This window comes from Pelodiscus sinensis, chromosome 12 (genome assembly GCF_052426305.1).
Source record: "Pelodiscus sinensis isolate ZL-2025 chromosome 12, ASM5242630v1, whole genome shotgun sequence".
Taxonomy (NCBI): Eukaryota; Metazoa; Chordata; order Testudines; family Trionychidae; genus Pelodiscus; species Pelodiscus sinensis.
The window spans coordinates 43,434,106-43,492,175 of NC_143063.1; the positions used below are offsets into that span (position 1 = coordinate 43,434,106).

General features: G+C 45.4%; 1 long non-coding RNA gene across 1 annotated transcript; it reads right to left on the reverse strand.

Moving 5' to 3' along the window:
* Positions 1–21,951: 21,951 nt before the first annotated feature.
* LOC112547727 (uncharacterized) lies at positions 21,952–30,499 on the reverse strand. Its single transcript, XR_003091540.3, has 3 exons — positions 30,254–30,499; positions 27,064–27,210; positions 21,952–22,087 (listed from the first exon to the last, which is right to left on the reverse strand). It is a non-coding gene; the product is annotated as an uncharacterized LOC112547727 (long non-coding RNA).
* Between the last annotated feature and the right edge of the window lie 27,571 nt (positions 30,500–58,070).

The window sequence follows — 58,070 nt, forward strand, 5'->3', positions numbered from 1 at the left end:
GGAGCGGGCCTACTCTGGTTCTTGTAAGTGCAAGACCTACTTTTGCAAATGACGTTCTAGAGACCTTTTATTTATTGTCCCTGGTAAGCATGAAGTAATTCTCTGGTGAGCCAACAAGTTCTTAGTCTATCACAAGCCATCATCCGAGAGAAGATCTTTTTATTATTTTAGTGCAATTTGACTTTTCTAATCAACACTTATAATGAGCTGGGTGCATCACATCTCATTTTACAGAAGTTGGTTCACATCAGGAGCTGCTGTGTTTGCCCCTTTCTTATGGGATTTCAGCTGTATTCATAGGCCCCCAAAAATCAAATGTGGAAATTTTGGTGCTACTTATCCACAGCCAAAGAGCGCAACAGCTTGTGGAAAGGCAAACCCAAAACAAATCGTCCGGGTTGGAAATCACTTCTGCAATGCAAGATGGAGAGATGGCTTCTTTGCATATGTCTGGTTTCAGAGTCTGTTGTTCCCCATACCTATTTGTGGAAGTCCCTCAGACACAATAACCAACAGGGGAAGTATTCTCCTTAATCCTTGTGACAAAATTCCACTCAAGATGTCTACATCTTACACAATACCTCGGGCAGATAGAAAGGATTGTTTATAGCTAGAAATAGCAGTTTGTGAATTAAAAAAAAAAGGACTTTCTCTAGTTCTAGCATAACAATAAAAGAGCTGTGTAAATATGATGAAGTGGCGGAGATTACCATTCTCACTTTGAGGTGCAAAATATGTTGGTATCATTTTATTGATGACCTCCTACCATAGGACAATACGTACACATTCTAGAAATAATGCTATAAAATGCCTATACGAGTACATACATACAATGCTGGAGGTACTTTTTTATTATAACCTGGGGTTAGTTGATCTATTCTCCCTGGCTATGTTTTTTCTTCTGTGCAACTCCTCGCTCTTAGGTGCTGCAAGGCTATTTGTTTCTTTATCTTTGTCTTTTGTCCTTCTCTGATCCTGATCTCCTTGTTCCTCGCTAGCTTCTCGGTTCCATCTTAGAAATGATGGGTGAGATGTTGGGATGTAAAATCCCATTTAATTGGTTAACTGGTTAAACATATTATTTCACAGGTTAAGCAATTAAAGCATGGGCAGGTGGAGTGTGGAGCACCTGGGCCCAGTATGGACAGAGGCTGCTCCAGACAGCCACAGTGGGCAGGAAGCTGCACTCATTAAGGATTATGCTTACCCGTTAACCTGTTAACTGGTTAACCTTTCACATCCTAGTCAGTCCCCTAGCTTAAGCAAGTGGATGAAGGTCTACTGAATATGAGAAGCCACTTTCCCCAAACTACATAACTAGCTGTTTATGTTTCTGCTGTGCAGTGCTGGATTTATGCCCAAACTAAGTAAAATACATTTTATGGCCTCAGATTATGAAGGTCTCTAAAGACAAAAAAATTACTAGTTATTAGTTGCATTCTTGCATATGTACTGGTATTTATGCAAATACAAAATTTTATTTTGTATTTTCATTGTTCTTTCTGTTAGCATTACCAAAATTGTGTATTATTCTATGGGGCATTTTAAAACTTGGCATCGTTTAAGGCCTCAGGATGTCTTAATCCGGCCCTGCTGCTGTCACATTCTGGAAGTGTATTTTTTTGATGTCACTTTCTTATTATGGTGCCTGGCAGAGTGGTAATGAGAACTGACAATTCCCCATTATGTATTTATATCAATTATTTACGTACCAAACAACACACACCTTGAAAGCTAACTCAGTGTATTCAAGGCATTTCATTTAAAGTGGTTTCTTTTTCCTGTAATTGCCAAATCATGTGAACGAATGCTAAACAATTGCCCGTGCAACAATAGACCTGAAAAAAAGATAGCCACTAATTAATCCCATCTAGGTTGTAATTAATTTTGGCTGAATTGACCTGGACAATATTCCTAAGACCTGTAGACTTGTGGTTTCTATGGAGAGCACTGATTACCAGCTGCTGCTCTGTGACTTTTAAAACCGATGGAGCCACTCTTGATTGCAGCTTGAAACCCAATGGAGAGGGTGAACGTAGGAAGTGATTGATTGGTTTCCCATAGATCCCAAAGTAAAACCACTCGAAAGGACTGTCTGGAACTGGCAAACAAACTAGTACGTGGCAAAGTCTTAAAGTGAGTGAGAATTGAAATATTGAAATGTAATGCAAAAACCAAGTAGATTGCATAGACAGTTGGGAATCATTTTTATATAGGGATGGATAAATTTATGACTGTACAACACCAGCCATTTTATAACAAATAAGTCTTATCGGTTTCAGGTGGGTATCAGTGTTAAATGTTGCAAATAAGCCATCTCTTCAATATCTTTAATGATTCATAGCCACCAAAGACGGAAAAGACCTATTACATCATAATCTACATCACTGGTGGGCAACCTGTGGCCCAAGATTCTATGTGTGGCCCAAGATTCTATGTGTGGCCCAGGAGACATTTTGTTTACCATTGCCCAGGTGCAGGGTTGCTAGATTCTGCTGTTTCCCATTCACATTGTTTTTTTCCTACCAGTATTACTAAAGGGACATGCATGTAAAGCAAGGGTACGTGAAGTGAGGTGCATGCTGATTGCACACAGCATTGAGCGTGACAGCCATGCACTCCCTTTGCAGCCAATCAAAGCCTTGCTACAGTTCAGTCGGCACTCCCTGCAAATTCTAGGTACACAAGCTCAGTTAGCAAAACTACCCTATCTTGGGAGACCGTCTTGGTTACAACAATCTTGCAGCCCACTGAAACGAAGGAGGGCGACTCATGACTCATGCAGTCCACTCATTAGCCTAGATTTCCCATTGCTGATCTACAATCTATGTATCTTTGCAGAATTGTTCTCTACATACAATAAACTTTGGTGAATAATTCATAACAAATCTATTCAACAAATTCTGCCACTTTTCCTATTTGCAGACAAACTGCAAAATTCTCAGAGGTCTTTGTTGTGAGAAATTATTCATAAATCTTTCCAGCAAACAATTCTCAACATGCAGACTGTTTGTTCACAGCTCACTGTGAATGCTAGATATTTGAAATTCATGATGTGCTCATTAGTTACATAAATAACACAGTATTCTTGGCTAGTCACTCAATCAGGAAACTGGAACAAAAGGACAAGTTTTGTATTATAGGGTTGAGTGTGAAATGTTCAAGTCAAGCTTAAATGGCTTTCTGGGACTAATTTGGTTAGAATATTCACGGAAAGTAAACACAACAGAAGCATAAACCCTTATAAAAGTAAATTTTTAATAAAAAGGAATAAATATTAGTGACTCAGGGTATTTGCCCAATTGTATTATATATTATGCATGGAGGGGCTGGTCTAATTTTAAATTACTCTTATGTTGGCATGTCTATTATTTGGCTTTGAAGATAAACCATGGAATTATCTTCTAAGTAAGAAAGTTTTCTTAATAGACATTCTAAATTTTCATTTTCTCAATTTCATCTTATTATTTCTTGTTATAACCTCTTTCGCCACCTCCAATTACACCTTGCCTTCGTCTTTGACACTCTAACTCATCCCTTTCCCTGCTGAGTGTTTTATATCCTTCTAATACGTAAAGCAAAATTCCAACTGAAGCCAAAGAACAAGGCTAAAAGTTGCTAATAGGCAGTACTTTTTTTGTGACAGCACTGCCACGTATTACCAGCACCTCCAGTCAGAGCTCAACAACTTTTCCCCTGGAGTACTGGCACTTTTTTTTTTTTTTTTAAACAAAAAAAGCACTGCTAATAGGGAACTGGTAATGTGTGAGAAGAATAAACTTTGCCCAAGAAGCAAGATTAACTGCCTAAGCTTTATACAAAGGTATCTGACTTTGTATACTATGTGGGCCAAGCTAATCTGTCCCATGTGCACAATACACAGCACAAACCCAAATCTGTTCTTACATACTGTTTATTTAGCCTGAAGAGAGAGAACTTCTTAAATGTGTCTGTTTCAAGAAGAGCATCAAACCATTGGAATAAGCCTGGAGGCATAGCATGGTCAACTGTTTGGCTACGTCTAGACTGCAGGCTTCTTTTGAAAGAAGCTTTTCCGGAAGAGAACTTCTGGAAAAACTTCTTTTGAAAGAGAGGGTACGTCTAAACTACATGCCTCCGTCGACGGAGGCATGTAGATTAGCCAGATCGGCAGAGGGAAATGAAGCCGCGATTAAAATAATCGCGGCTTCATTTAAATTTAAATGGCTGCCCCGCTCTGCCGATCAGCTGTTTGTCGGCAGATCGGGGCAGTCTGGACGCGACGCGCCAACAAAGAAGCCTTTCTTGATCGGCACAGGTAAACCTGGTTTCACGAGGCATACCTGTGCCGATCAAGAAAGGCTTCTTTGTCGGCGCGTCGCGTCCAGACTGCCCCGATCTGCTGACAAACAGCTGATCGGCAGAGCGGGGCAGCCATTTAAATTTAAATGAAGCCGCGATTATTTTAATCGCGGCTTCATTTCCCTCTGCCGATCTGGCTAATCTACATGCCTCCGTCGACGGAGGCATGTAGTTTAGACGTACCCAGAGTGTCTACACTGCAAAAGCGCAACGAAAAAGTGATGTTCTTTTAGAAAGATAGCGTCCACATTTATTGGACACTATCTCGCATTTTAGTTGTGATTACTGTGGACGGAGTGGCTATCAGGGCACTGTGCTTTTTCCTGGAGGCCTCTTCTTTTGAAAAAACACTCTCTTCCATGTCCACATATGCCTTTTTCTGAAAAAGGCTTCTTCCGAAAAAGGCTTCTGTCTCATAGAATGAGGTTTACTGCTGTCTGAAAAAGCCCTCCGGTCTTTCAACTTTCTGTTGAAAGAACACAACAGCAGTGTGGATGTAAGTATTGTTTTTCTGGAAAAACTGCCATGTAGACATACTCTCTGTGGGTATGTCTACACTACCCTCCTAGTTCGAACTAGGAGGGTAATGTAGGCATACCGCACTTGCAAATGAAGCCCGGGATTTGAATTTCCCGGGCTTCATTTGCATAAGCGGGGAGCCGCCATTTTTAAAACCCCTCTGGTTCGAACCCCATGCAGCGCGGCTACACGGGGCTCGAACTAGGTAGTTCGAAGTAGGCTTCCTAGTTCGAACTACCGTTACTCCTCATTCCACGAACTAGCGGGGTAGTGTAGACATACCCTGTGTTATTCTGCCTATGGTATTGTTTTATTGCAAACCCATTTGTGGTGCTTTTGCTATTTCAGAATGACAGTGTTACAATTAGCAACCTCTTATCCCTCATCCTTCCCCCCCCAATCTATTTCAAAATAACGGGCTGCTTCAATAGATGCGGAATAGCTATTTTGGGATACTCCCAGTATCCCGAAATAGCTCCACAGCATAGATGTATCCCAAGCAACTTGCCAAGGGACACATAGGAAATTTGGGCAGAGCTTGCACTTGAATCCCGATCTCCTGAATTTCTCTCCAGTACCTTACCAGCTAAATTATCCTTTTGTCATTCATCCTGCTCTTTACAGATTCTTAGATAAAAAAGAGACTCTCAGTCATCTAACTTGATCTCCTGCATGACACAGACCATGACATTTCACCCCATAATTCTTGCTGCAAGACCTAGGATCATCTTCCTAGTATACTCTTCCCTATATCTGACCAGTCCTTCTGCTATAGTCTTACTCAAACCTCCCCAGCAATATACATTTTAATAGGTATTTAAGAGATCTGGGGAAAATAAATTGGACCTAAATTGAGTTTCATGTGAATGTTGGATAATGAATTTAGGTTCAGCTGAACCAAGACTATTCTTACACTATGCTGAAGTCAGAGAGAGAGCAATTGAGTGCCCAGTGGCATTATGAATCGCAGAAGCAAAGGAAGAAAGAGACATCATGGCTGCTATAGAACTACAATATTTAGTGAAAAGACATCACCTGAATTCAGCCTTCTAAAACTCAAGACGGAATGGTGATACATGGGAAGGGCAAGAAGGGCCACATGCCCCTCCCTAAACATGGAGGGGGGGCCCATTCAGCTGGGAACCGCAGCTGTGAAAGGTGCAGAACCTGGAGCTGCCCAGTGGCCTCACACCGGCAGTCCCTTCGGCATGGCTGTCTCACCTCAGCCCTTCCATGTAGCTGCACCGCCTGTGGTCTCTACAACCCCACAGAGGGACAAAGACATGACAGAGGAGCTGCCAGTGCGTGGGGCCACCTGTCGGCCCTACATTTTGCTCCTTTCACTGCTGCAGGTCTAGAGAACCCTGTGGCTCAGGATTCAGTATCTGGCACAGTGGGAAGCCAGAGCCCCGCCAGGTAACATGGGATGGGGAGGGGATGGAGTGAACATGGGGGCCCCAATCTGGGTGTGAGATGGGCAGGAGTTACATTGGGGGTCACATGAGGAGGTGTCATGTGTCTCCCTTTAGCTAGTGACCTCCCCCTTTCTGTTGCTTCCCTGAGTTACCTACCATCTCTTTCTGTGACTCTCTTGTCTGATTCACTCTAGGTCTTTTTCAGCAGTTTAACGCTTTCATTAATTCTAATTTTACTCATGCTTTTATTGGTGTTTGAGTCTCTGTGAGTATGTGTGTGTGTCCTTCCTCTCGAGATGTCTTAGCAGGTTTTATGTCCACCTTGGAGTCTTGTATTTTAATTTTTATATTGTGTGTTAAAAATTTTGTAAGCCGCCTCGAATATTTTAAATAGAGAGACAGAGTAAAAATATTTTAAATAAATTAAATAAATAATTGTATGCATTCTAAAGCATTAGAAATGTAGCATTCTCATTGGAACCCAACAACCCTGCAATTTTCAGCCAGCTAAGAAATCATGCAAAGGCTATCAAGATGCCAACTATGAATTGAACGAAGAAGGAACAAATTACTTTGTGCATTAGTAACTTTCTCCAATAGACTGGTATGAACATGTCCAGTAGTCGCGTCACCTCAGAGTTATAAGTTAATCCTGTTTCTTTCTGTGAGACAAGGTGGGTGAAGTCATATCTTTTATTGGACCAAGCTGTCTCTCTCACCAACAGAAGTCAATCCAAAAAAATATATGATCTCACCCATCTTGGCTTTCTAATATCCTGGACCCAACATGGCTACAGGTGGAACCTTTCTAGTCTGGCACCCTTGGGACCTGACCGGTGCCAAACCAGAGAATTTGCTGAACCACGGGAAGTCAATCTTGGCAAGCAGCATTACCAGTATTTCCATTGCTTATTGACTCGTAGAAGACACTTAGGGATAAATTGGAGCTAAATAACAGCACAGAACACTGAGAGCCAGGACTGATGGCTATAAACAAACTTTGAGACCACAAAAAACTTGGCCACTCCCATGATAACTGGATATCTGGCTAACTAATATCATGCCAGGCCATGGATGTTGCCAGACCAGAGTGTGCTGGACTAGGGAGGTTCAACCTGTACAACACTGCATATAACATGTTTGTTTCTGCCCACCATGTTCTTTTCAAAGGGGGCTCTGGAGTATAAACATTTCCTGTGGCATGCAACCATTTTCCAGTAACAGACCCCAACCTACTGATCTGTAGTACTGCAGACGGAGGGAAATGCTCTGTTCTGAGTTGTAGGCTTCAAGTTTGGTCTGCCATGTTTTTAAAATCGCCATTAGCCCCAATTATCAACTCAACGGCTGCATGAGCACAGCAGAAATCCCTCTTTGCATAGTAGCCAAGTAAAAAGCTCAGCGTCCCCTCCCCCACCCATTACTGATTTATGCTGGCAGGCACTGTCCTTTTCCAGGATTTCTAAAATCTTTCTTGCTTGCATTTTTAAGATGGAAGATTGTGGGGAGTGAAGAGGGAGAAAAAATAGATGCCAGTGAAATATCTACTTTGCAGCTAACTTGGGGACTTTAACAGACCAGTAATTATGTGCTCTGATCCTGTACTCTCTTGATGTGTGAAAAGTATAGGACACCTTAAACATCAAAATCTCTCCATAGGCTTTTTGTGTGTCACAATACAGTGTGACACACAAAAAGCCTATGGAGAGATTTTAATGTTTAAGATGTCCTATAATTTCTGCACATCAAGAGTACAGGATCAGAGTACTCAGTGCACATATTTCATGCAGTGGCACGTTCTTGGTGTTGGCGATGTTATTAGGAAATGAACAGGAAAAGCCATCCCAGCGATTTGAAGAGCACATAAATCTGTCAAGGCTTAACCGGCATATAGTCAACAGGGTGACAAACCCAGGCAAAAAGAAGCAGAGTTTGGAAGTGGATCTGAAAGGGGTCAGTTACTGGTAAAGTGCAAGCCATGTACAAACAAGCAATTTCCCTTTGGCGAAAAGGAGTGCATAGAAACCAGCCCACCTGCCTCGCTTTCCTGTAAGCTTCCTGCTCTTGTCAGGATGTGATGCTACACGGACTGGTACAGCACAATTGTGAGTTGCTGAAGCACTAGGAATATGGCATTTGAGCATTTCCTCTTGGCAATACATCTCATGCATTTATTGTGGTTTTACTTCTGTGTTCCTGTGTGTTGGTTTGGCAGTTTTTCTATCAGTCACTTAGGGAATATCAGATTAGATTGTGCCGCTTTCAGGGCTCTCCTTTATCCCATTATCAGGTGACTTCTTAGTAGATTCATGCAATGCAGCAGCAGAATATATCACTTTGGTTTGGGTTCTGATCCCGCTATCTAGCAGTGATACCTGACCCATTCCCACAAAGCAAACAATATCAATGTGTTTAAACAAGCTCCCCTGTGAAGGCATGAAACCCCACTATTGATCAATGACAAACCCCCTGCAATTCACTGAGACCAATTTCTGCCCAGAGAACCTGGTTTAAGGTACATTTTATCAGACAGGAATCTCTCACCTCTCATCCTCAATACAATTGCCTGAGCCTGTTGTTTCATGCAACTCTACCATTTGTAAGTATCAGGGGATGTGTGGAAGCTCTTCTCTGTTTGTTACATGCAATAGAAGGTGGCAAAATGATAGACATCATGACTCATCCTGCACAGTTTCACACATCCTTCCTTCCTAACAGAGCTAAGAAACATTCACAGCAAATTCAAAGGGCTTGATTCACATCTCCTTCGGGCACTGCCATGTGGAATGGAAATCCATAACTACACAAGGAAACTCTGAGGCTATGTCTACACTACAAGGTTTTTGCACAAAAACAGCCATTTTTGCGCAAAAACCGGCAGAGTGTCCATACCTCAAGCATGTTTTTGTACAAGAAAATTGACAAAACAGAGGGCTTTTGCTGGTAGAATAGTGATAGAAATATAGCCGTGTTAGTCTGGTGTAGCTGAAACAAAAAACAGGACTATGTAGCTCTTTAAAGACTAATAAGATGGTTAGTCTTTAAAGTGCTACATCACCTAATAAACCATCTTGTTAGTCTTTAAAGTGCTACATAGTCCTGTTTTGCTGGTAGAGTTATTCCTCTCCCCACGAGGAATAACTCCTTTTTGCACTACAGCTCTTGCACAAAAAGGCAGGTGTGGATGCTCCGGAGGGATTTTTGCGCAAGAAACCCCTATTGGAAAAAGCACAGGTGCTCTGATGGCCATTCTGTGAACGGCCATCAGAGCTTTCTTGCGCAAGAGTGTCCATGCAATGTGGACGCTCTCTTGCACAAAAGCACATGGATTCTTCAATGTGCTTTGAGGTCTGGACGCGCTTTTGCACAAGACGTTTTTGTGAAAGAACTCTTCCGCAAAAGGCTTCTTCTGCAAAAACCCTGCTGTGTAGACAAAGCCTGGCTGATCCAAACTGACATCATCTTTCTATCCAAGTGCAAACAGATTAACATCATACCCAATGGACTAAAGGTGAAAAATCCACTACAATCTACATCCCCTACAGACTATAGTGAGAAATATGCCACACAGCCTCAAGGAAACTGAGGAACAACCTAATCAGCCTCCTCTACAACAAACAGAAGAAAATCAAGGAGGAGTTCTCAACACTAGAAACTCTCATAAAAACCAAGCTTCCACACAAACTTCCTTGTGGCTAGACTTTACAAAAACCAAACAAGCCACTTGCAATGCTCACTTCACTTCCCTACAGAAGGAAAAGGTCAATGAACTATCTAAACTCATACCTCAGGATACCTCAGCTTGATTTCAGTGAATTTACTCATGATTTACATCAGCACAAGAGATCAAAATCTATTTCAGAGATTTGTTATAATGCCACAGTGTCAGAGATCAGGAATGCTGCAGGTGTGTGCATGCACACGTAGGCACTGTATCTTTTATCAATAGAACGCCCTGTTCTACATTAAGTTTTGTCTAATGATCCACCAGCAACGCTGTTTAGAACCTAAGCAAAATTCAGGATTTCTAACTCATGGCTTACTGTTCCTGCTTGATTAGACATTTAACTGCACCGCATCCTTGATCAAAGCATTCTTAAAGGAAGGCACAAGAGAGAACTTGTCAAGAAAGGTGTTTTGAAACATGGTGACAAGGACTTCCTCTTTCTGGTTTATCTATGCAGGGCTTGATACAGCTATGCTCATGCTGTGTAGCTCATGCTACATATCAGTAAGAATCCCACTAATTTTTCAAGGGGATTATTGTATAGTAGAGTACTAATCAATGTAAGACTCCTAACTCTGTATTTGTCCATCTCTAAGGCAACGAACCATCTTACATTGATAAAAAGCAAATCTTGCTGGTTGCTTGCTAATTTACACATTAGGGTTCTGCAGAAGCCCAGGAATTCAATTGAATAGTTTCTTTATACAAGGGATTTTGCTGAGATTCGGGTGAAAACAGGTGAGCAAGAGAAGAAAAATATTCCTCCCTTCCCCAGGCTCTGGGCTTTAAAAAGTCATAGTTAAGAGAGCTCATGCTTTCTACTTTGATATCAACAAAGACAGAGGAAAAATAGAATCCCATTCCTTTCCCACATACACTTGCTAATTTTTCATCATCTTGGTTTTAACCCTAGCTAAAATGACTACAGATCGGTGGATTTTCTTCTTCCCCCAATGCTGTACAGGGGATGAAAGTAGATTCGATAAGTTACTTGGGAGGACAGTTATCCCCCCATGAACATAACCTGAGATCAGAATTGTCCTTCATTCACCAAGACCGCAAGGAACGGCTTTCATGATTGGGGCCATAGTGCAACAAGGTCAGGCAAAAGGGGGCCCAAGAGAGTGCTGGAGGGGAAATATATTAGCCCCAGGGTAACTCACAAGGGCTAATACAGAACCCGCAGGAACCTGCTAGAAGCAATAAGAACAATCAGGTCAGTTAAAACACCTGAAACCAATTAGGAGGCTTTCCGACTCAAGGGAGACAGGTTAAGCAGAACACCTGGGCTATGTCTACACTGGTGGCTTCTTGTGCAAGAACATCTTGCGCAGGGTTCTTGTGCAAGAAGTCTTGCGCAACAAAACGTCCACACTGCCATGTGCAAGCTGTGCTTTTGCGCAAGAGCGCCCATGGCAGTGTGGATGCTCTCTTGCGCAAGAAAGCCCTGCTGAGCATCCACACTGCCCTCTTGTGCAAGAGCTCCTGCACAAGAGGGCTTACACCTGTTAAAAAAGTGTAGCTCTTGCGCAAGGAGCCGTCTCTTACCACATCGTACTGTAAATTTCCTTGCACAAGAGCGTGTAAGCACTGTAGACGCTCTGCGGATTCTTGCGCAAGAACGGCCGTACTTGCGCAATAACCCGCCAGTGTAGACATAGTCCTAGGGGGCCAGTTAAGAACCAGTTGAAACTGGTTTAAAAAGGCTTCTCTTCTGTCTGTACAGGGGTTGAGGAAAGAGCTGATGAGAATAGGTGTGGTGGAGAGTCTGGGGCTACGTCTACACTGGTGGCTCGTTGCACAAGAACAGCTGTTCTTGCACAAAAACTTGCCAGGTGTCTACACTGCACGTGCGTTCTTGCGCAAGTAAATTTACAGTACAGCGTCGGAAAACAGGGCTTCTTCCAGAAGAGTTATTCCTCTCCCCACGAGGAATAAGCCCTCCTGCGCAAGAGCTCTTCTACAAGTGGGCAGTGTAGACAGGCAACATGAATTTCTTGCACAAGAAACCCCTATAGCTAAAATGGCCATCAGAGCTTTCTTGCGCAGGAGAGCATCCATGCTGCCATAGACGCTCTTGCACAAAAGCACATCTCTTGCACAAAAGCACATGGCAGTGTGGACGCTCTCTTGTGGAAGACTTTTTGCACAGGAACTCTTCCGCAAAACAGTTCTTGCACAAGAAGCTGCCAGTGTAGACGTAGCCTGGAAGAAGAAAGTACAAGCAGATACTAGGAGGAAGAACCTGTGGTAAGGAAGGTTCTGGGAAAGGCTGTGGAAGTGGCCCAGGGATTTGTAGCTGTTACTAGAAAAATTGCAGACAGCTGTTATTACAGAGTCCCTGGGCTGGAAGCTGGACTAGAGGATGGGCCTGGGTTTCCCCTGCCCCATCACCGACTCCCTATGGGTACATCTACACTACAGTGCTAATTCAAACTAACTTAGTTCGAATTAGTTAATTCGAACTAAGCTAATTCGAACTAACGCGTCTAGAACTAAAAACTAGTTCGAATTAGCATTTTGCTAATTCAAACTAGCATGTCCACATTGAGTAGACCCTGAACAGAGGTTAAGGATGGCCGGAAGCAGTGCCGGCAGGGCATCAGAGGAGGACTTAGAGCGTGGAGATGCTGTCTCGGGCTAGCCGAGGGCTGTGCTTAAAGGGTCCCGACCCCCACCCCAGACAAACATTTCTCAGGGGTGCCCCGCTTGCAAAGCAGTCCTGGCTTGGAGTGCCCGGAGTACCCACACTGGGCACATCACAGCACTCGGCCATCAGCCCGGCTGCACTTGCCGCAGGCTACCATCTGGGGAGAGGGGGCAATTGGGGGGCTGCAGGAGAGCTTCCACCCCCAGAAGCCCGCAGAGCCAGCCCAGTCCTCCCCATCGGGGGCTCGTACCCCATTCCTCCCTCACCTCCTTCCACTTACCCTTCCCTAGCCCCTCTTCTTGATGTACAAAATAAAGATAACGTGTCTTCCAAAATGGAATCTGTCTTTATTAAACAAAACTGGGGGAGACTGGGAAAAGGATGTGGGAGAGGGGAAGAGAGAGGCTGGGAGAGGGGAGGGCAACTAAAATGATCAGGGGTTGGGAACAGGTCCCATATGAAGAAAGGCTAAAGAGACTGGGACTTTTCAGCTTAGAAAAGAGGAGACGGAGGGGGGACTGGATAGAGGTCTCTAAAAGCAGGGGTTGGGTGGAGAGGGTGCATACAGAAAAGTTCATTAGTTCCCATAAAGAAGGACTAGAGGACACCAAAGGAAAGGAATGGGTAACAGGCTTCAAACTAGTAACAGAAAGTTGTTCTTCACAAAGCAAAGAGTCAACCCGTGGAACTCCTTGCTGCAGGAGGCTGTGAAGGCTACAACTAGAACAGAGTTTAAAGGGAAGTGAGATCAAGTCATGGAGGTTGGGTCCATGGAGTGGTATTAGCCAGGGGGTAGGGGTGGTGTCCCTGCCCAAGGTTTGTGGAAGGCTGGAGAGGGATGGCACGAGACAAATGGCTTGGTCACTGTCTTCGTTCCATCCCCTCCAGGGTCCCTAGTGTTGGCCGCTGACGGCAGACAGGCTACTGGGCTAGATGGACCTTTGGTCTGACCCAGGACGGCCATTGTAAGCTCAGGGCTCAGGGTCGGGGGTCTCGGTGGACCACCTTGATTTTCATGCACTCCTGCTCCTGGGTGGCCAGGCTGGCAGCTCTCCTGCCCTAAACGGCCACCTTCCTGTGCCTAGTGCGGAGGTCGTGGACAAGGTCCACGATGTCCGCACTAGCCCAGGCGGGTGCCCGCCTCTTGCGGTCCCGGGCAAGCTCCCGGGAGCCGCCAGCCTGGTCCCGGGAAGAGGGGGAGGGCTGGGGGGCATCGGGTGGGTGGCTCGATCCGTGCCAGGTGCAGGGTCTGCTGGCTGGGTGCTGGCAGGCTTGCACCTGGCACGGGCACCGTAGCCAGCCCATGCCCCTTTAAGGGGTCCGGGGCCGGGAGGGGGGCAGACAAGTTTCCCTGGTGTTGGCCAGAGTGGCCACCAGGGAAAGCTGGGGAGGGCTAGCCTCCCACTAGTTCGAATTAAGGGGCTACACAGCCCTTAATTCGAACTAGTAAATTCGAACTAGGCTTAATCCTCGTGAAATGAGGATTACCTAGTTCGAACTAAGCACTCCGCTAGTTCGAATTAAATTCGAACTAGCGGAGCGCTAGTGTAGCGCCTATGAATGTTAGTTCGAACTAACGTCCGTTAGTTCGAACTAACTTTGTAGTGTAGACATACCCTATATGAGTACTAGGAAGAGACTTGCTTTGGTACAGGCTTGTCCTACCCTGTACCTCTGAGAGAGGTCACAGCGACTATGAAGTTTGGTTCGCCTCTTTTCCCCATGCTGGCCAATGAAGAGAGTAGCTCAACGAACAGCAAGCAGGTGTCTAAATTGAGGGCTGCTGTGAGCCTCGAAGGCATGGGTTCCCAAACTGGGGGGGCGTGTGCAGAAATTCCAGGGGGGGTGCAAGGTGACCCAGCCCCCCCATCAGTCCCTCCAAGTTTTGCTGCTATTTTTTGTTTTTTGTACACACACACCCTTTTTCTTTTTTTTTTTTTTGCTCAACAAGTTTTCCTGCTATTGGCAAGGGGCATGAGGATTTCTCAAAAATCAAAAAGGGTGTGATGCTGAAAAGTTTGGGAACCACTGCTCTAAGGCACGTAATCTGCCTGACAGCACAGGACCTGCTAAGGAGGAGCTTTGTCACAAAAGATTTCACAAAGGAAAGGATTCATATCCCTCCACACACCCAGCTTTTTTCAGAGGCCAGCAAGGCGATTTGCTCAATGTGTCATAGCAAACCAGGAGCAGAACTGACGTAGACCTTTATCTCTCCACCTCTTCATTTACTGACTTTCCCACTGGACCCTACTGCCTCCCCCTCATTTAATTTGACCGGTAACTATAAAAAAAAAAGCTGTAAATGGAAATAATTTTAAAATCAAGCGGGTGAATGGGAAGATGCAGGACAACTTTCCAGTTCTGTTAGAAATACTAAATGCTAGGGATGACCATGTTTTTATGCCTCATCTAGGTTATATAACAGGTTGTGACCCGTTTGTAAGTTAGCCTTCTCTTCTGACATAAAGCTCAGAGGTATGGCCAAAGAGATGTTGACCATAACCTAGTAAGGAATTGTCAGGCTACTTCTTGTAAGACTAGAAAAGGAAGTTCACGTCAACTTAACAGAGAAAGTTAAAAAAGGAACTTGACACCCACATCCTATTTCCCTACATTTCCTTTATTCACATCTACTCTGCCCTGCACAACAGTAGTTTCGGTTTTACTGGTTCCTTCTTGACACTGATAAAGTTATTCAAGCCTCAGCCCCTGAAACCTAAGGCATTTTATGGTGTCTTAGTTTTGTTAGCTCCAAGCAGGTTCCTCAAATATAAGAAGCTTACTTAACCCAGGGTTTAAAGCTATTTTTAACCTGCATGAAAATGTTCACGCAGAGAAAGCAACTGGAGTAACAGGATGGTGCTTTTCATTTATCTGTGGGTCCATTTTATCTCAAGGAGCTCGAGGGAGAGAGGAAGAAATTCTTGAGAAAAAGGCAAACCTGCCAACATACAGGGATTCCGAAAAAAGCCTCTGTATTATCTCTCTCCATACACACTGTAGCTTGTATATATCCCTGCAAGCCAAGCCATGCTTTAGGCCTGAAGCTTAGCTGCTGTAAATCACCATAACTCCACTGGCTTCAGTAGTGCTACACTAATTTACACTAATTGAGGGTCTGGTCCTTTGTGTTCTTGGTCATATTATAGGTTAGAACTGTCATTTCCTAGAACCATCCTGAGACAGCTCACCATCACCTCACTGCTAGGGTGATAAAATTGCCATTGCTCTTCTGATGCATTCAAGCACGGATTTATTTTAAAAAACAAACCTCTGGTACAGAATCAGTGCTTAAAATTGTCAATCTGTTGCTCCAAATGAACTGGTGCCTTTATGTTTCAGTCTCCAGAACAAAAGAAAACTTTAGAACATAACAGAAGTGTTCCTTTAAGGCCATCCCCTAGGTCTGGGCTTTGGAGGATTAAAGTGACCAGGCAAACTCTGCACGCTTTACAGAGTAGCAGTGTTCGGTATGAAACGGCAGGGTCATTCCACCTTAACCGGAGAAGCGTGGCTGTCACAATTGAGTGTTTAATCACTCCAATTACAGTCCTGCTCTTACCCTGACAGCTGGCGTGCACTCAAGGTTCTTGGCAGGACTTGCATGAGAGGTGGGTTTGTCGCTTTCTCAAGGGAGTCAGTGACCACAGCACCAAACGCAATCCCAATGCAACACCCAGCAATTTGCTCAGCTGGCGAGTTTTCTGCTTTCACACAACATATGTCTAATGCAGTGTTAAGTATAATGGCAACAATCACTGACTTTCCAGGGTGTCTGGCAACACAGAGCAAGCTGAATCCCAAGGGGTTATTAAAAGGTTACCATTAAACAAGAGGTGCTTGGGTTAAACGAGAGGTGCTTTTGGTTATTTGTGATTGAGAAACATTTGGCTTCTGAGATAAAGTTTAGGCCAACTCGGTGGTGACGGAAAAAGATCACAAGAGAATACACCTGCATGCGAAGGAGAAAAGTGTGTTCTGAGATCGGCCCCAAAGAGTGGTTTTTGTCTCTGCTCTGGCATTATAGAACAGCCTCCTCAGACAAAATGGTCAAGCAGAAGGAGCAGCAGTGGGAAACGGTGTCTTTCCCATTCTCAACATAACTCTGACCATGTAGACAGGGCATTTCATTCATCTGCCAAGTGCTTTACAAACAGCAAGTCAAAATGTGCTGCCATGTACACAGTGGTCTCAAGTGAGTTTTCACTCAGAGCCAGGTCTGCCATTCTCATTCAGGCAAAAGCACCAGTGGCCGATTTGCCTGAGTGTAAATTGCAGGATATGACCCACTACGAGGGCTGCCCATTACTGATGGGACAGAGATTATGTGAGTAGCCCAGAGTCACAGAGGGATTCCATGTCACGGGGATTAGAACTCTGGTTCCCATTTTAGATCGTCTCTCTTTGTTTCCTAGGAGCAGATTTCTGAGGTTTCCAGTTTCGAAATCATACACATTTTGGACCCTCATTACGCAACTCCGTGCTGCCACCAAGCAGAGCTTTCAGAGCAAAGAGAAAAGGGCATATAGGGAGTTTAAAAAAAAAAGCCAGATTCTCTGACTGACTCCTGAAAGTAGCTAGAGCTGAGAAAGCAACAGCAGAGTGGAGTGCTCCGCTGGCATAGATAGAACTCCCGCTTCAGTCCTCAGTGTGCGGCCCAACTTTTACTGTCTGATGGACAGCCCATGGGCCCCTTTCGTTCTGGTCTGCACCAGGTCTAAGACTAGTAAAGAACCAACCCCAGCGAGCTATGGGCAGTTCCCTGGCAGACCCTTTTTCTATCCCTGCTAGCTGTACTCTACAGAAGCTCCAGGCAGATGAAAATCTGGTCCTATATTTGCTCAATATAAAATCCCTAGCTCTGAAGTTCCAGAGTCTGGAATGGCCTGGAGCATTTGTGAGTTTCCTGCTCAGCCCCCTGAGGATGCAGCCAGGATGACATCCACCTGCAGGCAAACAATTGAAACTCCTAGAGCCAGGGAATGTTAGTGACACACACATGCCCCAGAGAGGCGTGTGTCATGGCTGTGATTGTGCATCCACTTCCACTGCTCTCATTTGCTGTGCTGGAAAGGTTTTTCTCTGTAAATCGCAGAATAAAAGTTGCCATGGGATACTTTTTGCTTTTTATAGCACCGCAGACTACAGACTTCCTTTGTGTTTGACCTCGGAGAAAGCGTCTGTGGGACCAGTCTTTACAAACTCGGAATGGGGAGCGCCGTTGATGAGCGCCTCCTGCAAGCTGCTGAGCATTCTCCGATCCTAGTGAAGGGAACAGGCATTGAGGACACTCAGCACCTCACAGACCTGGCCCTCTGGCTAGTGTTTGTTACTAAAGGTTTTAGATTTTTTATTCAGGACAAGTTAACCCTCTCTAAACCAGCACTCTCTGACAGGTGCCTGGCACAGGACGGAGGGGCTGAGAGCTTGGTATACAGCAGCAGGGGGGAAACAGCCAGTGGGCTGGTGGCCGGGTCAGGGCTGGGGAGGCCGGTGGCGGGGGGGGGGGGGGGGGGACAGAAATGACCTCCCCGGGTCAGGCAAAATCCCTCATATGGGACAACTCACATCCTGAGGGTGCTGCACCAAGGAGGTCCAACCTGTATTTCACTCATCCAGGGCCTAATCCTGGTCCTGATAATTCAATAGGTTCGGGATTGGTCCCCATGTTTGTTATAAGTATCAATTCTGAGGAGGCCATTTTGATAGAGCAAGGGAAGAACCTTCTCTCAGGCCTCCATTCTGCTAGGGGCTGAATGACTCCAGTCCCTTCTGACTGAGGTAACTCAATGCTCGGCTTGTCTAATGAATAGAGCCCTACCAAATTCATGGTCCATTTTTGGCCAATTTCAGGGTCATAAGATTTTTTAAATCGCCAAGTTCAATATTTCAGCTATTCAAATCTGAACATTCGTGGTGTTGTAATTGTAGGGATCCTGACCCCTACAGAAGAGGGGTTGCAAATTTATTGGGGGTGGGGGTTGCAGTGCTACTGATGGTGGCACTGTCTTTAGAGCTGGGTGGCTGGACAGCAGCAGATGCTGGCTAGGAACCCAGCTCTGAAGGCAGAGCTGTCGCCAGCAGCGGCGCAGAAGTAAGAATGGCCTGGTAGGGTGTTGATGACCTTATTCTGTACTGCCACCTCTGGAGCTGGGCCCTCAGCCACCAGCTGCCACTCTCCTGCCGCCCAGCTCTGAAAGCAGCAGTGCAGAAGTAAGGGTGGCAATATTGCAACCCCCTACAATAACTTCATGACCCCCTGCAATTCCCTGTTGGGTTAGGACACCCTGCTGAAAAATGCTGATCTCCCTTTGGAAATCTGTACAGTATAGGATCAAAGCACACAAGGCCAGATTCCACAGGGCGAGGTCACAGATGTCACAGGCCGTGATGTGTTTTTTGTGGTTGTGCATTTGGTAGGGTCCTACTCATGAACAGGGCCTGAGCTAGGATTCACTGTTAAAAAGGCTTCCTCAATAGCACTAATTGACTTTGCAACAGACCTCTCACAATTACCATCACTGCAGAGTCATCTGCTTAGCGAGGTCACAAACTCCCTGGCTGGTACCTAAATCCCATGGTGATGTCCGTGTGTCCTTAGCATACCCATCAGACTCTGACAGATGTCTGTTACTTTTCCTATCAACCCTCATTCAAAAGTGCTAAGTGATTGCCATGACAACCCCTTTTGCCAGCCTCAGAGGATTCATATACAAGCCCAGACAACAAGCACACATTTTTCAATTGTTTGTCTTTCTTTCTTTTCCCCTTTGGTGGAAATAACTGCAGAACAGATGGGCCAGAAACAGCCTTCTTGGGAGTCTTTTGTTTCTTGCGCTTAGGGAGTATAATTCCCATTGAATCAAATAATCAGAGTCAATCAGCATCTCAGGTGTTTTCCCACCTGTCGATCAACAGGCTCCCCCCCCCCCCCAGAAGATTGTGGAGTCAGTTTAATCCTGCCAGATGATGAAATAGGCAGTGGTGTGGTAGGCATATTGGCCTCAGGATTTTAGAGAGAAGGTGGGTGAGGTAATACCTTTTATTGGACCAGCTTCCATTGGTGAGAGACCAGCTTTTGAGCTATTCCAGGGATCTCCAACTCCCAGCCCATGGGCTATCCCCAGACAGAGCAGTTGTGCAATCCGGCCCTAGAGGCCTGACAGGCCAGAGGGGACCTATGTGTTCCTCTCTTCAAAACTCTGCCTCTTCCCACCATCACCCTGCCCTCTCCCCCCAGTGCACCCTGTACCTTGAGGGACAAGGCCTCAGGAATTATCAGGGGTGGGGGCCTAGCGTGGATGGCAGTAGTGGTCAGGCCCCCTGAACTTCGTGTGGCGGTGAGAGCTGTGAGGAAACCTAGCGCACTCGAGAAATGCACTCACTCTGTTTCCCTGTGACTCCTGCCACCATGGGGAGGGGCCCGAACACTGATGTCAGCTTCTGTAACTCTATAGATATCAACGGACTTATACTAATTTACATCAATTGAGGATCTGGCCATTGGTTGAAACTGAATCTCATCTGGGTACCACTTGGAATTGACTCTCATGGGCGTGGGGGATAGACATTATGAAACCATCTGTTTACACACATCCAGCCTCTTGCTGAAAGGGGAACCAACTGTGTGGGTGTGGATTTTATGCTTGATCGTATCAGCTGAACCAGCAAAAAGAGAAGTTCAGCCACAAAGTCTCTCTTCGTCTTGAAGACATACATGGGTGGGTTTCCAGATCTGTCACTATCTTCCTTGCGTGAAAAGGATAAAAACGCACACATGCACAATAAAAGAAGCTGGAAATTAACACAGCAGAGAATCAACAGAAATAGTTTGAGGAACATCTCATAGGCTACGTCTACACTGGCCCCTTCTCCGGAAGAGGCATGCTAATTTCCAACTTTGGAATAGGGAAATCCACAGGGGATTTAAATATCCCCCGCGGGATTTAAATAAACATGTCCGCCGCTTTTTTTCCTGAAAGTAGGAATAAGAGATCCTCCGGAAAAGGGCTTTATTCCGGAGGATCGCACCAGTCTAGACGCTTTTTTCCGGCTTTTCCCCAAGCTGGAAAAAAAGCGGCGGACATGTTTATTTAAATCCCGCGGGGGATATTTAAATCCCCTGCGGATTTCCCTATTCCAAAGTTGGAAATTAGCATGGCTATTTCGTAATAGGGGCCAGTCTAGATGTAGCCATAGTGTTTTCTCCTGGAAATTGTATGTAGGTTAATAAGTTAGGTTAATAAGTTATCCTGTGACAGCCTGAGCTATCTTCATATAATAAATTTAAAACCACTTCTCCAAGGATCCTGGTGGCCTTGCTACACCAATATTCATCTTTTACATGTGTGATGGGGCAAACAGGCACTGCACTGAAGGACTGGGAGTAGCCCAGGCCCAGCTGCCTGAAAGAGCCCCACCCCTCCAGCCCTGCTGGGCATGCTCCCAGCAGAGCCAGCATATAAAGCCAGAGGGAGGCCGGCAAAGGGGGGGGGACAGCGGGAGGTTAGAAGGACCCAGGCTGCAAACCTGGTGTTCCTGCAGCAGCTCAGAACAGAGCGAGGACCAGCCCTGGACCCCGGGAGAGAAGCCGGACACCAATCCTGCCTGAGGGACCGGACCACCTATGCTGCCAGCCCCGGTCCCGGTAAGGACTGCCGCTCAGGCGGATAGACCATAGCGGCGCCAGGGTGGTAGGAAGCAGCCCAGGGCAAGGGATTCATAATGCAGCTTGGTGTGTATTGGCTGGATTCCCCACCAAGCAGGCAGGACCAAGAGTCCCTGCCTACAGGGCCCTGGGCTGGGGCCTGGTGGAGAGGGAGGGCCCGGGTCCCCTTACCAGCCCTTTCCGCACCCTGGGAAATCACCCCGGCCAGGAGAGGCTTTTTCCCGGAGCTAGGCCCATATATGCCCTGAGAGAGGGGCCTGGACTTTGTACCGGGACTCTACTACTGTATATGCCCTGACAGAGGGGCTGGGACCGAGACATGGGACCCTAGAAGGAGGATGCACCCCAAGTCCGGGGCATGCCCCCCGACAACATGTTAGTTCAGTGACACTCTGGCACAAAGAAATGGTTTGGGTTTTTTTCTTCTTAGATGGTAGCAAGCTTGATTAGTCTATCCTGGCAGCTTGATACAGTAAACCCTCACGATTCACAGAATAACTATGTGCGATTCTGTGAATCACAGGTCTCTCCCGGCCCACCCTGGGGTGGGCAGTGGGGGCCGGAAGATGCTGGGAATTCAGCGCAGCAGCCAAGAGATGTGGGCAGAGCCGCAGTGAGTTCAGGAGTTGCGGGAAGCTCACCACAGGGGCCGGAAGCCGTGGCTCCCGGTATTTATGAATTTCGCCATTCGCAGTAGTCCCAGGAACGCACCCACCAGGAATGTCGAGGGTTTCCTCTCTTGTTTAGTAGGTGAACTCTGTTGGCTACAGAAGGAGTGCAAAAATCAATAATTAGAATTCATATTTTTAGAGAAGTGATCTCATTTACTGTCTCAAGAGTGGATGGAGCACAGCAGCTGTTTATCAGTTCCCAGAAACACCGTAATAATTGAAGGCAAACTATGCGGAAGAAAACTGCAACCATTTGAAACTGTGAGGGGGGGGGGGAGGAGTCACAGAATATTATCCAGAGTTGGTTCAGGGCACAGGGACTAACATCAGTATTGTTATGGAAAGTCCTAAGAGATTGCCAAAGCATGATTTTCAATTGAGAGCCACATGCAAATTCTGGGCACAAGTGAATGTCTAGTTTGTTCATACATTAACCAGGCCTGTTTGGATTGGATCTTTGCTTATGCAAGCACCTAGTTAGACTCCCAACACATCATCCGCCTTTGCAAATACCCAGTTTGCTAACCACAGCTGCAGTACTTAACCCACATATAGGCTTATGACTGTTGGGCTTCTGAAAAGCAGAGCCCTGCAGGACACAAAGCGTGAAGGCATTGGTTTTATGTCTCAGCCGAAAGTAGGAAATTCAGGAGCCAAATCATCATTGATGCACCACTCATCTGAACAGCACTTCCCAGGACACCAGCCAAGGGTAGCTGTGGGGCTCAGCCCTGCTTGTGAGATCTACAAACACGCTGCCCAACATGTGGTGGATACAGGCAAACCAACTTCTTTGTTGATAACTTCTCTAAGCTCAGGGAGAGTCCAGACTAGAGCTAGGAACCTCTCCACCCCTCCCTGCTGGGAAGAGCAGAGAGCAACTGGGTCTGCTCAGAGTTCAGAAAGGGGCAACAAAAATGATGAGGGGTGTGGAACAGCTGCCACACGAGGAGAGAGTAATAAAACTGGGACTTTTCAGCTTGGGAAAGAGATGACTAAGGGGAGGGTCTATAAAATCATGAATGGTGTGGGAAAAGTGTCTAAAGAAGTCTTATTTATTCTTTCCCAAAGTACTAGGAGTCACTGAATAGGTAGCAGGTTTAAAACAAACAAACGGAAGTATTTCTTCATACAACGTACAGTCAACTTGTGGAACTCCTTGCCAGAGGCTGTTGGGAATGCCAAGACTTATAACAGGGTTCAAAAAAGAACTAGATACGTTTATGGAGAACAGGTCCATCAGTGGTTACTAGCCAGAATGGGTAGGAGTGATGTCAGAAGCTGGGAATGGGCAACGGAGGAAGGATCACTTGATGATTACCTGTTCTGTTCATTCCTTCTGGGGCAGCCCATTGGTCACTCTGGATATGCCTACACTACAAAGGGAATAATTGATTTGAATGGCCCTGGGGAGGAGCTATTTTGAAATAGCAGCAGTGGATCATCCACACTACCACTATTTCGAAATAGCAATTTTGAAATAGGCCTTAAACCCTCATTTCATGAGGATTTTTATTCTGGAATAAGAAGCCTGCTATTTCGAAATAATGGGCTTGCTGTATGGATGCTCCCCTTGTTGTTTTGAAGTAACGCTGTAGTGTAGACATGCCCTGTCAGAAGACAGGACACTAGGCTAGACGGACCTTTGGTCTGACCCAATATGGCTGTTCGTATGTCTGCCAGTGTGGCTGCCACAGGGACCGAGAGAGGGCTTTAGATTTTTCAAGTGGCCTGGTAGCACAGACCCCAGGACTGATTCTCAGTGCAGGAGAGTTAAAGGGAGTTTGCTCTGGCACGCTGATTCTCAGCCCCAGCCCCAAGGCAACTTAGAGCTGCAGCCAGGCAGCCAATGATGACAAAACTGTGGCCTCCTTTGTGCAGTGATACAGGGAGCATTAGGGGAAAGGTGAAATAAGCTCTTTGAAGTCATTATATGCACCTGGCCAATATGCAGGGGAGGGGAGAGGAAGTGGGAATAAGAAAGGAAGTGGGGAAAGGCTTGATTTTGGTCCCCCAACACCCTGGTGATGTAGCTGTGCAGTGCTGGTGCAATGGGAAGCATACAGAAACAGACTCAACCCACCTACTGTCTCCCCATGACTGACTCTCTCTGTCAGTTTCCTACCTGGGCTGCTTCTTGTTCAGGAAAGTCGGTGTGGTCACCCTAAGCTCGCTTCTTATTTATACCTGTCATCATGAATCCTACTTAATAAAGTGTTCTGAGCAATGGCTGGCAAGTCCACCGCTGACCCCAAGAAGATAAAGTTATCAGGTTCTAGGGGGTCCTTACACTAAGTCATTCAGTGCGGCCGCACAAAAATTAACTAAGCATGACTATTGCGATTCACCAAGGCAAACTAGGGTGGAGAGGATTAAATGCCCTTGCTGAGTGGTAATGGTAGCCCAGCCCTATGAAATAACCAGCTGAAAAAGCCTGTCCAACAGATGTCAGATAATAAACCTATGCACTTCACCCCCCTCCTAGTAGAAGGTAATAGCGTGCAAGAGTGGGTACTCCTGGAAGAAGCTTAGGCCCTAGCAGTTGTTAATGCTCAGATTACTGGGTAAAGACATTACTGAAGGCAGCCACGTGGATGGATTTGTGAGTCAGCAAACGTGGAAAACTGCAAGGGACAGGTTAGTTCTGGCCAGAAACTTGCTGAAGATTATTCATCTCTGAAAATGCCCAGGTCTGGCTGTATTCCCTTCAACAGGAATCCTATTCTACACAGGCAGTTTCCCTGCTAAGCCAGGTATGCTGAAGGCAAAGAGATGTTTCTTGCATGCTAGTAATAGCTAAGAGGGTAAGCCTGACTGAGCTCATGTCAGCTCAAAAGGTTATAAGGGGCAGTCTGCAAACTCACCTAAAGTGTAAAGAATGCCCCCCAAATATTCCCTCTGACGTTACATATAGAAATTCCTCCAGCTCAGTTGAGTTTTGTGTCACAAATATACAAGGGTACGTCTAGACGGCAAAGCTGTTTCAGGATACCCCACGTCCAAGCATCACGTCTGCTATTTCAAAATAATGGACATACTATTTTGGTATCCCTGTAAACCTTGTTCCACGAAGAATAAGGGATGTCTCAACATAGTGCTTTATTTTGAAATTTAGCACTGTATGGATGTGCCAAATTTCGAAATAGCCTATTTCGAAATAAAATGAAAATAAGATACGCAATTTATTTTGATTTTAGAATGCAGTCTAGATGTACCCCACTGTAGGTTCTTGGCAACTGAATTATCTTCCAGTAGGCTGGACACCTCAAACTAGGACTGATAGGACCTGGTTCTGCCCAGTGCTGAGGGCCATCAGTTCCCACAGGGTTTTGCTCAATACCTTGCAGGATTGCACCATATCAAGGAAGAAGGAAGCTCTCTAAAAGAAAAGAGGTAAATACTGTACTTATAAATCTATTAAGCTTTGGTACATGTCAATCATTTATGTATATAGATTCCTATTGTGACATGTCTGGGTTTAAATCTAACCCTGCATTCTGCTCTCTCTAGCTATAAAGAAAAATAAGGAGGAAAAGTTTTAAACTGAAAACCTTAAAAAAACCTTTTGCCTCTAAAGGGGTGGGAAAACTTTTTTGGGGTCAGGGGCCACTGACCCACAGAAAAATCAGTCAGGGGCTGCACACAAATGAGAAGACAAAAAAAAAATTAAAAAAACCCGACACCTCACAGACGTAGCCCCCAACTACGAAGGAGAAAGACCTCCCCACTTTCCTTTCACACACAAGAGCCTGGGAGGGACCAGCCAAGTAGATTTTGCGTGTTTCCGCAGTGGGGCAGGGTAGGGTGGAGGGTTGGAACATCAGCACTGGTTCCCCAATGCGGGGGAGGGGGGGCCCTGAGCCTCGGGGGCCAGATCCAGGCAAGCAGGGGGCTGCATCTGGCCCCCAGGCCTGAGGTTCCCCACCCCTGGCTTAGAATATAGTGAATTACAATGAACGTTTATGACCAACTGAATGTCACCATGTGACACATTACAGGGGAGATTTCTAAAAGCAGAAAAATCAGATGCCCAACAAAAGCAAGTCAGTTGGAATTTGTACCTAACTCCCCCTTGTCTTTATAAATCTCCCCTTAAGCACAGGTTTTGACCACTTGTACAGATTAAAAGTCCCACAGCACTTTTCTTAGCCGTAGTAATCCAGGTGTCCTGGTCAAATTCCAACTTGGGTAATTACATTCTGCTGGCCTATATGCCTCCTGCTGTTTCAGTTGAATACTGTTCCTGGGCTGCTGTCTTAAATAGACATGTAATAGAGCTGCACACTGTTAAAAAGTTGCCATGTTCCACTCCGGCGTTGCCTGCACATTTGTGTGTGAGCAAAGCAAATTCTGTGTAAAGTTCTGATATAGTTCAAGTTTTCAGAGTGTTTTGGGGATAAATACACTATGGTGGCATTAGGAAATATAGTTCACCACCTATTAGGACACTGCTTCAAGCAAATATTAAATAAGTCAGTGATTTGATCCCTCTGGAATATATGGCTGCTAAGCACAAATGCACACAGTATACTGTGAACATGGTGGCTACGTCTACACTGGCATGATTTTGCGCAAGAACTCTTTTGCGGAAGAGTTCTTGTGCAAAAACTCTTCCGGAAGAGAGCGTCTACACTGGCATGTGCCTTTGCGCAAGAGATGTGCTTTAGCACAAGAGCATCCTTGCCAGTGTAGATGCTCTCTTGCGCAAGAAAGCTCTGATGGCCATTTTAACCATAGGGCTTTCTTGCGCAAGAAATTCATGTTGCCTGTCTACACTGGCCTCTTGTGCAAGAGCAGTTGCGCAAGCAGGCTTATTCCTGAGCGGGAGCATCATAGTTCTTGCGCAAGAAGCACTGATTTCATACATTAGAACGTCAGTGTTCTTGCGCAAGAACTCGTGGCCAGTGTAGACAGGCAGCAAGTTTTGGCGCAAAAGCAGCCACTTTTGCGCAAGATCGCACCAATGTAGACACAGCCCAAAGGTGTTGCATCCATTACTTCATTTTTATTTTCTGTGGAACTGTTCGAGATCTTGGTGAGAGAGAACTTTACTTGATTTGACCACATACCTGGCCAAATTCTCTTTTCGTTTATACTCTCCCGTGGCAATTCCAGTTGGAAAATTTCAGCCAGTTCCAGTTGGCCAACTAGTTCTTAGATCAGGGCAGTAGTTCTTTTGTGTGTCTGGTCCTGCAGCAGAAACCCATCCAAGACACCTAGGAAATATAAATGACCAATAGATCGCATTTTCACTGGGATTCCACCAGCTGCAGTGGGGTTGCTAAGAATACAGGATGATAATGTATTGAAATAATTGTTAAAGGGTGAAACAACAGTACAGTGGATGCACCACATGTATCTCTAGGAGGGGGCTTTCTGGACATTAATGGAGTTCACAAGGACTGAATTTGACCAACCGAGCTTTCTTCCATACTTCAATTTCACAGTGGTGGGGCTATAAAATATACGTTACTCTTAGCTGGTGCTTTTCCCATCATACCTTAGATTATAATCAGGCAAAAGTTATAGCCACACTGTTCTTCAGCTTGTCTGGACAAGACTAACCCTAACATTAAACCCTAACCCCTCCCCCCTTTTATTTTATTTATTTATTTTTGCCAAAGTTAGGCACAAGATAACTATACACAGGACAACAGTTCAGATGCAAAACATTGTCAAAGACTAGTACCTAAGATACAGAGAAGACTGAGGTAGGAAGGACTGGCAAGGAAAGTCCATCTTAGGGGGTATTGAAGAGGAAAGGCAGAATGGTTGGACAGGGAGGGAGAGGCTACTCCAACCAATGGTAACAAAGCTTGAGAAGGTTATATGGAAGAGAAAGGAGGAATATAAAAGATTGGAAATGGGGACAGTCCGTGGATGAAATGAGATCAGAATTGCAGACAGAGCCCTGAAGGAGGGGACAAGGACCTGGAATCTGATGAGGAAGGAGAAGGGAAGCCATTGTGGAAATCAAGCCTGCAATTATCCAGCCCATCCGAAGCCCAGTCTCATACACTTGAGCTGCCTTGGTATTCTCGGTATCATTACATTCCATGTGACTCCTGTAATAAATGGAAGTTACTAACAGTAAAAGCGCAGGGTTTTATGTAAGGTCACAGCCACAAGGCCATTATGTTTTCATTAGCGCAGTAAAGTCCATGAATTATATATGCTTGGTTATATAAATCTGTTCTTTTGCAAAGAGACCTGCACCGCTGCTTTTTTTACACAGTAAAACAAATTGAGAAGCATAAAATGGGCCAGATCATTCCCTGATGTATTAGCCAACGATGAACTTGGCCCAAATGGTATTTACTTCTTCCTGACTGTAGCAACGGCTGCATTATTAATCATGAAACTAGCAGAAGCCACTAATGCTTTGAAATACATACGTTATGGCTTTCAAGTCACTTGCAATAAGCACAGCTAGCATTGTTTTATACCTTGAATATAGCACTCCGGAGGTTTATGGGAAGCGCAGATCCTTGTACGCTTATTTCAGTCGTGCCATTATTGCTAGAATGTAAATACTTGTTCCATTCAGATCAAGACTGGCCAAGGTCAGTTTATCAGAGGATGATCATGTTGTTAGGATGAGAGAACTCACCAGGTAGTTAATTATCCCAGTAAAAGGTAGCTGCACAATAAGGCTTGTCTCTTCTAGCATTGAAGTTGATGGGATGTCATAGGGATTCAAATAAGGTCCTAACCAGCCTTAAGTAGGTTAATTGCTTTCCACTATGTTTCATGCACAAGAGTAAAAGAGTCTTAGGAAACCCCAGTGCAAATGTATTTCTTTTGAACTCAGCTGATTTCTTCTCTTTGGGCATTTCCCTCCCTCCTCCTCCCCCTCACCTTCCCCTACTCCCCCCCACACACACTTTTTGCCCTTTGCTTTGGGTTAATCACATGGTGTGCTCTTGAAAGCCCTCAGGGAGACCTTCTGGTCTCCCAGGATGCCTGGGTTAGGTTGAATTTCCCATGGGTTGGCTCAGACTTGTAATAACACAATCACCTTGCAGCACAGAGTAGTTTCCAAAAATAGGAACTCCTCTGTGAGATGGTGGAGAGACTCCCGTAAAGGTGGAGAGGAGCAATTAAGGTAGGAAAAAAGCCGCTCACACACTAACACCCGTACTGAAGCAATGCGGTGAGGTGCCGCATGACCATTTCGCAGGAATATTTTTGTAGCTGCACTAGAGACAATAATAACTACGAATAAGAATTACAGTAATCATAGACGTTAGTGCCTTTCCTTCGAGCAGTTGAAAATGCCTGACAGACATAAAGAAACCTCGCAGCAGTACTCTGGAGCACATCGATGTCCATTTCTAGGAGTGGTTAGAAAAAACAGGTGCATTTAACTTCTGGGTACCTCATGTACCTCATAGGCTTTATTTATTTAGTAATTGATAATGGAAGCCACGAGGGATGTCAACATATAGTTATTAAAATGATTAACCGATAAGCCTAGGCTTATAATCCAAATGACTACAGGCGACCCCTCCCCCTTGCTGCCTCTGTATCAGAAGCAGCGGGGGGTGGGGGGAGGAAGGGGGAAGGGGCGTAGGTGAGAGCCAGTGCCTCTAGGGAGTAGGCTTAAGCCTCCCTCCCTCCACCGTCTCTCAGCCTGTATCAAGAGGCAGCAGCGCAGGGAAGCAGATGGGAACCGGTCTGCATGGGAAGCCAATTTTTAAACTGGCTCCCCTCGTGGACTAGCTCCGCCTGCTACCTCGCATATTGTGATTCCACCGCATATTATGATCTCTCCATGAGAGAGGAATTATCCCTACTAGTGGGTCTTCACATGCAGTCCTGCAAAGCACTTCATACAAGCCAACAAAACCATACGGTCAACATCCCTGAAGGCTGCAGTTAAGTGACGCAAAATCAGCAAAGCTGCTTTGTCTTTGCCTGTTGCTAAAAGGCTGTCTTCCCATCAGTATCTCCATTCTACATCCACATTTAAAAATAGTAAGTGCATGGGAACCAGGTGCCAATATGTGACCAGAGGCAGAGTTGGCGGGATGTCCAACAGCGACCCAGAGACAATTCCAAGTGGCAGGCAAACGTCTCTTTTCAAGTCACATCCATGTAACCCTATAGAGTTCAAGGGAGATTTGAGAAAAAGGTCAGTATGGATGCTCCTGGGCAAATGACAGAAGAATTACACCTGTGATCCTTGCTTACCCAGCTGCTTATTAAAAGACTGTCAAGGAAAATAATTTTATTAGGCAAGTTGGCCTCAAGAGTTACCTGTGAAATTAACGAAGAGTCCTGTGGTATCTTGAAGACTAACAGATTTATTTGGGCATCAGCTTTGGTGGGCTTTGTCACAGGACTCCTCAGTCTGTTTCAGCAAAAACAACAACACGGCTGCCCTCTCTAAAATTTGTCACCATGTGAAATTAAAGAAGTATGCCCCAGGAGAACATGTTTGTTTCTTCCCCAGCTATTTGTTCCATGTGAAACTGTAAAATAAGACACAGAACATAAGTTAATAGTCTCATGGCAGTCTCTGCATATGCTTCTTTAGCAATGTGATCAGGATCAGCTACCAAAAACATGGACAGTATGTACCCTGTTATACAGGGTTACCATAGTGATGATGCATTAACAGTAAGAACTCTTCAGTTCATCTGATATTGCTGTTCTAGAACAGATGCAATTAACACAACATTCTAGCCGATGTTTGTTTTTCTACTGCATATGAGCACATGTCATGTACTGGTGCCCTGATCAAATCATCCCGTTTACAGCTGATGTTCATGCAAACATCCACAGCTCCTGTTGAGGACCAAGAATGAAGGCTCAAACTCTAGCTGTATACATGAGTTATAATCTCTGTCTCTCAAAGGATTTGGGCAGTGTTTGAATCTCACAGTGCTCCACTTTGTTCATGAAATAGTCTTTTGCATGATTTCCCTTTTAAAATAAAATGGCAACGAAGAACCATTTTGGTTTCCTTTTGTCAGGCGTGGTGCAGCCCATCACATTCAGAGCAACTAGCTCTCTGAAAGCAATGAGTAGTCCTGTGGCACCTTAGAGATTAACAACAACATATATAGTAACATGAGCTTTCATGAGGGAAAAAACCCATTTCCTCAGATGAGCTTGAGTGAGGTTTCTTTGGGAAGCACTTGTGTGACTATTTCACACTCTTAATCAGCTGGGATGGCTCATTTACAGGAGCAGCTTCAGAATCCATTTCAAGAGACCCTCAAAAGCCAACTCAATGAATTTTCTGTGATTTCTTTTTTAAAGCATTAACTAACCAGATCTGTTCTTGGCTCAGGCAGGCAGGAGGCTATTTCAGATTAATTCACCTGGGAAAAGGGGACTAATTGAACTGCATTTTGGTGAATAGCTTAGAACTCATCTTGTTCAGTGAGCTTCCGATAATTTGCTATGTCCAGAGCCGGTCTAAATAGCACAAGTGCTATAAGGGCTGTTTCCAGAGGTGAAAGTAAGTGGACGCGCCCTGGTGCACAGCTCTGGCAAGAGCTGGCTGAGCTGTGGCAAAAGCCAGCAGGGAGCTATTTGAAGAGCTGTCAGGGACCCAGGTTGCAATGGGACAACACCTGTAAGAACTTGTAAGTTCCTTTCACCGCTGGCTGTTGCATCATCCAAATAAAGTTCATGATAAGAGCCCGGTGTGTTATTCTGATGAGTTCAGAGTCAAGCAGAAGAAGAATCATAGAATCATAGAATCATATAACTGGAAGAGACCTCAGAAGGTCATCAAGTCCAGCCCCCTGCTCTAGGCAGAACCAATTCCAACTAAATCAACCCGGCCAGGGCTTTGTCAAGCCGAGACTTAAACACCTCTAGGGATGGAGACTCCACTACTTCCCTAGGTAACCCATTCCAGTGCTTCACCACCCTCCTAGTGAAATAATTTTTCCTAATATCCAACCTGGACCTCTCCCACCACAACTTGAGACCATTGCTTCTTGTTCTGCCATCTGTCACTACTGAGAACAGCCTCTCTCCATCCTCTTTGGAACCTCCCTTCAGGAAGTTGAAGGCTGCTATCAAATCCCCACTCACTCTTCGTTTCTGCAGACTAAACAGACCCAAGTCCCTCAGCCTCTCCTCATAAGTCATATGCTCCAGCCCCCTAATCATTTTGGTTGCCCTCCGCTGGACCCTCTCCAATGCGTCCACATTCTTTTTGTAGTGGGGGGCCCAGAACTGGACACAATACTCCAGATGCGGCCTCACCAAAGCTGAATAAAGGGGAATGATGACATCTCTTGATCTGCTGGCAATGCTCCTCTTAATGCAACCTAATATGCCATTAGCCTTCTTGGCTACAAGGGCACACTGTTGACTCATATCTAGCTTCTCATCCACTGTAACCCCCAGATCCTTTTCTGCAGAACTACTACTTAACCGGTTGGTCCCCAGCTTGTAACTATGCTTGGGATTCTTCCGTCCCAAGTGCAGGACTCTACACTTTTCCTTGTTGAACCTCATCAGATTTCTTGTGGCCCAATCCTCCAATTTGTCCAAGTCATTCTGTACCCTATCTCTGCCCTTAAGGGTATCTGCCTCTCCCCCCAGCTTAGTGTCATCCGCAAACTTGCTGAGGGTGCAATCCATCCCCTCATCCAGATCATTAATAAAGATATTGAACCAAACCGGTCCTAGACCCGAACCTTGGGGCACTCCGCTAGAAACCAACCGCCATCCTGACATCGAGCCATTGATCACTACCCGCTGGGCCCGGCCTGCTAGCCATCTTTCTATCCATCTTTCCGTCCATTTATCCAATCCTTAACTTTCTGGCAAGAATATTGTGGGAGACCGTATCAAAAGCCTTGCTAAAGTCAAGGTATATAACATCCACTGACTTTCCCATGTCCACCGAGCCAGTTACTTCATCATAGAAGCTAATCAGATTGGTCAGGCACGACTTGCCCTTTGTGAATCCATGCTGACTATTCCTAATCACTTTCCTCTCATCCAAGTGCCTCAATATGGATTCCTTAAGGATCCCTTCCATGATTTTTCCAGGAACCGAGGTAAGACTGACCGGCCTATAGTTCCCTGGATCATCCTTCTTCCCTTTTTTGAAGATGGGCACTACATTTGCCTTTTTCCAGTCATCCGGGATTTCTCCCGATCTCCACGACTTTTCAAAGATAATAGCCAAAGGCTCCACAATGACATTTGCCAATTCCCTCAGTACCCTCGGATGCACTAAGTCCGGACCCATGGATTTGTGTATGTTTAGCTTTTCTAAATAGTTCCTAATCTGTTCTTTACCCACCACGGGCTGTCCATCTTCATCCCATCTTGTGTCACTTAGCGCAGAAGTCCAGGAGCCGACCTTGTCCGTGAAGACAGAGGCAAAGAAAGCATTGAGTACTTCAGCTTTCACCACATCCTCTGTCACTAGGTTACCTCCTTCATCCATTAGGGGCTGCACACCCTCTCTGATCACCTTCTTGTTAACATGCCTGTAGAAACCTTTCTTGTTATCCTTCACATCCTTAGCCAGTCGCAATTCCATTTGCGCTTTCGCCTTCCTGATAACCCCCCGGCATTCTCGAGCTATACCTTTAAACTCCTCCCTGGTCATTTGTCCAAGTTTCCACTCTTTGTAAGCTTCCTTTTTGTGCTTAAGTTCACCAAGGATTTCCCCTGCAAGCCAGACCGGTCTCCTACCATGTTTGCCTCTCTTGCTACGCGTCGGGATGGTTTCTTTCTGTGCCTTCAATAAGGCTTCTTTAAAATACTGCCAGCTGTCCTGGACTCCTTTCCCCTTCATGTTAACATGAATGACAAACTGCTGCCCATTGTGATCTGTCTGTGGTGGCGCCGCATGCAATACAGCACCTGGAGAATACACAGATATCCCAAATCTGTTAATACTCCCGTGTCCTTATTTTGAAACTCTAGCAGATGAGTACACTGCCTCATTCATTTCCTCTTATTGACCGAGGAGGTTAAAATGTCACAGCGACCGATGTTAATGGAGACAGTGAAAGGTCAGCCAGAGATGTCATAGGAGAGCGCTCTCAGTTGAGTCCCGTCTGTTGTTCAAACTGGTTTGATTTACAATCTTTCCAAGACGACAAGTCTAGGGGGAAACTTCTAAGGAGGAAATACAAAGCACTTAAACGTGCTGAGGATGGGACAGGTTAAGGGATTTAAAATTATTATTATTTATATTGCACTGGGTCCAAAGGGTCCCCATCAGGATCTGGGGACCCACTGTGTAAGTCCCAGGAGGACCTGGGCTTGGTCCCCATCGCTACGTCCACACTGCGGGTGTTTTGCAGAAGAGGAAATGCAAATGGAGTGCTCATTTGCATATCTCGTGCTCTCATTTGCATATCTTCTTCTGATTCATTTTGCGGAAGCGGTTTTTGCAATAAAAAGCCCTGTGTAGACGGGGCCATTTGATGCAAAAAAAAGCCTTTTGCACAAGCGCCTGTAAACCTCATTTTTTGAGGAATAAGGACTCTTGCGCAAAAGGGCTTTTTTGTGACAAATGGCCACTTCTACACAGGGCTTTTTATCGCAAAAACCTCTTCCGCAAAAAGGATGGGAAGAAGATATGCAAATGAGAGCATGAGAGATGCAAACGAGCACTCCATTTGCATTTCCTCTTCTGCAAAACCCCCCGAGTGTAGATGTAGCCCGTAGTTCTGTGCAAAAAGGTGTCTGAAGTTGAGGAAACAGAGAGAAAGCCCAGTGGTCACATCACAGTAGTGCCTTCCCTTAGCCTCACCTTACGGCTTTAACGGCTACCCCAAGCTAGGCAACCTGAATGACCGAGGCTGACACCTCTACTCCACTGTCTCTTACGTTAGGATCTTCAGCAAGGGTTTTATATCTCAGCCTTGCAATAAAGTTCTCCTGTCACATAGACCTATAATGAGCATCTATGTGACAGGAGAACTTTAACACAATATAACCTCCATACCCATAGTCATGGCCACCCACATTGCCATCCCCCCTAGACCTGCTGCTTGCTCTGGTTATTAGTGCAAGTTGTCTACAGAGTTTGCATGTGGATTATACCTTCAGTGACTTGCAAAATACAATAGTATTTGACTGCCACAGCAATCAGACCAATGCTATTTTTCCTTTTTACAGAAACTCTCCATCTGCACGATACCTAATACTGCTAGTGCGACGGAAAAGAGACTTTTGCTCACCCATTACAATTGAGCACCTCTGCCACCCAGCCCTCTGCCTCTTCCCAGGACCAGTCTGGCAGCTCCCAGGGGCCTGCCCAGGTCCGCAAGAGGCGGGCGCCCGCCTGGTCTAGTGCGGCGATCGTGGACCTCATCGAGGTTTGGGGGGAGACCTCCAACATCCGCGATCTCCGCACTAGGCACAGGAATGCAGCCGTCTAGGGCAGGATAGCTGCCAGCCTGGCCACCAAAGGCCACATGAGAACCCAGGAGCTGGTTTGCATGAAAATCAAGTTGGTCCAGTGAGACCCCCGACCCTGAGCCCTGAGCTTAGAACATAAGAACGGCCATACTGGGTCAGACCAAAAATCCATCTAGCCCAGTAGGCTGTCTGCCGACAGTGGCCAACACTAGGTACCCCAGAGGGGATGGACCAAAGACAATGACCAAGTGATTTGTCTTGTGTCATCCATCTCTAGCCTTCCACAAACAGAGGCCAGGGACACCATTCCTACCCTATGGCTAATGCACTCCATGGAACCAACCTCCATGAATTTATCTAACTTCTCTTTAAACTCTGTTATAGTTCTAGCCTTCACAGCCTCCTGTGGCAAGGAGTTCCACAGGTTGACTATGTGCTGCGTGAAGAAGAACTTTCCCTTATTCATTTTAAACCTGCTGCCCATTAATTCCATTTGGTGTCCTCTAGTCCTTATATTATGGGAACTAATGAAGAACTTTTCTTTATTCACCCTCTCCACACCACTCATGATTTTATAGACCTCTGTCATATCCCCCCTCAGTCTCCTCTTTTCTGAGCTGAAAAGTCCCAGTCTCTTTAGCCTCTCTTCATATGGGACCTGTTCCAAACCCCTAATCATTGTAGTTGCCCTTTTCTGAACCCTTTCCAAGGCCAAAATATCTTTTTTGAGGTGAGGAGACCACATCTGTACACAGTACTGAAGATATGGCGTACCATAGTTTTATACTCCCCCCCCCTTTCTTCCCCCTTCCAGCTCCCTCATCCCCTGATTTACCCCTCCCCTCTCCCAACCTCTCTCTTTCCCTCCTTTTCCCAGTCTCACCAGAGGTTAATCTCCTCCCCTCCCCCCAGTTTTGTTAAATAAAGAGAGTTTCTGTTTTTGAACACGTGTCCTTTATTTTTTACATGAGGAAGGGGGACTAGGGAGGGGTAAGTGGAAGGAAGTGAGGGAGGAATGGGGCACGCGCCCCCAATGGGGAGGACTGGAGTGGCTCTGCAGGCTCCTCGGGGTGGAAGCTCTCCTGCAGGGTCTCCTGGATCCCCCGATTGACCCCCCTCTCCTCCCGGATGGCAGCCTACGGTAAGTGCAGCCGGCCTGATGGCCGAGTGCTGTGATGTGCCGAGTGTGGGCACTCAGGGCACTCCAAGACAGGACTGCTTTGCTGTCCCTCATCGAGTTAGACAAGCAAGCAGGGAACCAGGAGAACTGTCTTTCCGGGGTGGGGGGTCGGGTCCCTTTAAGCACAGCCCTCAGCTAGCCTGAGGCAGCAGCTCCACACTCTTAAGTCCTAATCTAAGGCCCTGCCAGCACTGGTTCCGGCCAGCCTTAACTTCAGTTTTTAGGTCTAGATGCACTACAGGCAGTCCCCGGGTTATGTGCAAGATAGGGATTGTAGGTTTGTTTTTAAGTTGAATCTGTATGTAAGTCGCAACAGGCATCAGCCGCTGCTGAAACTGATCAGTTTCAACCGCGGCTGAATCTGGACACCAGTTCTGACTTACATACAGATTCAACTTAAGAAACCCAGGCGTCCCCAAGTCAGCTGCTGCTGAAACTGATCAGCAGCTGATTCCAGGAAGCCTGGGGCAGAGCAACTCTGCCTCGGGCTTCCTGTAGTAAGCCACTGGTCAGTTTCAGTAGCGGCTGACTTGGGGACGCCTGGGGCAGAGCAGCTGGGGTGCTGCTGGGTTGCTCCAGTAGCGCGGCTCCTCGGCGCTACTGGAGCAACCCAGCAGCACCCCAGCTGCTCTGCCCCAGGCGTCCTGATTCAGCCGCTGCTGAAACTGACCAGCAGCGGCTGAATCAGGACGCCTGGGGCAGAGCAGCTGGGGTGCTGCCGGGTTGGTCCGTAGTGGCGCTGCGGGACCAACCCAGCAGCCCCCAGCTGCTCTACCCCAGGGGTAGGCAAGAAAAGCCTGGTCTGCTGGGGGGGAGGGGGGGCACTAGCTGCATCCCTCCCCCCAGCAGACCAGGGAGACGGGGGTGGCGGGACCGCCCAAGTCATCCAGGGCTTTGCTCCGTCTCCCTGGTCTGCTGACCTGGGAGACACGGAGCAAAGCCGCAGAGCACGCGGGCAGCGGGACAGTCCAGGCGTGCTGCGGATGTCCCACTGCGGGCGTGCTCTGAGGCTTTGCTCCCCATCTCCCTGGTCTGCTGGTCGGAAGACGGGGAGCAAAGCCGCGGAGCACGCCCGCAGGAGGACAGCTCAAGTGCACCCAGGCTGTCCCACTGTGGGCGTGCTCCAAGGCTTTGCTCCCCGTCTCCCTGCAGACCAGGGAGACAGGGAGCAGCTTTTCTCGCCCTGGAGGACAGGGGCGGTGGACCGCGGCGCATCTGGGCGTCCCGCCGCTCCTGTCCTCCGGGGCGAGAAAAGCCCCGTTCGTAACTCGCGTAACTCGGGGACTGCCTGTAATTCGAATTAGCTTATTTCGAATTAACTAATTTGAATAAAGGGTATGTCTACACTACCACCCTAGTTCGAATGTAGGCAACCTCGTTCCACGAGGAGTAACGGTAGTTTGGAATAGGAAGCCTAATCCGAACTACCTAGTCCGTGCCGCGTGTAGCCGCGGGCACGGAGTCCGAACTAGCGGACATTTTAAAATGGCGGCGCCCGGCCAGATGCAAATGAAGCCCGGGAAATTCAAATCCCTAGTTCGAGCTAGGGTGGTAGTGTAGACATACCCAAAGTTAATTTGGATTAGTGCTGTAGTGTAGACATACCCTTTCAGTGTTCATGCTACATGAAGCTTTTTTTAAAGTTTTTCCAGTTACAGACTAACTTGGCTATCCCTCTGAAGCTTTGAACACGCAGTTTTTGGTAATGCTATGGGGCCTCTTAAACTGGACATAGTTTAGGGCCTCAGGATGTCTTAATCCAGCCCTACTATTGCTGTGTCCTTTCCCCACTGTGTTCCCACAGCACTGCAAGAGCCGTTTCCCTGCGCTGGAGGCTTAGCCTAGTGCAGGGGTGGGCAATAACGCAGTGGTGGTTCGCCAGGGTTAGCCACTGGTGGGCGGCTGCCACTATATTTCCCTGCATGGTTGCAGGTACCAGCGATCGCAGTGCCTGTTGGCTATGGATCACTGTTTGAGGCCTGTGGGAGTGGTGGGAAGTGGCACAGATAGGAAGCAGTATCCCAGTAGAATGGAGATCCATGGCCAATCAGAGCTGCAATTGCCGGTGCCTGCAGCTGTGAAGGTAAAAATAGCAGTGAGGGCCTGCCAGGAGTTATCTCTGGCAGACTGGATCTGGTATTTGCCTACCACTGGCCTAGGGCCTCCCCTGCCCATGCCTTATCCTTCTGCCAGAGCTTTTCCCGCTGCTGGAGCTTTTCACTGTGGTAGAGAAAGTCTCCCACAACAAGGAGGCAGAGGGACACTGTACTGTTAAAAATAGCAGTATAGACATGCAAGGCACTGCTCATGAATGTAGATACATAGAAGTGTATACCCTGTGGTTCAGGCATCCAGGGCACTTCCTCGGTTGTATTCACCATCTACGCTGCTATTTTTACCCATGCTAGCTAGGTGTGCAGTGTTTGCTCACTATATGCCACTGTAAGTTTAGACCCACCTTAAGTGACTTGCCCAAGGCCACCCAGAAAATCAGTGTCAGAGCAAGAATTGCAACCAGTTCAATGCTAAATCACACAGAAACTCTCTGGCTTATTTTGTTAGGTTGGATAACAGGAGTGTGAAAATATTTCCCTTGTTGGATCCTACAAATAACAGAGCAACAAGACACGGGGTCACTGAAGGTTAAAACCTTAGCAAAAGCCAAAGGCTGGTTCTCAGCACTTTCTTTTGTTTTAATGTCTTGCGCTGGTCTCTACATACCTAGAAATTCATTCTCAGGAGCTGGTACTGGAGTAGTGAAGCACAATTATAAGATGGGAAGCATTCCTGCTCCGGAGTGGACTGAATACTGATTACTGTCAGCAGGTTGTAAGGGGGGAAAAAAGACTTATTGTTGTTCCCTTTCACTATCTGTTTTGTTCTCATGCTTTTAGGATTGAATAGTGTGTCAAATTAAGGTTAAAGTGCCCTATTTTCTACGCTTCCACTCTGGCTCACGCTTTGATTGCTGTACAAAAATGACATCACACTGCATTTCTATGGGGCCATTCAGAGCCTCAAATGTCCCAAAGGAGTTTTACAAAACACTTAATGATGGAGTGGTAAAGGAGTGACAAGTGAAGAGACTATATAAACATGGCTGCCATTGTGTACACAGTAATTTCTTACATACTGACATGAAGACTGGCACCAGTGAAGTTGGTGGGTTGGTTTTATTCCGGATAGGGAATGTAGGCCTAGATACCAGAGTTGTGTTGTGTACTTGCTTTGAAAACTGCTGTTCAACTTCTACCTGATCGGCCACTGGCCCTTCGATGAAAATCCTCACCCACAGTTTATGGCTTGTGTAGGTCAGCTCTAGGATACTAAGCACTAGGCTGTCCGGTCAATGTTGGGTAAGAAACCTCTAAGGAAAGACCATGTTGTTGTAAGAAGGGATGATAAAGATTCCACATTCAGCATTCTTCTAGCTGAGTCAGTATTGAAGCAATGTTCCTGCCAGTTAATTATCAAAATTGCCTCTTTGGTCTGTGGACTAGTGCCAACAGACTTTTTTTTTTCTTCTTCTTTTCTAAAAAAATAACTTTTTGTCAGTGAAATTCTTCTCATGTTTCCTCTAAACTCCCCAACTTTACTTTGAAATAAAATTTATAAAACAAAATTAAAACTGTTTTTGCTTTGAGGATTTGAATGTATAATTTTCACCTTTCTTTCTTATGAACATATCACGTGCTACCCAAGTGCCCTGATCTATTGCATAGCATGGATCTGACACAGCAACATGTGATCCTGTGTGTACTGCCTTGTGCAGATTCAAAATTTGTATCCACAAAAAATGAGCTGCAGATATCCTCACTGACATCCGCGGATGCGGATACCTGCGGATATAAAGCGAATATATCTAAACATTTGCAGGATTCTAGATGCGAAATTTATATCTGCATCCATACCCACAAAAATGAGCTGCGGATACCCGCATCCACATCTGCAGATACCTGCAGATATAAAACAGATCTCCACCAATTTGCAGGACTTAGGGTTGCCGGTGTCCGGTTTTGAGCTGGACAGTCCAGTATTTGAGCTTTCTGTCCGGGAAACAAATTGAGAAAATATTGGACGTTTAAATGTCCGGTATTTTCTAATTAAGTAAGTTTTATTATTATCATGAGTATCAGTATGTAGTTGCGTACTGCCTGGCTGGTAGACACGCTCACGCTGAGTGAACGTGTCTACTAGCCAGGCAGTACGCAACTACGCAGTAGAGAGAAGGGGGGCCGGGGCGGGATGGAATCCCCGGGGCCGGACTCGCCCATGCGCCCCACCGAGACTGTGCGCGAGACAGACAGCACCCTATGATCTGCGTGCCCCCAGGCCAGCTCCGCTCCCTGCTGGCCAGTTACCCCCAACCCCAGCCAGCCCCGCCCCCCAACCCTCTCCCAGCCAGCCCTGCTTCCCGCTGGCCGTTCCCCCCCACCTCTCCGATCTCCTCCAGCCAGCTCTGCTCCCCCTGATCTTCTCCCAGCCAACCCCTCTCCCCTCCCAGCTGGTCCCCTCTCCCCCCACACACATCCCATTCTGAGATCACATGTGTCTGGTATTTTTTTGAAACCCATCTGGTACCCATAGCAGGGCTCTACTTATGTTTATTGTCTCTCAGTAATTTCTGTTTCCAAAGTGCTCAGTTTACAGGTAAAAAAAATGGTTTTCTAACTGCCAACCCTGCAAACTCAGCCTGGGACTGAGAGTCAAACTAGATTCCTACCCTCCTGTGTCGTCACCAGCAATGAAGATTCTCCAGACAAAATGATGATGGTTTATTGTTTGTATCATGGTGGGATCTAGAAGTCCTGTCATGGATCAGCACCACAGGCTTAACAAGCTCATAATTTCCAAAGGATCTGATAAGGAAGCTTCTGGGTTGAGTAACCCAAGTAGTTAGAGAGGAACCATGAGGCTACCTTGTCAGTTCTTTGTCTCCATTTGTTTCGTTCTCCTGCTACCCCTATGAAAGCAGCTGGGGACAGGTGTTCTGTCACCCTGGATTTTTTAAAGGACAGGACAATTCAGATTTGTAAATGATGTACATTGTGTTAATTCTGTGTAATGGTTAGGTCATAACCCAGGTGTAGATTTACTATAATCCATCCCTGGCCCATCCACAGCTACAGATTCCATCCAGAGGGTTGCAGGAAAGGGCTTAGAGAGAGCTCTTCTTTTCCTCTCGCTAGGGCCTGTGGCTTTCTCTCTGTGGACTGTGCACTGAAATTAAACAAAATGACCCAGAAAATTATTTTGCTTTGTTTGCATGCATGAGCACCCAGGCAAAAATTAGCTTGTGATCAATGTATTCTTTGGTGTGTCATTTCCTCAGCATTATCAAATAGTCAAGCAGTGGAGGTGAAGATTTTCAAGGATCTCCAAACGTGGATAGGGTCGTAACTCCATGGTGGATTCTAACCCACAGCAAAGAAAATACCTGGTCCTGTAACTTGTGAGCAGGTAAAACCCCAAGTTAGGTGTTTGCGCAAGGGCAGGTATCATGAGGCCAAGCTGAATATTTTCCATCAAAACTGATTTTTGACAGACAATTCGATTTCCAATGCAATGAAAAAATTTCACTCTGTGTCCATTTTCCATGGAAAATGTTACATTTTTTGATAAAACATGGAGCGTCCAAACACTAAAATAGATATTGAACAAAACTGTTCCTAGAACTGAACCTTGGGGCACTCTGCTAGAAACCGACTGCCATCCTGACATTTAGTTGGGATTGGTCCTGCCTAGAGCAGGGGGCTGGACTTGATGGCCTTCTGAGGTCTCTTCCAGCTCTATGATTCTATGACTGAAATATGTTGGCTAAAAACCAAACTATTGTGACTTGGAAATTCTTTAGAATGTTCAATAGATAAGGTATCAACCCTGCAATGGTTTATTCTAAATAAGATACAGTGTTTTTATGTCAGCTTCCCGCAACTCCCATTGGCTGGGAACAATGAACCACAGCCAGCGGGAGCTGCAAACAACTATACCGGAGGACGTGCATGTAAATAAAGCATAGAATCATAGATCTGGAAGAGACCTCAGAAGGTCATCAAGTCCAGCATCTTGCATCCTGCCAGGGGCTAACCCTGGTGAACCACATCGACCCCTGGTTTAGGCTCTTCTCTATTACAAACCCCTGAGTTCTTCAGGCAAACAGGGAGGCCTGAAATGAATTTATTGCTATTTTTACGTTATTGCAGGAAGTCTGGTACATGGTGCCAGTGCCATTAGCACTTAATCTGTTCTAAAGGAAGAACACTGGCTGTACTTCTGATTTTTATATTGGCCACACACAGACCACTTCAAGGAGGCTGAAAAAGTGGTGGAAAGATTGAGACGCCTGATGAGATGTACCAGTGCTACAAAGAAGCTGTGAAACATCAGAGCAGTGGCCGGATCTCAGAACTAGTTACAATCATTGCATTAAATGAAGATCTAAAATGCTCCTGCAGAGTATTCTCTCAAGCACCAGAATCCTTGTAAAAGGGTCAAAGCAATCGCAGCCAAAATGGTTTTGAAATATTTTTAGCTGAATCAGTTCAGAGAAGTGGCACAAAACAATTTGTCCAATTTATCCAGCTCCTTTTGCTAATGGCATCTGATTTTAATCAAATAAAATACATTTTCACCCCATGCATCTAGCACAGAAAGATTGAGTTTCTAATAACAAAATGACTGGTTCCTGACTGTACATTTTCTTAAGCTTGTCTCCTTTTTTTGATTACGTTTGCTTACAGTACAATATTGTGTTTTAATGCAACTCTCTTTTTCTTAAGAAACATGCACTTGTGAAGTTAGCCACTGCTTCTAATTGTATCTCCAGTTCTAATCAGGAAGTGTCTCTCTAATAAACACTCTATTTTAGAACTGTATAGAACTATATTTTCTTGAATGGCAGTTGGCAACTCCACACACTGCTACACAGATAACCCGGGAATGTATTGTCTTTTCTGGGGACCTTTCCATGTCATTTGTGTCCTTCAACAAGGGCAAACCACACTCATGAATGCTGCATTGCTAATAACGATATGGAAATCTTAGGTGACTGTACACAACAGTCAGCACATTTCTAATGGGTGTGCTGTCCAGATGGCGAGGAGCCTGGAAAAAACAAAGAAGATGCTTCCGGCAAAGAGTCCATGCCAAGGTTTTACCAAGAGCCCAGTGCATGCTGGGACAGGACTGTAAGCGACTTAGTCAGTCTTATGTGGATACTCATGTAGCACATTCATGATCAGTGTTGTGGGGCTGATTCACCCTGGCATCCTTCGGGTAGGGAAGAGGTGTGTTACTGTACTATAGCCAAGTCTGAGGGGTGTCCCACATCTCGGGGCTGTGCAGTTCAGGGGCCACATTCTTTAATACAGTCCTTGATAGAAGGACAGTTCAACCTACCTGCCAAAGTCAATGCAGCAGCCTTTGCTGACAGGGCGGTTCAGCTCAATGGCCAGAGTCAATACCATTGGTGATCTGAGCCATTACCTTGAGACTAGTAGTGGCCAGGGTAGGGGGACCTAGGCCCCCTCTCTCCACCAGGTCCCAATCCAGGGCTCTGTTGGTGGTGGGTTTACCTGCCACCAGCTTGGTGAGGTCCAACCAAAATACAAGCGTTGGTCAGGTTCTTTTGACATTTCCCTGCACAACTCCCCTGAGTTACTTCCTACCAGAGTCTCAATGGCACAGCCAAGAGTAGAATCCAGATCTCCTTTTCTAGTGCCCTATCCACTCTCTCTCTCCTACTTGATCATCACAAATAGCCCATCATCTGTCACTGTGGAAGAGAAGGAGAAGACATGCAAAAGTCAAATGTTTAACAGCAAAAGGGTTCAATGGGAATCCTTACACATTCTTTTTTTCTTCTAGTCTTTTTGAATATTAGCATAAAAAGGATCCAGCTGCAGACATTAAGGACCATGCCATTTTTTGCCAGTTTTGTTCTAAGTAAAGCAAATGTGATCGTTGAAGCATTTCACGATTGATGAAGGATGTGAAAAAGTGATTATGATGAACTGTGTTTCACTAAGGTCTCCTGCAACAGCTAAGGAATGTAGGCTCAAAACAACATACAATTAATTCCGCTCGGTTAGAAGCCCAAAGCTCCTCAGAAATGCATATTACAGAAAAACATTTTAATTGTCATCAGAAGCATTTACCATTGCTCCCAATGAATCAATATTTTAGAAGTCTCCTTGACAACCGTTGCCATAGCAATTCAACAGTGCCTAATGTGCGAGAGACATTTGTATTCATGCCAGCAATATGTCCAAAATTCCAGTTCTGCCATCTCAAAACGTGCTACGAGTAGGGGAAAAACATTGGATGTGAGGTTGAAATCCCAATTAGTAACAGAACCTTCCTGTGTAGATGATTCTACCTGTTGCAGATATGCATGAAGAGCAGCAGGCAATGTCATATAGATCAAAATTAAAACCAGTCTAAAGCGATACAAAAAACCAGGATGAAAATGTTTGAAAATGTTCTGATGGAATATTTTCCCATCAAAAATATTGTTTTGCCAAAAACAAAACTCCCCAGGTAAATATGTCAATATAGAAAAAAAATCATTTTTGGAGGGGGGAATGGAAGAAATTAAAAGCGTTATAATACATTTCAAAAGATTCTGTTTTTCAACAGTTTTGGATGTGGAATGTTTTCAGTCTTTGTTTCAAAATGATTTTTCATTTAAAAAAATTCTATTTTGTATCATACTTTTAAAAAAATGTCAACCGTGGAATGAAAAGTTTCATTGGCCTAATACTAATTTTTTGCAGAAATTTAATTTCATGGAAAATTTCAAAATTCAAAATGTTTCTATTCCAATTTGGAATTACATTTTGAATTTGTGGAATTTCCCATGAAATGGAAATTCTGTTTCCCACATAGTTCCAATATAGGAAACAGAGTAAATATAATAAATAGAGCTTGCTCCGATACTCGGTAAATGCATAGTTTAGCATTTGTGGTTTTGAATGTCTTCAAATCCAACTGACTTCCAAGGGATCTGAAGGAACTCAGCACCCTAAAAATTAAGTCCATGGTGGAAAATTTGTGGAGAAGGTTTCTACTTCCTACGTCAATCTTACATCAAAGACCATGTCTATTTAGTAAATGCAATGAAGTCCAATATTAGTCACACAAAGATATTTGCTGGGGAGAATACGTAGTCCACAGTAGTGATGTTAGATAGCGGGTGATAGAATAGCTGACTAACTGCATGAATTCTTAGCGGCTAGTCGACTTTCTATATTCTGAAGGCAAAGCTGGCAGATAGTTTCCAGCCCCCTGCCAGTCCACAGTGGTGCCTCTGTATCTAATATGCAAGGTATGGGTGCGCCGTGAACTTTCTGTTGTGGCATTGGGATGTTTTCTGTCTGATTATCTATTTCCTAATGGTTCCTAACATTCAATTAGCTTTTTCAACTGCCACTACACATTAACTGGAAGCTTTCAGAGAATTATCCACAATGACTCCAACATCTTTATTTTGGAATGGTGACACTTTATTTAGACACCATCATTTTGTGTGCATAGTTGGGATTATGTTTTCCAATGTGCATGACTTTGCATTTATCAACATTGAATTTCATCTGCCATTTTGTTGCCATTCACCCAGTTTTGTGGGATCCCTTTGTAAAGTTTCGCAGTCAGCTTTGGACTTTTTGCAAAATTGCTCAAGAAAGTTATCTGCCACTTTGCCACTTTATTGTGTATCGCTTCCACCAGATAATTGATGAATATATGGAACAGCACTGGACTCATCGTGCCAGGTACATGAACAAGCTAACTAGTGAGGAATTACAAGTACAAGTCCTACACATCAATCACATCAGAGCTCATATTCATGTTTCCACTGTCATTCTAAAGCCAAGTCAGGCAATGTTGAAGGCCTTGTGAAGTCAGGTTGCTGCAGTGAGTTGGCAAAGAGATACAAAGGCAATTTCCTCCACTTTTGATATTCATATTTACATATCAGAAGCTATGAATGGGACATATCCAACCTGACGCATTTAGGGAACATCTATGCATGGAAGTTATTTCAAAATAACAGCTAGCATCTACACAAGCCAACCACTATTTCGAAATTAATTCGAAATAGCAGAGGGTTTATTTCAAAATTGGTAAACCTCATTCTATGAGGAATAACACCAATTTCAAAATTGCCATTCTGAATACATGGCACAGTATTTTATACCCATGATCTCTGCACTAGATGGGGGAATGCGGCCGTCTATGGCAGGATAGCTGCCAGCCTGGCCACCAAAGGCCACATGCGAACCCAGGAGCATGTTCACATGAAAATCAAGTTGGTCTGGCGAGACCCCCCAACCCTGAGCCCTGAGCTTCCCCTCCCCCTTCTTCCCCTTGCTTCCCCCTTCCAGCTCCCTATTCCCAGGTTTCCTCCTCCCCTCTCCCACCCTCTCTCATCCCCTCTTCCGCCTCCTTTCCCCAGTCTCACCAGAGTTTAATTCCCCGTTTTGTTAAATAAAGAGAGTTTGTGTTCATGAAAATACATGTGTTTTATTTGACATCAGGAAGGGGGGCTAGGGAGGGGTAAGTGGAAGGACGTGAGGGAGAAATGAGGCACAAGCCCCCAGTGGGGCAGACAGGGGAGGCTTTTAGTGCTCCTCAGGCTAGAAGCTCTCCTGCAGGGCCTCCTGGATACTGACAGCCCCCCGATGGACCTCCTGGATGGCAGCCTGCAGAAAGTGCAGCCAGGCTCACAGCAACGCTCTGGCTCCATGTTGCAGAGTGCTGTGGTGTCTCGAGTGAGGGCAACCAGAGCACGCAGAGACAAAATGCTTTGCTGTCCCTCATTGAGGTAGGCAAGCAAGCAGGGAAATCTGAGAACTGGCTGTCTGTGGGGGTCCCTTTAAGCATAGGCCTTAGATAGCCTTAGGCAAGAGCCACACAAAGGAACTCCTCATAGACTCATAGACTTTAAGGTCAGAAGGGACCATTATGATCATCTAGTCTGACCCCCTGCACAGTCAGGCCACAGAATCTCACCCACCCCTCTTCGAATAATCCTCTCACCTATATCTCAGATATTGAAGCCTTCAAATACTTTGAAGGCCCCAAGATGCAGAGAATCCTCCAGCTGTGATCTGTGCCCCATGCTATAGAGGAAGGCAAAAAACCTCCAGGGTCTCTGCCAATCTACCCTGGAGGAAAATTCCTTCCCGACCCCAAATATGGCGATCAGCTAAACCCTGAGCATGTGGGCAAGACTCATCAGCCAGACACCCAGAAAGTTCTCTATAGTAACTCCTATCATCCCTCCATTGACCTATTTGCCACTGATAACGTCAATTAGTTACCAAGATCATGTTATCTCATCAAATCATCCCCTTATCATAGAATCATAGAACTGGAAGAGACACCAGAAGGTCATCAAGTCCAGCCCCTGCTCTAGGCAGGACCAATCCCATCTAAACCTGACCTGATGCCCTGCCGTACTGGTTCCGGCTGGCCTTAAATGTGATTCAGCGTCCACTCAGTGTGGATGCGCTATTTCAAACTAACCAAATGCTATTTCAAAATGCATTTTGTGTGTAGACATGTTATTTCAAAATATCTTATTTCGAAATAACTATTTCGAAATTAGATATTTCAAAATAATGCTGTAGTGTAGATGTACCCTTAGAGTCACTAACACTGGTCCTGCTATGGCTAGGTAACTGCTTTTGCTGTTATATATACCCTGGATCTGTAATTTCCTCTCCAATTCATCTGACAAAGTAGGTTTTACCCACAAAAGTTCATGATGTAATATATTTGTTAGTCTCTAAGGTGCCATAGGACTGCTCATTGTTTTTAAAGATACAACCCAGATTGAGTTGCTTTGCCCACAGAACCAGTCTGTGAAATCTTTATCCCACAGCATACTGGATTATATTTCCCACACTGCACCCACAAAAGGAAGGCTAGCAGAGAGTCCAACTCGGGTTGTTTATCTAGTGGTGAACTCACCTTCTTCGGTTTCTCTTTTCACCATTCTCCATTAACAATACTTGCTTATAATCTTTGCCTTAGGAACAGAAGACAAGCTAATTCAGGAAGGATTTACTTGCGTGAAGGAATGTGTGGTGACCCAGAGGCATTGAAAACTTTTCACTCCTGTTTGGTGTAACAAAATCCGCTGCCCTTTCACTGGGACTAGCTCTGATGTCAGCTCTTCAGTTATTTATTTCAGAGAGACAGCATGGATCTTGCAGTGGGAGTGAGCAATTCATGTATGCAGCTTCTTGTTCGGGAGACTCGGAACATCCTACTTCTGCCCCTTTCACTAGAGCAGGGGTCCTCAAACTTTTTGCTCTGTGCCCTTTCTTATGCCTTTCTGCACCCCCTCTGTAGCCAGGAATGGGACCATCGCTCTGGGAAGAGGGAATATGGACAGCGGTAAAGAGTCTGAGGATGGGGCTACAGCTGGGGGCTGGAGCAGCAGCTAGGGCACTGGATATGGAGCCCTAGGCGTGAAACCAGCAGCTGGGACACAGGGCTGGGAATGAAGCCCCATAGACAGGGTCAGGAGAGGGGCTGGGTGGTGCTTTCTTCTTGGCCCTATGGGGGCGGGCTAGCCTGGGACCTAGCCACACTCCGCCGAACATTCCTCTGTGCCCTTCCCATCACACACAGTTTGGGGAAACTCAGCACTAATGCAAAATACATCAGGCCAAAATCTTGCTCTTATACTTGCATGAGATCTTTGAAGCATTGGGAGTTTTGCATGGGAAGAAGGGAGGGATTCTGGAGTCAAGATCCTCTGTAAAGTTCTGATTTTGCCTTAATTTCTGTGTTCTGTTAGAAAATGGTAATTTTTAAGCAAGTGGCTAGTGTCGTTAAGATGAAGGCGCTACAAAGATGTCTTCCAAGTGACGTAAGGAAAAGGGACTGCGTGACAAATTTTGGGAGGGGCTGAGAACCCTCATGTCACCTGAGGACTGATGGGAATTGGGGGTTGGTTTGCAGCTCTTTGTTGGAGACATACTGCATCCCCAGGATTCGGGAATAACCCATAATTACAATATGTGGTTTATTTACTCCCAAATCCCACGATCATAATCGTGCTTGCGAACAATACAAAAAGCAGAGTAGATTGCTCAGTACATACTATTACATAACACAAGTCTCATTAAGTTACAGGGATGTATTACAGTGGCAGGGACTGGAAATTCTGCATTATTTTAAGGCTACTTGTCTGGCCCTATGCAAACATAATAGAGCACGCCTGACTAAGTACTTTGTACGCATTGATTTGTGTGCATGCTAAACAGCCTCCTCAATCAATGCACCAAGGTTTCACATTGCCATGTGCATTGAAAGGGTAGTGGGCCTGATTCTTCAGTGCCTGGCATGTTGAGCAGCCATTGGCACCTGTGCAAAGTGGATATAAAATACAGCCATTCTGATTTGGCGGCATCCCCTCCCTTTTATCGGGTCTGCTGTAAATGATTCCACCGAGTGACAAATCAGGCCCTAATAGCTGCCATGTAATGCACAATAAAAAGTAGAGAACAGTAAATACTTGAGTCTGGATCCCAGGTTGATGGAAGAGTCCCTCTGCGAAATAGCATTAAAGGAAGGGAAACTGGAGATGCAGATGGAAATGGAAGTACAGATTGAACCTCTCTAGTCTGGCGTGCTCTGATCCGGCAACATCCGTGGCCTGGCATGATTTTAGTTAGCTGGATGTCCACTTATCATCGGTGTGTCCAATTTACCAGTCCCATAAAGTTTGTTTACAGCCACCAGCCCAGGCTCTCAGTGTTCTGTGCTGTTATTTAGCTCTAATTTATCCCAATATGTCTTCTAAGAGCCCAGTAAGCAGTGGAAGTGTTGGTCCTGCTGCTAGACAATATTGACCTCCCGTAGTTCGACAAATTCTCTGGTTCGGCACCGATCAGGTCGCAAGAGTGCTGGACTAGAGAGGTTCCGCCTAAAACTGAATTAAGAATCATTGGGGTAGAGCCTTGATTAGTGTTAACTGGATTCGTTCCACTGATTTCAATGGCTGCACCGCCTGTATATACTGGCTCAGGATCAGGATTCAGTTGTCTTTGGCGTTATGAGCCTGAGTCCATGGAATATTCATTCTGGAAAACACTGAGTGATACAGAGAAGTCACAAGATAAAGGGAACCAAGTGAACAGCTGTTGTTTGTTTCTTTTTAAAAAGGCGAGTATCTTTTTCCCTGCTGAAAACACCCACCGTATTGGGGAACTTGTGCAATTATGCATAATCAAACAGGCAGCCCTGGTGTAGGCAGAATAAGTGCTGGTAACAGAACAACTACTATTACTCAATTTACCCTTCCTTCTCTTCAGGATTATTGTTCCTATTATTTCTGTGAACTATTCAAACAGAGACGTCTGTTCTAATCCAATGCTTTGCACCTGCCTATCCATATTTTGCACCAGTATCAGGGTGCATCATTTCTTTAGGAACCTCTAACTGAGGTGTATGTGAAGTGGGCCACAGGTCTAGGAGAGACTTAGATTTAGATTTGCAAGCATTTAATCAAGTCAGCCAAATAGAAATCTATTAATAAATGGCATAATCCATTGCTTGACCACATTGGGGTTTGTTATGAGATATACTCAAGAGACCAGATAGTCAGGCTTATTAAAACAGTACAGGGGAAAAAACAGTTCTGTATGATACCAGGCTCCAAAAAAAAAAAAAAAAAAAAAGGTTCTGTATGGTACCATACATGTCATCTGAAACTCAGTTCCCTCAATCAGATTTTTTTACCTTGTTTCTTTGCTCTATCGTGTAACCATTTTCACTGCTATGAACCGAGGCATTCCAGGTGATAGTGTTCCTCTTATCTTTGTTCCAGACACATGCATTCCAAATACTAAGAGTAATAAAAGCAGCTGGTAGGCCATACCAAAGTAAATAGAGATCTGAGGGTAACTCCCATTCTGTTGCTAGGATAAAATAATTATAAGTTCTGATACTGATAGTTTCCCCATCTACTTAAGCCAAAGTTTAGTTGAGCTAATGCAAGGCATTATGGGATATGTAGCATGAAGGGACAGAGTTACAATGAAGGTATTGGCCAATTTGGGTGATCAAACGCCTATATTTATGCTGAAACAGACAAGGTCAGTGAAGTAATATCTTTTATTCAACCAACTTTGTTGTTCAAACTTATCCAGAACTTGTGTTCTTTTTAATCCAATAATAGATATTATCTCACCAACCTTGTCTTACTAATATCCTGAGACCTATCTGGCTGCAACAATACTGCATATGTATATTCGTGATTAATAATATGTGTGTTTAATACTTAATATATGTGGCATGAATAATGCAGAGACAACATATATGCATGTGAGCAGGAATGTATTGGTCAACAAATTGTCCCACACAACTGTAGAAACCAGAAATGGAAAAAATTGTTAGGTCATCGGATCACTCCCTACATCAGTCCAGATTTAAGTGACTCAGGCTATGGGACTTCCTCTGTTTCCAATGGCACGTTGTTACAGAGAATGTCCACTTCCCCTCACATATGGCCAAAGCAGATGTGAAATAGCAGTTTAGTCAGCATATTTCTTCAATAACTGCATAAAATATACTGTTCAAAACTGGTTTGATTTTTGCTCTGGGATTCATTTTAAAAGACTGATGATATAGGAGCTTCTTCATCCTTAACCCCTCTTCACAATGGGTTCTTCTAATCTCCTTTGTGCAGTCGATAGCAGTTCTCCTGGCCAAAGGTGTCCTTTTAAGCATCATACAAGTGTTGTATACTTACAGCTGATTTCATGCTTAATCCTGACCCACATATTTCAATGGAAACAGATCATTTCATCTCTTCTCTTCTATATTGGTTTGCATACTATGTTCATTGTTGTATCTAAGGCTACATGTATATTTATGTGGAAGTTTGAATTAAGATACACAATTCCAGCTACATTAATTACATAGCTGGAGTCAACATACCTTAATTCGAACTTTGGCACTGTCTCCACAGTGGAAGGTCAATGGAAGCAAATGTTCCCATTGACCTCCCTTACTCTTTGTGATTCGAGGAGTACTGGCATTGACAGGGACTCCCTCAGCATTCTGTTTAGAAGGTCTTCACTAGACCCATTAAATCAAACTCCAGAAGATCGACTGCCACAGTGTCGATCTTCTGGGAAGTGAAGACATGGCCTAAGTGCCATCAGTGGTGCTCTAAGAAGCAATGTGACTAACATTTGTCTGCTCTTGTATATTCTTTAAATTGTCATTGGGAAGAAGTATGTTTTGTTGTGGTAGGGATTTTAAAAAAATCTATAACTATGAAAGCTATTTTATTCTAGAAAAGGCAGTTCAAAGAAACCCACCGGGCACCTAGAGCAGAAGATGGTGAGGTCTGAGATGGCTCTTAACTCCTGAGGGAGTTCATTCTGCAGTCTTAGGTTGGTCCTCAAGAAAACTCCATCTCCCGCACAAATGAGCTTTACCCTTATTGTAGGAATGTCCATTGTGTCAAATGAGTGATGTTGAGGATGACCATCTTTACCCCAAAGTTAGAGTTAATCTTTTAGTTCTGCTGGGCCAGGCCACTCAGTGTCTTGAAGATATGGACCAAAACCTTGAACCTCAATATTCTACCGGGGGGCAGTGAAGAAAGCAGTAGCCATTTGAAATGTGCTCACAAGATCCTGTGTGGCTGTGGATATGCACTAGCCAGAGTTTCCTAAGTGCTGAAGGCTTCGTGCCCAGATATATTGTATTGATATAGTTCAGAGTGGAGGTGATGGAGACATGGATAACGGAAGCACCCATCCCCCAGTGTGGTACAGAGTCTCCTAGACAAACGGAGATGGTAGGAAGTTGCTCATGAATGCTGTTAAGTAGTTTAATATCAGTGAGGGATCCGGGAGCACTCCTAAGGTACAGAAGGTGTGTGCCTTCAACTGAAGAAGAAAGCACCATGACTGTGAAGGCCTCAAAAGGCTTTTCCCAACCACCAACATCAGTTCTGCCTTGTTCAAGTTCAGCTTCAGCCAACTGTTTTCAGCCGTCGTTGAGCTCATTCATGTACCAGGCCATCTCAGTGGTAACGGTGCGGTCCTGTGTGGTGTAGAGCTATGCGCCATCTGCATCTTGCTGCTGACCCTTAAGTGAATGTTATCTCACCTGTTCGCTCCATGGCACCATGTTGAACAGTAGCAAAGAGAAAATTGATCTTTGTGGGACTCCATCAATGAGGGCTCTAATGGCGGAAGGTCAATTTCTCATCAGTACTCATTGGATGCATCCTTCTAGAAAGGGCTCAAACCATTTTAGCACATCACCATAGACTCTTCCTTCTCCCCTCTCTCAGCTGAGAAAGAAGCATCTCATGGCTGATTGCACTGAATGCTTCAGAGAGACCCAGAGGCATGTGAATAGATGTCTGCCTTTTACGCAACAACAGCAGGAAGTCATCCATGGGTAGCATGAAAGCAGTTTCAGTTCCATGTTCTGGCCTGAACACAAGTTGTGCCTCTTCTAGGATATTACCTGCAATTAAAAGAGCATGACTTTGGCCTTTAGTCCTATTCTCTATGGGCTTGCTTAGGAAGGGGTGGTAGCTGGCCAGAAGTGTTGTAACCAGCATGGGGGCGTGGGGGTGCACAAAGGCAAAGAAGATGGTACAAATTGCCTTCCAACCCTTAACAGCACGAAAGAGGCTGCCTTGTGCTGTTTTACTAATAACTTGGCTGTATCCCAGGGAATCAGAGTGTTCCTTTTCAAATGACAGCTAAATAGACGGTGCATTTTTCATAAACAGGTCGTCATTGTACACTTAAAAAAACCTAAAAATGTTGAGCTCAGATCAGCCTGGCAAGCTGCATGTTCTTCCAGGTGTGAGCTTTTCAAAGTATACTGAGTGTAATAGCGACGAGGAGTCCTGTGGCACCTTATAGACTAACTGAAGTGTAGGAGCATAAGCTTTCGTGGGCAAAGACCCACTACATGCATCTGACGAAGTGGGTCTTTGCCCACGAAAGCTTATGCTCCTACACTTCAGTTAGTCTATAAGGTGCCACAGGACTCCTCGTCGCTTTTGCAGATTCAGACTAACACGGCTACTCCTCTGATACTTGAGTGTAATAGATGTTCTAGGGTTATCAATTACCCACAAAATACCCCCAGCAATGGCTAAGTAGGTACTTTCCATATCTCTGACCTGTAAATGTATAACCCAGTAAAAGGAAAACCTGCAATCGGTGTGACATTGTGCAAGGAATCCAGAAGGAGTAAGACCTAGCAGGATCGGTGGGAAGTGATATTGTGTGAATAAACAGAACTTAGCTTGGTTTCTTTCTGGGGGAAGGGAGTGTCTTTTTGCTTTGTGTTCGTAAAGAACCTACCTCAAAGAAGTCCTGGTTTATGACTGGACTGCTTAAGCATTATAGTAAAACAAACAGTAAATAGTAACAGTAATAGTGGATTAAATCATTAGGTTTACATGGCATCGCCAGGAGTATCAGTGATGCAAAAAGCACATGGAAATCACTTAGCTAAAGAACTCTTTGTGATTGGAATACAGGCAAATATATGGGCATGATTCGTCTCTCACGTTGGGGTGGGGCTGCTCAATAAACTGGAAGGCTCTTCCCTTTCCTTTTATAAGCATGTATGACTAAGACTTCCTGTAGCACTGTACAAGCAACCCTGTAAAGCCGTGGTGGGCAATCCGCAGCCTGAGGGCTGAATATGGCCCATTGGGGTTCTGTGTGGGGCTCATTTTGTTACCATTATCCATGCACAGGGTTGCCAGATTCCGTTGGTTTTCCTCCATGCAGCTTTTTTTTCTGCCGGAATTACAAAAGTGACACGCACGTAAAGCAAGGGCACGTGAAGCGAGGGGCACTGACTGTGAGACCCATGTGCTCCCTCTTCATCCAATCAAAGCGCTGCACAGTTCCATCGGCATGCCCTGCAAATTCTAGGCGCACAAATGCAGTGAGCAAAACTGCCCTAGGCCAGGAGACTGTCTTGGGTTTGACAATCTTGCAGCCCACGGAGATGAAGGAGGACCACTCATTAGCCTAGGTTGCCCCTGCTGTAAAGTATAGACTAATTACCCTGTTAATTTCCCTGTTTGTGAAGTGACGTGTGTATCTATGAAGAACTGACTGAATAAAACAGACTGATCTGCTAATCTCAACTGGAGACCAGCTGTTTAGTCTCATTTAAGTAGCAGCAAGCCCTCTCCAGGGAGCTAACCCCGTACCTTATTGCACACAGATATATGCATAGACGTGGGACACAGATACCCTTTAACAGCCATGAATCCCCAAAAGTATCTGCACAGGGGAAAAATACTCCCAGGATTTTCCACAAATGCAAATCAAGAGACCCCCTGATCAACAGTATATTGAAAACAACAAATAGAAATAAGCCCCTCTCTCCTTGCAGGCAAGTGTCGTGAGATGGCTAATGGAGCATCATAGCATGACGTAAGTAGTTACAGGCTTATGCTATAGAAGTTATGGAGGTTCAAATTAAGGAGGTAAAATCCTGATTAACTAGTTGAATGTTAAGTTAACCTAACCTTTAACCAGTTAACTGACTAAGCGGGATCGCAGCGCTGGGGCTGGGAGCTTGCCGACTGGAGCAGTCCCCAGCCTGTGGGCTCTCAGCCCTGTGCTGACCCCCGGGCTGGGGTTGCCACTGGCAGGCTTCCGGCCCCCACAGCACTGGGTCTGGGGCTGAGGTGGCCGCCAGCAAGCTTATAGGCTCAGTGCTGGGGCTGGGGTTGCCTCAAGCTCCCGGCTCCCCCAGCACTGGGGCTGGCTCCCAGTCCCAGTGATGGGGATACAGCTCTCACCAGCTCCTGGCTGGTGCTGGGGCAGCCCTCCACCCACAGCAAGCCACAGATGTGGGACTGCTCCCAGACACCTAAGGGTGACACTTACCAGTTAACCAGTTACCCGTTCACATCCCTAGTTCAAATGCAGGACGAGTTTAAGGTCTGACATGGCCTCTGTCTGGAGAATATTAGACAGATCAGCCTGACCCTGAACTCTTTGTTCCCTCAGGACATGAAGTCACTCAAGCCTCTGTTTTAAGTGTGTCTTACTTATCGTTTTAAGTGTGTCTTACTTACTTATCCGGAAGCAGGAGTTGTAATTTGGACTGGGAGTTTATTCTTTATGTGTCTCATGAACCATTTGGTCCATCATGTGCTAACTGAACTCTACTAAGCCGCTCAATCCATGCGGATACCTAAAGCTCAGACTCCCAGTTTTCTGTCTCAGAACCGTGGTTCCATGTGTAAAAGAGTCCTGTATTGATTTGGGTTTACTAGCATACATAGGTATCTTTACAACAGGCACACGTTGCCAACGTCTCTGGGAGCATGTCCACCCTTAAAACGAATTAAAATAGATGCAGTAGCACCAACAAATTGGCAGTATCTAAACCACCACAGGTTGAACCTCTGTAATCCGGCCCACTCTGGTCCAGCAACATCCATGGTCTGGCAGGATTTTGCTTAGCCAGATGTCCACTTATCTTGGGTGTAGTCAAATTTCCTGTGGTCCCATAAAGTTTGCTTACAGCCACCAGTCCTGACTCTCAGTGTTCTGTGCTGTTAGTTAGCTCTAATTTACTCTTAAATGTCTCCTAAGAGCCAGTAAGCAGTGAAAGTGTTGGCAATGCTGCTAGACAATATTGACCTTCTGTGGTCCAGCAAATTCTCTGGTTCAGTACCAGTCAATGCCCAATTGCCGAAAATAAATTTCACCCAATGCCGAAAACAAAGTCAGATGAGATGATCTTGAGTGGATCAAATTTTACATTGATGAAACCAAACTTACCTTCTGGCATAAAATAACAAGCATGAATAACTTACCTCCTGAGAATTATTTTTTTCCCTTTTTTAAAATGTTTTGATTAAACTAAGCCCCCAATGCTGTTAGAGGTGAGCAAGTTCAATTTTCATCAACCCAGGGGCATGGTCTGTCTGTCTGAACACCCATCACAGTGATAGCTGAGTGCCTGTTCCTGTAAAAATTGGTTATAAAAACAGTGGAGCAGGAATGAGGCTGTTTATTGAAAAAGCTGAGAGAGCATAGCGCCTTACAGGACTGGACTCCGAATTAATATTTAGTACTAAATCATGCAATTAAATTCAATATGGGACTATGAAACACACATAACTTGGCATCTGTTGGAGACCGCTTTTATCCTGACCATAGAGAACAATTTTGCCCTGGCCACAGGATGGATTAGGTGACCTACTGGAACTGATCTTTCCCATCTCTTTCCTTCTTGAACTATGTTACCTCAACCCCATCACTAATCTGCAGTGAGAAGGTAACCTGGTACCCCACTGCCTCTCCTACGGTATATTACTCTGACTGCCGTATGTTTGTAATATTTCTAGCACAATGTTCCTAAGGTTCAGGAGTGCTGGGGAAGTGCACATTTTGATGTGCTATGGCAGAAGAGGTTCTGGGATTTAGTTTTGTGACCACCCAGAGAACAGTCACGGAACAGAATTTGTCTGGATGTTTTGTCAGCGGAGCTACAAAGAAAAATCCC